Genomic DNA, 65,856 nt, shown 5'->3' with positions numbered 1-65,856 from the left:
AACGGGAATGAAATTACCTCTTAGCATAGGGAAAATTCACAAGCTAAAACAAAAGATAATCTAACACATTTCCTTGCTTTACTTACAATTTTTGTAATCTTAGATGCTCATTTCAGGTATGTTTCTAGGAGATGTTTTTTCCTGCCCTGGTCTCCCTCTCTGTCTGAGAGGGAACAAACAAAGGGAGCACAAACAACCCCCTCCCCAGATTTGAAAGTATCTTATTTTCCATTGGTCTTTCTGGTCAGGTGCCAACTAGGTTAATTGAACTGATGAACCGTTTACAGGTAAGGGGATTCTGTATCTCTGGCCAGGAGAGATTTTATCTTATTGGATACATAAGCATTGTTACCCTTCCCTTTATATTTATGACAAAGGCTCTGTGACACCAGAGCTGGGAGGCAGGTATGGGTAAAGGCCCTGCGTCGTCAGAGTTCTGGTACACATGCTTGCTGGTAACTAACCCCAATAAACATTGCACTGCCTGCACTTGGGACTTCTGGTCTTCTGCTTTCGGTCTGCATGGCAAGAGCCAGAGGAGAGGGTGAAGGGAAAGTCCTCTAACACCTGGTGTCTGCTGTTCCTACTTGGGTGGCTTAGGTAAGCTCCCAGGTAGCTCCATTTGGGTGTGTGGCGCCATCTGCTGTCGTGTTGGGTGATAACAGGGCCTGGAGAGGGTGAATCACCAGCAAAGCAGTGTGGAAATGGGCCAGCTCAGATGGGTGGTTAGGCACACCAGGGTGGTCCGGAGCACAAATTAGGCCCCAGGAACCTATGACACAAGCATGGGCGAGGGACTGTAGCCTGAACAAAAGATCCAGATGCAGCAGTTCTTTGATTCCTTTTCCACCGTGTTCTTACCCCAGCAGGGCACAGCTACCTAAAATACCACCATAGTGAAATGGCCCCAGGGCAAAAAATTAGGTAAACTCCATGGCTGTTCCCTCATAAAATGTGGGATGCCATGTGAGATGAACTCCAGGTCATTTTGGTCCCAGCAGTGGTGAAGGAATCACACTTCCTGGAGTGGAAGAGCCCCATGGTACTAGTTCTGATGCAGGATGGCACAGGCCATTTCTGCATCGATTTCTGAAAGATCAACACAATATAGAAATGTGATGCTTCCCCAGTGCAGAGGGTAGATGAACTACACGAACAGTTGGGAGCTGCCAGATATATATCCACTTTTGACCTCACAAAGGGATACTGGCAAGTAACTTTGGCAGAAGAAAGCCTTTTCCATGCCCTTCGGCCTGCATCAATTCAGGATTACAGCATTTGTCCTCCACAGGGTGGCAGTGAATTTTCAGAGGCTAATGGACTGGAAAATGGTTTATAGTCCCGCATCTTGTGGCAGCATTCCCACACATAGTACAGATGGCAGTACATTACACACAGAAAAAAAAATCGTCAATTGCTAGGCTGAACAGTCTGCAAGACACAGTTTGCCCTGACACATTGATCCTTTGTTGTCAGCAAATAATTTCTTCACTCCCATGGGAGGCTCTCAGGCTGATGTTCTCCAGGGTCTATTTTCTGCTCTTCCTGCTGCTCACAGAGCCGAGGGAATTGTCTGGGAGTCCTGCCAACCTGAGAATCCATAGGGACTGATAAGAGAATCATAAAGGTTGCTGCCCAGCACGTCGAATGTCAGACATGTGAGATTCATACACTGATTGTCTGGGCTCTGCCTTCCTGTCGCAGTAAGGAGATTTCCTCTCTCTGCTGAACGGGATTTGGGTGAGTTGCCTGTTTCTGCATTAAAGTTAGTGCTAAGGGCTTAGGGTTCAAGTCAAGAACCAGTTGAGCAGGAATTCACCAGCATGGCGACTTAAACTGTATAGGATTGTCAGAAACACCAAGGGGTTGACCTGGTACAATTGGAACTACAAATGTATTGGAAATAGTTAAGACAAATATTTGTTTTTAAGATCAGTGCCCTGTCTCTTACTGTGTCCTTCTATCTGTCTCAGTAACCTCCCTTGTTTAGTTTATGTGGATTTTCCTCTTGTTTGCTCAAGTTTTCCAATTCAGCAACTTCACTGCCCTGTTAGGAAGTGGAGCTATATGCTCTGCAGTGGGTATCTGTGTTACCAGAGGGGTCACAACAAGAATGAGTCACACACTGGCCAGATTCTGCTCTCACATTCTGCCTTCACTGGGTCACTCCAGATTGACACTGACCTCCCTGAAAGCAAAATCAGGGCCCTGTATTTGAAATCCCTGTCCTTCATGGCCAGTCTCAGAGCGCCACATAAACTGGGGGTTTCTTTCAGACTCTTTCAGCACCCTAACAGAACAGCGCTTTTTGTAGCAGGACCCAAAGCCTTGATTTTCACAGCTCAGAGCTGAAATTTAAACACTAAGGGTGAATCTGGTTCCATTGCCAAAGACGGCCAGGAGTTCACCCTAAATCTACATGTAGGGACTTAAATAAGTGGTCTGATTTACTCCAGCCATGATACTCCAGTGACTTTAGCTAGAATTGTCCCAGGGCCTCTATGGACGGGTGAGCTCGTTTGGACCAAAGAAGAACTGACAGGAGAGTTGCTGCAATCTCAAACCACCGGCCTAAAGGTTTAAAACAATGAGGATACTTTTTTTTTCAGGGAAAGAAAGGGGTCTGCTCTCTCTGAGCCCCTACATCTCTGCCTCTGGAGAGGACAAGAAGCACCAAAAGGCAGTAAAAAGAAAAGCATGTTTCTGGCTTAGCAGAAACCAGGCGGTCTTGGAAATCTCACCAATGGAAGACCAGGAATGCAAAATGTGTGAGTGTGTGTGTGTGTGTGTGAGAGAGAGAGAGAGATGCAGTATCCAGATCCCAGTTGCACAGAGCCCTGAAACCGTGCAAAACAGGGAATGGAAATACAGCCTAATGCACAAAGAGGCATAACGAGGCCTCATGGGGTGTGGTGGTGGTGTCTCAGACAGTAACATAAAGTGGACCACATTGTGCCAGATTGTGTCTGACACCATCCCACATCCGGACCATTCCTCCTCCCACAAGCAACCCCACTACAGCCTCATGACAATGTCAGCAATTGCCAACCTGGAAAAGCAGCCTCAGAAAGGGGTGTCTGGTTTCTAATGGGCTGCAATACATTAAAGTTTTTTGTCGTTTTGAGGAAGAGTTATTCACGCTGGCTTCTTTTCCACTCCATGTCCTCTCTCCCTCCTGCTGGGTCTGTCCCTCTCTCCTTCCCTGCACAGGCTGAGCTGCCGCTGTTGGTGGGGTTGGTGTTCCCTTTCCCCCAGAGAGGCAGTTCAGGCTGATCTCCCCCTTTTCCCCGGTGCAGGCAGACACTGAGTTTCACCCAGTCTGAAGCGGTATTTCTGTGAGCTGTAGCTGTGGGATCTGGCACCTGGTTTTGATCCTGGGTGAGGGGTATCACTCTGTGGCAGGGATGGAACTTGTGGTGGGGGGACCTCCATGGACAAGTGGCCAGGCCTGAGGGTTATGGGGATGGGGAGCGGCGTGTACACAGACAGGATGGCAGTGCTGGGAGCTGGGAGGGTAGGGAGGAAGGTGTACACAGAGAAGCAGGGAGCACTGAGGTTTATGGAGGCAGGCAGGGAGTGTACAGGGACAGGCGAGCAGCGCTGGGGGGGGTGGAGGCGGGGAGCAGCACGTACATGAAGAGGTTGGAAGAGCTGCTGAAATTAAATTTGTCTTTGTGATTGTTGGTCCAAAGCCAGCGCTGGGACCTTTCCTGCCCCGGAGTGCGTGTAGGCGGGTCTCAGGGTCGCTTTCCCCTGGCAAGCCACAGAACTACAGCCTGGAGGTCACAACCTTCACTCAGTTTTGTTTCCAGTTGTTGTTGCTGTTTTGTAACTTCAGACATTTCTCCAATGAAAAGAACCATTGATTTTTTTAGATGCTGCTCCCCATATTCTTCATAGTGATATTATTATGATATCATTACAGCATAAATATGATGCATTTTATGCAAGATGGGTCATTTTAAAAGTCCTTGGAAAAGATATAATTTGCAGAATACCATTATCCTATCTCTATGCATGTATCATTTCTGTATCTGAAGTTATGCATATGGACTATGTATCTGTATGTCAAATGTAGTTACACCTGGGTAACACCCACTAGGCAAGATGCCTTCAGTCTAGATAGCTGGTTGGGAAGGGCCTATTCAGGGCAATGAGCCATTAGGGGAAACAATAGGCCTTAAGAGAAACTTATCTCCCACCTGGGGAGACTTCCTGAGGAAGCTCCAGACAGCCGGTAAGTAATGGATGCTGTGACTCTACAAGGGCATGTGACCAGGCCACAAAACTCTCATCGATATTCAGGCATGAGAAGGGTTAGCAGCAGAGTTCGTGACACATGTCTCTGCTTACACTTGTCAGTTAACACCTGTAACTTATGTCTCAGACAAAGCTGGGTGCCTGCAAGGAAGTGTCTCACCAAAAGAAACAAGGGAAGTAACAGAGGTGCTGGCTGTAGCCCTAAATACCAAGGCCCTTATCCATTCACCCCATTCTGTTGAGCACAAAGTCATAGCCCGGCATGATAATATCTGTTTCCATGGGGGAAACTTGGCTCATTTCCAACATAGGAACTGCATCGTGGATCAGACCTATCGCCCATCTAGTCCAGTGTCCTCTGTCTGAGAATGACAGCCCCAGGTGCTGCAGTAGAAGGCATAAGAAACCCAGCAGTAGGTTGATGGCGGGATGACCTAACCATCCTGAGGGTGTCACCTTAATGCCTAGCAGCTAGAGATTGCCCTGAAACACGTGGGTGTAAAGGCGTTCCAAAATATTTATTTAGCGGTAACTATTGTAACTGGATAGTCTCATTATCCATGTAAATGTCCAAATCCTTCCTAATTCTTGCTTTGCTCATAAGCATTGAGTGAAGAAAGCATTCTTTTTTTATCTGTTTCGAATTTGCCATGTTCCAGGTAATTGAATATCCTCTTGATCTTATGCTATGAGACAGGGAGAACACATTATCGATCTACTCTCTACCAGTCAGTATTTTAGAGATTTTTCTCATGTCCCCTCTAATTCATCTCCTTTGTAAGGTAACAATCCCAGTCTTTTCAACCTCTCTCCATATGAGAGTTTCCCATGATCCTTGATCTTTCTCATTGCCCTTGCCGGAACCCCTCTAGCTCTGCAATATCCTGGGTGAGAAGGGCGCCCAGTACTACACAGAGCAGTCCAGAGGAGGGTTAAACATTGAATGACTGATCTCATGGCACTGTATTTATTGTACGATTCTCCATCCCTCTCCTCCTGCACTGTGAACAGGGTTTCACAGAGCTGTGTACCATGAAACCCAGATCCCTGTCCTGAGCTCATACAATTAAATTAGGACTTTGATGGCAAAATTGCCTCATGCATGCCGATTGGAGAGAAAAGCTCAAACTCCTCAAACACCTTCTCTGGACTTCACTTTGGCCTAAATAATCTGGTGCCATCTGTAAATGTTGCCCCCTCACTGCTCACCCTCTTTTCTAGATTCTTAATAACCCTAACCCTACTATTTGTTATAAAATTTGTAACCCCCCCATTGCTGTGCTTAACTCCCTTCACAGGAACCTTGAGCATTTCTGAGCGTGATCAACACATCGACCACCTCATGGCAGCTTTCAACCTCACCCCCTCTGACCCTTCAACGTTCACACTAACTGGCATCCCTGGCCTGGAAGCTTTTCACATCTGGATTTCCATCCCTTTCACTATGTTCTATATTATTGGCCTGTTGGGAAATTTCATGCTTCTGTTTGTTGTGCGCAAAGAGCAGACCCTGCACAAGCCGATGTACCTGCTGCTCTGCCTGCTGGCAGTCACTGAAATTGGCACATCTACGTCCATTGTGCCAAATGCACTGTGTATATTTTGGTTCAATTTGAAAGCCATTACTGTAGGAGGCTGCCTCACTCAGATGTTCCTCATTCACGCAGGTTCTGCTATGCACTCAGCTGTCCTTGTGACAATGGCCTTTGATCGCTATGTTGCCATATGTAACCCTCTGAGATACACCTCCATCCTCACCAACACACGAATAGCTAAGCTAGGGCTCGTGGGTTTGATAAGAGCTGTTCTCTTCATTCTGCCCCTGCCCCTGCTCCTGAGCAGGCAGCCATTCTGTGCCAACCACATTATCCCCCACACGTACTGCGACCACATGGCTGTGGCAAAGATGTCGTGTGGGGACATCACAGTCAACAGGACATATGGCTTGGTGCTACCATTTGTATTCAATGGATCAGACCTGACGCTCATTGCCCTGTCCTATGGCCTGATCATCAGGGCCGTCCTCAGAATCTCCTCCAAGGAAGCCCACCAGAAAGCCCTCAGCACCTGTACAGCCCACATCTGTGTGATGTTCATGTCCTATCCTTCCTTCTTCTTCTCCACTCTGACATACCGGTTCGGTCAGGGCATTGCTCCCCACATTCATATCATCTTGGCCAACCTCTATTTCCTCATCCCCACCATGCTCAACCCTATCATTTATGGGGTCAAAAACAAAGAGCTTCGTGAGAAAGTGGGCAAATACACCTGCAGAATGTACTCACCTGGGGGCCACTGACTTTAATCGTGTGTGACAAGAGGGGGACAGGATACTTCCTTGTCCATCATGATCTGTCCCAGTATGGCTGAGCTCAGCATTGTGGAAATTTAAAGTCTGAGAAGCTCCTCACACCTAATGTCTTACCATTCCATCACGAAGTACCAAGCTCTCTCCGTTGCTGAGTTTCCACTCTCTGACCATCACCTGATCTCCTTTAGCATCACCCATCAGCCTCCACCTCCACATACCCTGTCACTCGGCCTTTCTGTGACTTCAAGATCATGAGAAGATACTACAGGTTTTTGAAGGAAGGTGGCTTTCCATTAGAGCCTGTTTGAACAGGTTTCTTGATCAGTTCGACGAACTGAAGCTACGCTTTCTGATAGCCGAAGACAAGGAAAGCAAGTGCAATGCTGGACTTTTTAAACATATGTACAGTGATCTGATGAGCAAAATTTTTTCTGATTTTTCTATGTCCAATCCTTCAGGAAGGATAAACCAAAAGTTTCCATTGGAAAGTGCTAATACAGGAAAGCTGCTGCAGAAATTGAGGACATTCTACTAGAGCTGATTGGTGAGAGTTGTGAAACTGTGTGTTTTTGAGAACTGGACTTTGTTACCCTGGATTTGAGGGTGTGTGTACTCCAGAATGTGATCAAGCCAATTGCAACCATATGATTTGCATTCAGCCACTAGAAATTAATAAAATAGTACGCCACATAGTTTGGAGTTAATTGGAAAGCCGGGTTTTAGATTCAAGGTCAAAATCTAGCTGACAGTTTCTGCTAATCAGAATCGGAGGAGTGGACAGAAATGTAAATAAGTGAGAATGAAAGAAGATAAATGGATGAAAACCTTGAGTCTAGATACCTCTGATATTAGAAGTGTATTGAAAGTTAGGAAAAGTGATGATTGAGTAGGGGTCACCATGACCTATGTGTTTTGTACAAGTTATAAAAGATTACTAATATAGTCACTTTTGCCATTGTTTTGTGGAGACCTTACGCAGAAAAAACAAGTAGATCCATTTTGGGTTGAAAGTCTTGAACACATTAATTCCATTGGGAAGAAAGACCTTAGTGAACTTAGCAACAGCAATGAAAGACCAAACAAGCCACCTTTTAGCAACGCTGCAGTTCAAAGAATGTTTTCTAGGAAGAACTTGATAAAAACAAACCTGTGCAACAAGATGCAAGAGGAATTTTAAAAAACAAACAAACATTCTTCATGTTTTTATTGGTATGCATGCTGTGATAAATGTAAGTGGGGTGGCAGGTAGCTCCATTTTATGGACACCCAGCCACCCAGTAGTTATAAAATCCCTCTTAGTAGCTGTTCTTGAATTGCTTTACTCGTAAAGGGTTAAAAAGTCTCACTGCTATGCATAGGTAAAAAAAGGTGAGTGGGCACCTGGCCAAAAGAGCCAATGGGAAGGCTAGAACTTTTTAACATTGAAACAAGACTCCCCTTTTGTCTGTCTGTGGTTGTTTCCCCAGGGGGAGGTGAACAGAGCAGCAGCTATGCTGTCAGAAGCTTGGGGCCAGGTATGAAAAATCCTTGGTATCATACCTAGAAACTACCCATTTGAATCCCCAGATATGTAAGTAGATGAGGAAATGTCTAGGAAGACACAATTAAATGTATCTCTTTATGGCTTGTGGACTCCTCTGTGCTAACCCCAGGTGCTTTTATTTTGCTTGTAACCTTTAGGCGGGACCATGAGAAAGCTATTATTGGTGCTTAATCCTTGTACTTACTCTTTTGGCAAATGCCTGAGTTTCCAAATGTATTTTCTTTCTTCTTTTTTTTTTTAAATAAATTTACCTTTTTTAAGAACAGGATTGAATTTCTGTGTCTTAAGAGGTTGAGCACATGTTTTTTTAGTTAGCTGGTGTGGTGAAAACAGCTGATTTCCTTTTTTTTTCTTTCTCAGCTCTTCTCTGGGCGGAGCGGGAGGGGGGGGGATGAAAGGCCTTGAGGGTACCCCACAGGAAGGAATTTCCAAATGCGCCTTTCTGGACTCTCAAAGGGGTTCTGCACTTGGGTGGTGGCAGCATCTACCCATCCAAGGTCAGAGAAAAGCTGTAACCTTGGGAGTTTAATACCAGCTGGGAGTGGCCAGTATTAATTTTTAGAATCCTTGTGGGCCCCCAACTTCTGCACTCGAAGTGCCAGAGTGGGGAATCAGCCTTGACATGGTGGCAGAGCGGTGGGTTCATTTTGAACCAGAGGCACAGACATCAGGATTTTAAAAGGACACATGTTTCCTTTTTGCAGTCTGCAAAGCCAGGGAGGTTTTCTTTTCTTTTCTTTTCTTTGCTGCCTGAGGGGGAACAGGCACAAAAAGGGTTCAGCCTGCCAAGACAGGGAGTCAAACAAGCAATTTTTTTTTCTAGCTTCATGGCAATGAAATAGCTAGGCTAGAGTAGGGCAGCTCTGTGCACAAGGTTGCAGTCAGGCACCGAAACCCTAGAGCAACCAGTCTTCTCAAAGCGGCACGCCATGAAGAAGACAGACCCACATCAAGCCCAGAGATCCAGCTCCATAAAAGAAATGCAGGGAGGGGATGGGGGACTGGAGATTTCTCCGGAGGGAATGGTCAGCCCTCCCCAACCTGAGATCCAGGTGCCAAGATGAAGGGATGCCCTTAACCCAGACCAAGTTCTAACTGCAGAAGACAGGAATTTCCTCCTAGAGATGAAGCATTTGGAAGTGGAAGCGGAGGAGAAGCGCTTGGAGGTGGAAGCAAAGGTGAATCACTTGGAGGCGGAGGAGAGGAGCAAGGTGAATCACTTGGAGGCGGAAATGGAGGTGAAGCGTTTAGAAGCAGAGACAGAGCTGAAGTGCTTAGAGCTAGAGAGGGCTAACTAGGTCAGCCAGGTTGCCCTAAAAGTCTTCCTCCAGGTACCATTCCCCATTCCAAAAATTCCCCACATACAAGGTAGGCAATGTTACAGAGGCCTTCTTAGGAAATTTTGAAAAGGCCTGCCTTAGGTACAACACCCCTATAGATCAGTGTATGGTGGAGCTGAGGCCACAACTCAGTGGACCCTTAGCAGAGGTGGCAGCTGAAATCCATAAAGAACATATGAACGAGTACAAACTTTTTAAACAAAAGGCCAGAATTAGGATGGGGCTAACCACCAGTCCCTGGTGGACCCCAAATTCATCAACTCAGAGGCCCAAGTAATGGTGCAACCCTTTAAGGCCAACTCTTTTAACTTGCCTACAGCCAAGTTGCATGTCCAGTACAAGGGCTTGTCAGGAATATGGACTTTTGCAGTCTATCAGGATTATCCCATTACCTGCTGCTGGGAGAAGAGTTAGCCGATCATGTGAGGCTAAAAAAAGGGTGGGGATGGTCACCCCACATCCATGCTAAACAGGCTTCCACACCTAACTCCATTCCTAAACCAGGACCCAGTTAGGACGTCTCCTAATATCCAACCTAAACTGCCGTTGCTGCAATTTAAGCCCATTGCTTCTTGTCCTAGCCTCAGAGTTTAAGAAGAACAATTTTTCTCCCTCCTCCTTGTAGCAAACTTTTATATACTTTAAAACTGTTATCATGTCCCCCCTCAGTCTTCTCTTCTCCAGACTAAACAAACACATTTTTTTTTCAATTTTCCCTCTAGACCTTTAATCATTTTTGTTGCTATTCTCTGGACTGTCTCTAATTTGTCCACATCTTTCCTGAAATGTGATGCCCAGAACTGGACACAATACTCCACCTGAGGCCTAATCAATGTGGAGTAGAGTGGAAGAATTATATCCTAGCAACCCTACAATTATATGCATTGGCTAAATATTCACCACAGGATCAGGCTTGGGAAATACCTTCCATCATGGCATGACTCTAGAGGGGTAAGGAAAACCTGTGACAAAGGAACCCCTAAAAATGGCAATCCTGGATGAGATCAATGGTCCATCTAGCCCAGTATCCTGTCTTCTGACAGTGGCCAATGCCAGGTGCTTCATAGGAAATGAAAAGAACAGGGAATCATAAAGTGATCCATCCACTGTCGCCCCTTCCCAAGTTCTGGCAAACAGAGGCTAGGGACACCATCCCTGCCCATCCTGACTAATAGCCATGGATGGACTTAACTTCCAAGAACTCTTTGGACCTATCCTATGGAACTCTTTGCCAGAGGATGTTGTGAACGCCAAGACTGTAATAGGTTGTCAAAGGCACAAGGGCAGTAGACATAAGAGTCCCACTAAATGCAGATGAACGTTGGACACCTAACTCACAGCAGTGCCTCTGAACATCTCCCTCCACCCTCCCTCTCCTAATTACAGCCTATGCAGTGACTCTAGCAGTCCCCAGGCCTCAGGGCACATGCTGATCACTGAAGGGGCTCTGGAAGCTGCTCCTGCCCATGGCACGATATCACCCTATGGCAGGGTTATGACTAAGCAGGGGCAATCAGATGGGATGGGCTATTGTTCAGTGTTGGAAACACGGATGTGCAAGAGCCTTTCCATGTGCATGTTGCATTATCATGGATTCAGGGCAGGGCTCGTCAGCCGGGAGGGGAGGAGGAGATACTCAGATTCTATGACAATGGCAGCAACACAGAAATGCTGATAGATAAATAAGTACGTCTAAGCCTTGGCTCCTTCTTTACTTTCCGGTGTTTCAGTGTTTCAACCAAGTCTACAAGACTGAATTTGCCCTGACAATCTGAGCCTCTGTTATCGGAGAATCATTTCTTCACTCCCGGGGGAGGCTCTCAGGCTGAAATTCTGCAGGGTCTATTTTCTGCTCTTCTCACTGCTCATGGAGCCGAGGGAATTGTCTGGGAGACCAGGCCAACCTGAGAGTCTGCAGGGACTGTACAGGGGAATCATAAAGGTTGCTGTCCAACACAGTGAGTGTCAGACATTTGAGATTCATACACTGATTCTTGGGGCTCTGCCTTCCTGTCGCCGTAAGGAGATTTCCTTTCTTTCCTGAGTGGGATTTTGGTGAGTTACCAGTTTCTGCACTAAAGTTAGAACTAAGAGGTCGAGGGTTCAAGTAAAAAATCATCTGGGCAGGAATTTAGACAAATATTTATTTTTAAGATCAGTTCCTTGTCTCTTACTGTGTCCTTCTGTCTGTCTCAGTAGCTTCCTTTTTTGGTTTATGTGGATTTTCCTCTGGTTTGCTCAAGTTTTCCAATTCAGCGGTTTCATTGCATGGTTAAGAAGTGCAGCCAAAGCCCCTGCAGTGGGTATCTGTGTTACCAGAGAGTTCACAACAAGAATGGGCCACACACTGGCCAGCTTCTGCCCTCACAATTCTGCCTTCACTGGGTCACTCCAGATTGACACTGGTCTCCCTGAGAGAAATAACAGGGCCCACGTGTTTTGAAATCCCCATCTTTCATGCCCAGTCTCAGAGCACCACATGGACTGTGGGTTTCCTTCAGCCTCTTTCAGTGCCGTACAGAACAGCGCTCTCTGTAGCAGGACGTGAAGCTGTGATTTTCCTAGCTCGGAGCCAAAACGTAAACACTAAGGGTGAAATCTTGGTCCCATTGAGTTCAGTGGTAAAACTCACAATACGGCCGGGAGTTCACTCTAAATCCACATGTAGGGTCTTAAATAAATAGCCTGATTTATTGGCTATTGGCGGTTGTGGGGGCAGGCAGGGGGTACATGGACAGGTGGGCAGTGCTGGGGGTTATGGGGCAGGCAGGGGGTATACACAGAGAAGCGGCAGCACTGGGGGTTGTGATGCAGGAAGGGGGTGTTCTCAGACAGGAAGGCAGCGCTGGGGGTTGTGAGGGTAGGGAGCGGGGTGTACATGGACAGGCAGGCAGCCTGTGATTTGTGGTCAAAGGCCAGCACTGGAGCCTTTCCTGACCCCAAGTGCATGTGGGCTGGTCTCAAGGTTTCTTTTCCCTGGCATGAACTGCAGCTCGCATGTCACAACCTTCACTCCAGTTGTTCTTATTCAATGTTATTTATGTAACTTCAGGCATTTCACTGGTGGAAAGAACCACTGATCTTTGCTCCTCAACTGGTTGAATCTCCCAGCGTATTCTTCCCCCCTATGTGCACTCTCCTTCCCCATCCCAGGCTGCCCCGATTCCAAAAGCACTCTGGTTGCTGTGCTTAGATGTTGGGCTGCGTGTGCGTGTTCTCCCTGTGTCCTGTCCCAGCTCTGCACAGACAGCTGGCACGGCAGACCTTGAGCGAACCGCCCAATGACCACAAGATCTGCTAAGGTACGAAGGCACCCAGCCAGCTTTATTGTGGATGAAGCACGGTACTAGTATCCCGCAGACTCTACCGGGCCACTAATACACGTATGCAAGTAATAATGGACCAGCTCAGTGAATGGCGGGACTTTGTGTTCCAGCCTAGACTGGACAAAGACACTCCCTCTGAGATACATCTTTGTACCCCGATACAAACAGGTTACATACTGCCACTCTGACATAGTTAGTTACTGCCCCCTGATGTGGCTAGTTATCACCCATCTCTTTGTACATGTTGGTTTTTCAAAACATCTTTATTATGTACTGTCATCCTGACTTTATCTTTTAGGAGCGGTCAGTGTGTTCCTGTTATCCTTGGGGAATGTTTTTGTATCATCCTTGATATTTGCATGTTCTGATACCACTTGGTATCGGGATGTGTTTGCGTGAGTACTCTGTGCCTAGCACTTCTTAGGAATGTCTATTTCTGCAGTATCAGCCCTGTTCTTGCCAGATTCTGTGAGCAGGGCCTGTCTCTTGCTCACAGATTGTCTTTGCTTTATATCAGTAAAGATTTGACTACTACTTTAGCCCAGGCCTCAGGCCTCATACCAGGCCTCAGGGCTTATATTTCAAGCTGTCTCCATACTATATTCCCCCACTTTTTGTCTTTTTATGGGGAGGATGTTTACCCATCATCTCCGAAAAGCATAATGCCTGGACTGAAGATGGCCCACTGGGCTAAACATTGTTATGTGGCCACCTTACTTTCCCATCCACACAGTCATGCCCCATCTGTGCCTTAGTCTGCATATTACCTTGTACGACTGATGGACAGATTTTATTTTCCAAATGTTTTTAGTCACTCATAGTAGACCTGGGAATGTTAGACTGAGGAATGTAGTTTTATGATTGAGCCTTGGGGGCTCTTTTAGCTAATTAATATGTATGGGTAATATGGATATGGTGTATATATGTGTATGTTACATATGGGTATGTGTGCGTACATCGGACAGCACTTTATATCCAAGCATAACAATCCTTTTCCAGTCTGGGTGGCGTAGTTTGGCACTTGTGGTACTGCAGATAGCAACACAGTCCCATTAGGGCACTTACAGTTACCCTGAATTATTATTGGTAGTAGGCTGAGTGTTCTGAAATACTGGGATAGACATTGTTATAGTGTGTCTCACAGTGTTGTGTGTAGGAGAAGTAAAGCAGAAATGTGGAGTAGTGACATTACAAATGAGGCCTTTATATATATATGTGTGTCTCGCAATTAGTTACTACACGGTACTGTCCATTCATGTTGTAGGTTACCCTCACTGCTTGTTGTTACCCTCTGGTAAACTTTACTGGGGAAGAAGCAGGAACGGCTTCTCTGTTCCATGGGTTGCATGCATCTGTGATACACCCATAGCTGACATAGATCCAGTTGTTTTGTATGGATGCTGTTTTTCAGATAACAGTAACCAATTTATTAAATATTGCTGTGTTGGGATTTAGTGTTGATACCCAGATACTGAACAAGATTGTTTTGAATAACATGTGCCTTAATAAGGACTCAGTGTCACTGACCCCAAAGCGTGACTGGTACTACAGGGACTTTGTTTACCCAATTTGTAATTACAATGTAACTTATTTTTTTTAACAATAGTTTTTTCCATGCCTTCATGTTGTTTGCTGCCATTTGTTTGTTGAGTTTTACTTGTGTGTTGGTTAAACAGGTTAGCAATGTTATACACATTGTAAATGATGTACAGCAATAATACAATACAGCAATAGCACAGTAATACAACAATAATACAGTTGCTTTTATATAGTAGACATGTTAAACTTATCTGACAGTAGTTTCTAGCTGATTGCCAAATTCATTGTCTGTAGATGGTATATAAAATTGTCTATATACCGTATGTTTGTACTACAGTCACCGGTGTCTTCTCCATGCTGCCCAGTCATCCCTGGCTCCCACAACCTCTGAACTGCCCCACGCTCCCCACAGCTCTTCCTCTGCAGGGGGTGAGGTGCCTCCTGTCACACCTGCTCCCTTCACCGAGGGCAGATCAGTGACTGTGTCTCACTGGTGAGAAATCTCACACAGAGAAAGGCAAATGCCGGGGCACCTGTGATGCTGCTCTTGGTGCACCCATACACACTGTGTGTGGCTTCAGGGACTGCTACACAGGAACAACTAGCAAGCTGAGATGTTTGAATGTGATATAATGAGAGCTGCCAACTCTGGAACATGTAAGGGCCGAGATAAATACAGCTGCCATGTGCAGGAACCACTGGCTGCTGCCTAAAACAATGGGCCACCGCAACACAGACGTTAAACCCAGGAGCAGGTCATGTTCATAGATTCCAAGGTAGAAGGAATCATTGTGATCATTTTGTCTGGATACCACAGGTCAGAGAATTTCCCCAGGACTGAAGCCAGGACTCTCTGCGATCATTTGTGAGCTGTTAGCCATTCACAGTGACACTTGTACATTCATTCCTCAGTGCGGAGATTTTGTGGGGTCAGGTCATTTTTTTTCTCACCTAAAATATTCGTCCATGCAGTGTGCTACCAGACCCATCAACCTTGTGAAATACCCACCTAGTGTAACATTTTCAAAGCGCCGCAGTCACATGAGAATTTCTCCCCATAGGGCTACATTTACCATGGTCATGAACAGAAAAAATGCCGTCAGTAAGCTCAGGCACGAGCTTGCTGGCAAAACGCCTCCAGCTGACCCCTGGGGACATGTTCGGAGATTCCCAGGCCAGAAGAGACCATTGTGATCTTCTCGTTTGACTTTCTGTAGAGCAGCGTTTTTCAAAATTCGGGTCGTGACCCAGTACTGAGTCATGGCATGTCAGGCACTGGGTCGCTGAGGTCAGCACCGCCGACCGGGATGTTAAAAGTCCTGTCGGTGGTGCTGCCCAGCTAAGACAGGGTAGTGCCTACCTGCTCCGACACTGCACTACGCACCGGAAGTGGTGAGCAGTGGGTCCGGCTTCTAGGCAGGGGGGCCACAGGGTTCCTCATGCTGCCCCCATCCTGAGCACCGGCTCCGCACTCCCATTGGCTGATAACCAGCCAATGTGAGCTCAGGGGGGCAATGCTTGTGCACCTCTGCCTAGGAGCCGAGCCTGCTGCTGGCCACTTCAGGCGCAGCGTGGTCTGCGGTGCCAGAACAGGTGGGAAGCCTGCCTCTGGACCCCAGCTGCCCCACTGAGCGGGAGCTGCCGGAGTTAACTCCGTGCCTCAATCCCCTGCCCGAGCCCTGAGCCCCTCCCAAACCCAGAATCCCTTCTTGCACCCAAAAGTCCTCATCCCCATTCCCACCCCAGAGCCTGCACCCCCAGCCAGAGCCCTGACCCTCTCCTGAACCCCTGCCGCCCGCCCCAGCCCACAGCCGCCTTCCACACCTTGAACCCCTCATTCCCGGCCCCACCCCACAGCCCTCACCCCTCACCCCAACCCTCTGCCCCAGCCCTGAGCCCCTCCCACACCCCAAGCCCCTCAGCCCCAGCTCCGTTGGGTCACGGGCTGCCCATTAATTTCATTTGGTGGGCCCTAGTTCTTATATTATGGGAACAAGTAAATAACTTTTCCTTATTCACTTTCTCCACATCACTCATGATTTTATATACCTCTATCATATCCCCCCTTAGTCTGCTCTTTTCCAAGCTGAAAAGTCCTAGCCTCTTTAATCTCTCCTCATATGGGACCCATTCCAAACCCCTAATCATTTTAGTTGCCCTTCTCACCCTTTTCTAGTGCCAGTATATCTTTCTTGAGATGAGGAGACCACATCCGTACTCAGTATTCAAGATCTGGACATACCATGGATTTACATAAAGGCAATAAGATATTCTCCGTCTTAATCTCTATCCTTTTTTTTAATGATTCCTAACATCCTGTTTGCTTTTTTGACTGCTGCTGAACACTGCATGGACCTCTTCAGAGAACTATCCACGATGACTCCAAGATCTCTTTCCTGATTAATTGTAGCTAAATTAGCACCCATCGTATCATATGTATAGTTGGGGTTATTTTTTTTCCAACGTGCATTACTTTACATTTATCTACATTAAATTTCATTTGCCATTTTGTTGCCCAATCAGAAGCTTTGTTAAACCAAACAGATCAAGCTCCTTGAGTCTATCATAATAAAGCAGGTTTTCTAATCTTTTAATAATTCTTGTGACTCTTCTTCTCTGAAGCCTCTTCAATGTACCAACATCCATCTTTAATGGTGGACACCAGAACTGGACACAGGATTCCAGCGTCAGTCGCACTGGTGCAAATACAAAGGTAAAACAACTTCTCCACCTCTCCTTGAGATTCCTCTGGTTGTCATCCCAGGATTTCTTTAGCTATTTTGGCCACAAAGTCACACAGGGAGTTCATGTTTAGCTAATTATCCCTTCACGCCCCCAAATCTTGTTCAGAGTCATTGAGCTTCCCATGATAGAGTCGCCCATTGCGGAATCATCACCTACATTCTTTGTTCCTAGATGCAGATATCTACAAAACTATGTTAGAACACATATTGTTTGTTTCAACCCAGTTTACCAACCAATCGAGATTGCTCTGAATCAGTGATTTTTCCTCTTCATTATTTACAATCCCCCAATTTTTGAGTCATATGCAAAATTTATCATTATTCAGGCATGAGGGGGTAAGCGGCTGAGTTGCTGACACGTGTCTCTGCTTATAGTTGTCAGTTAACAACTGTAACTTATTGTGATGGGCAATAAGTCGAGCAATGCAAGTTTATTGATTGGTTCACCACTTCATCGATGGAAGTGGATAGACACCAGCCTTTGTAAACCTGAGCAGATTCACCAAACCCTTCGGCAAACTTCCTGGTAAAGATAAACAGTAAACCAAGTTTATTTACTACAAAAGATAGATTTTAAGTGATTATAAGGGATAGGCAAAAGGGATAGAGTTAGTTACCAAAATAAAATCTAAACTCTCAACCCTATTAGACTGGGCAACATCTAGATAAGCACTTTTTCTCATCCCACTGGATATTGCAGTTCATAATAAACAGGTTTCACCCTTGAAACCTGGGCCAGTCTCCTCTGTTGGAGTCTTCAGTCTTCTGAGCATCCTTACTGCTTACAACATAGGTCGGTCCGGGGAGGAGGGGAAGGAGAGAGGAGAAAAGGCTAAGTGTGGGGCCACTGTGTTCTGTTTTCTGTCCTTAGTCCATGTGCTTGGAGAACACAAGTCCAGGCATGTCTGGTTTTCATTGCTGAGTCACCAGACAAGGTTGAGCAATTCCCTTGATGTGGCCTTGTGCCTGATTCCCAACTTACAGCATAATTTAGTGACAACCATACAACAAAATCTCACAATTTCATATACCCTAAATATATACATATTTAGATAGAACAATGTCTTTTAGAATAGCATAACCCTTCCCCTGACACCTCTCATGGCACGCTTTATATGCAATATCACAATTATATATAAATGAGGAATATGGGGTTACCGGGCACTCCCCTCACAGACAGAGTACACACAGGTCTCAGACAAATCTGAGTGCCTGTAAGAAAGTGTCTTACCAAAAAATAAGGGAAGTAACAGAGGTACAGGCCTGTAGCCCTAAATACCAAGACCTCTGTGCCCTTCATGACCATTCTGTTCAACACAAAGTCATATCTCACCATGATAATATCTGTTTTCATGGGGAAAATTTGGCTTCTTTCCAACATGGGAATTGAATCGTAGATGAGACATATGGTCCATCTAGTCCAGTGTCCTTTCTCTGACAGTGACAGCCCCAGATGCTACAGAAGAAGGTGTAAGAAACCCAGCAGTGGGTGGATGGGGGGACCACCTAACCATCATGAGGATGTCTCCCTAATGCCTAACAGCTAGAGATTGGCTTGTACCCTGAAACACATGGGCACATAGGCTTTCCCAAATATTTATTTAGCTGTAACTATTATAACTAGATAGCCTCACTGTACATGCAAATGTCCAAACAGGTCCTGATTCTTGCTTAGCTCATGGACTCAACTACCTGTTATGGCAATGAGTTCTTCAGTCTGATTAAGCATTGAGTGAAAAAAGCAATCTTTTTTATCAGTTCTGTATTTGCCACGTTTCAGTGTAATTGAATGTCCTCTTGATCTTGTGTCATGAGGCAGGGAGAACGTATTCTCCATCTACTCTCTACCAGTCAGTATTTTATAGACTTTTTTCATATCCCCTCTTTTCTAAGGTAACAATCCCAGTCTTTTCAACCCTCTCCATATGAGAGTTTACCATGATCCTTGATTATTCTCATTGTCCTTCCCTGAACCCCTCTAGTTCTTCAATATCCTGTGTGAGAAGGGTGCTCAGTATTACAGAGAGGAGCCTAAAGGAGGGTGAAACATTGACTGATTGATCCCATGGCATTGTATTTTCTGTATGATTCCTCATCCCACTCCTCTTGGCACCCAAGGTTGTGCTTTGTTTTTGTCAATGCTTGCACTTTGAGCAAAGTTTCATAGAGCTGTGTAGACCAGGATCCTTCTCTTGAGTTCATATGGTAAAATTAGAACCTTGTAAGACATTGGAGTAGTTGAAGTTTTTCCCTCAATGGGCATGCACATTGCAGTTATTGACATCAAAGTTCATCTGCTATCATGCTGCCCATTCACCTGGTTGGTTAGCTCCCTCTGAGGACTTCTCTGGACTTGATTATGACCTAAAAAATGTGGTGCCTTCTGTAAACGTTGCCACTGCACTGCTCACCCCCTTTTCTAGATTATTAATAACTATAAAATATTTATCGTACTATTTGTTATATAGTGTGTAAGCTCCCTCATTATACTTCTCTCTCTTCAAAGGCACGTTGAACATTTCTGAGCCAGATCAATGCATCGACCTCATGGCATCTTTCAACCTCACCCCATCTGACGCGTCAACATTCATCCTAATGGGTATCCCTGGCCTGGAAACTGCCCATGTCCTGATTTCCATCCCTTTCTCTGTGTTCTACATTATCGTCCTGTTGGGAAATTTCATGGTTCTGTTTGTTGTAGGCAAAGAGCAGACCCTGCACAAGCCAATGTACCTGCTGATCTGCATGCTGGCGCTCACAGACATCGGCACATCTACTTCCATCATCCCTAAAGCACTGTGTATATTTTGGTTCAATTTGAAAGGCATTACTGTGGCTGGCTGCCTCACCCAGATGTTCTTCCTTCATGCGGTTTCTGTTATGCACTCAGGTGTCCTCGTGATAATGGCCTTTGATCGCTACATTGCCATATATAACCCTTTGAGTTATGCCACCATCCTAACCAACACACGGATAGCTAAGCTAGGGCTCGTGGGTTTGATAAGATCTGTTCTCTTCATTCTGCCTGCACCTCTGCTCCTCAGCAGGCAGCCATTCTGTGCAAACCACATTATCCCCCATACATACTGTGAGTACATAGCTGTGGCGAAGATGTCGTGTGGGGACATCACAGTCAACGGGACCTACAACTTGGTGATAGTGTTTGTAGTCATTGGGTTAGACCTGACGCTCATTGCCCTGTCCTATGGTCTGATCATCAGGGCCATCTTCAGAATCTCCTCCAAGAAATCCCACCAGAAAGCCCTCAACACCTGTACAGCCCACATCTGTGTGATTGTGACCTCTTATACTCCCTCTATCTTCTCTAACTTGACACATCAGTTCAGTCTGGGCTTCCCTCCCCATGTTCACATCATCTTGGCCAACCTCTATTTCCTCGTCCCCCCTATGCTCAACCCTGTCATTTATGGGGTCAAAACCAAAGAGCTTCGTGACAAAGTGGTTAAATACATCTACAGAATATTTTCACCAAGGGCCATTGACCTTAATTCTGCGTGACAAGATAAGGAAAGGATATCTCCTCATTAATCAAGGGTGCTCTGTCCAAGTTTGGCTGAGCTCATAATTGTGGATATTCACAGTCTGAAAAGTTCCTCACACCTAACATCTTATCACTCCATCGCCAAGCACTGCGCTCTCTTTTGCTGAGTTCCCTCTATCTGACCATCCCCTGACCTCTTTCAATGTCACCCGTCAGCCCCCAACCCTAGACACTCTCTCATTGGGACTTTCCATGCCTTCCAGACCTCAAGATAAGACTGCAGCTTTCTGAAGCAAGGTGGCTCTCCATTAGTTCCTGTGTGACAAATGGAAGATACACTTCCTGATAGCCAAGACAAATAAACAAAGTACAAATGCTGAACTTCTTTATCATATGTGCAGTGATGTGGTGAACAAAATCTGCCTGATTTTTGTACATCGAATAGTTCAGGAAGCCTGGATGATAAACCAAGTGTTTCAGTTTGAAAGTGCTAATACACAAAAGCTGCTGCAGGACTTGAGGACATTTTACTAAAGCTTATTGGTGAGAGTTGTGAAACTGTGCATTTTTGAGAATGAGACTGCTGTGCTAAACTACAACATCACCTTTGAGTCAAATTACTTACTGCTCTGCACAGTTGATTTTGGAGTTGCTTTTAGGTGTGGTTTTCAAAACACACACTAACCATTCCTGATGTTAAGAGTAGGTGTCAAGATTTCATCTTGGAGTTTGTGAAACATATGAAACAGGGATTGCCACCAAACATCCAGGTGGTTGAATCACTTGCAGTACTAAGTCTTTCACGACCTAGATTGGCTGATATCTCATTTTTGCCATTGTTTTGTGGAGACCTTGGACTGTTGGTGCAGCGGTGGAGAGTTTTGCTAATGGAGGAGCACTGGTCTCATATTCAGGACAGTCACGTTGTGCATGTTTGGGTTGAAGTTCTCAAACACACGGATGCCGCTGAGGACAAAGACTTTGGTGAACTTTGCTTATTTGCTCTTTTGTTTCTGTCACTACCTTTTAGCAATGCTGCAGTTGAAACTGTTTTCTCAAGTAAACTTGATAAAAACAAAACCGTGCAATAAGATGCAAGAGGAACTTTTAGAAAACATTCTTCATGTTAGTTTGTATATTGTTGACCTGAATTTATGGGCTAGTTTAATTACGGCTCACCAGTGATCTGATCAAAAGATATTTAGGTTCTTGTCCTAATTCAGGCTACAGGGTTAGAGAACTCAGGATGTTCAACAACATGAGCAGACTCTCAGGTTGTGTGTGGCAAGGAGACTTATACTGAGGACAATACCAGAATGTTAAGATCTTTATTAAAATGAATGAAAAATTAATCAAAGATATAAAACACAGAGTCACAAAGAAGCAATACAATTCTTGTTGGCATCCCATACTTAGCACACCAGCACAGCAACTAACAAGTGGTCATTTTAACCTACTCTCTCACTTGAGGGAGGGGTGACAAGTTCGATATGTTTCCTTCCTGGGGATACAAGTGTCGGTGGCAGTAATCACTGACTCATCTGTCGGGGGACTTGAAATCGCCGGATTTTGCGCCAGGTCCAGCATTTCATTAGGCTGGTAACAAAACCCACTACTATTTGGCACCCCAATATTTCTATGATGGTGTGTAGGGCCAAATTCAAGATGCCTGTGCCAGTGGGAGACTATCCCAAGAACACTTCCCACCACTGGTGTGACAGGTCTTGGCCATTTCTTGCAAATACCCATTTAATTTCATTGGCATTATGATGCACGGTAACCAAGACTCTGCGCCCTTCCTGTTTGCAGTAGATGACTGGTTTTGTAAATCAGGGTGTAAAAGCAATGTTTGTAAAGCAGTTAGATCCATTCCAAGGGGCACAGGTCTAACAATAGAATACAACGTATAAGACACTTTAAACCGACTATATTGAAATTTGGGTACATGAAATTCAAAATCACATCTCCTGATTCCCATACAGTATGACAGAAATATTTTTATAAGGATTATGATTTACTTTATGCACAAAATTAACAAGACGCATAGGACACCAACGTTTAAGACATATACAATGATTCTCTAGATACACAAAAACAGAATTATTACTTATAAATGGGTTAATAGCATAATGGTATTTTCCTTCAGTTATTTCCAAACATACATCCTGAGGTTGGAGGGCATTTTTGTTAAATTCATGCCCAATTCCAAGTTCCTCTAAACAGGCTTTCAATTCACATGCTTGCTAGTAACTAACCCCAATAAACATTGCATTGCCTGCACTTGGGACTTCTGGTTTTCTGCTTTCAGTCTGTATAGCACGAACCAGAGGAGAGGGTGAATGGAAAGCCCTCTAACACCTGCTGTCTGCTGTTTGTACTTGGGTGGCTTAGGTAAGCTCCTAAGTAGCTCTGTTTGGATGCGTGGCGCCATCTGCTGTTGTGTTGGGAGATAACAAGGCCGAAGAGGTAAAAAGGCCAGTCCAGCTGGGTGGTTAGAGGCTCCCAGACTGCACCCCGGGGGTGACAACCCATCACACTCATACCCTCTAGAGCCCAAATTAGGCCCCCAGGAACCTGTGACACAAGCATGAGGGAGGGACTGTAACCCACCCCCCAAAATCCAGATGCAGCTAAGATAGTTAAGACCAAAGCAGACTGTGAAGAACTTCAAAAAGATCTCACAAAACTAAGTGATTGGGCAACAAAATGGCAAATGAAATTTAATGTGGATAAATGTAAAGTAATGCACGTTGGAAAAAATAACCCCAACTATACATACAACATGATGGGGGCTAATTTAGCTACAGTGAGTCAGGAAAAAGATCTTGCAGTCATTGTGGATAGTTCTCTGAAGATGTCCACACAGTGTGTAGTTGCAGTCAAAAAAGCAAACAGGATGTTAGGAGTCATTAAAAAGGGGATAGAGAATAAGATGGAGAATATATTATTGTCCTTATATAAATCCATTGTACACCCACATCTCGAATACTGAGTATAGATATGGTACCCTCATCTAAAAAAAGATATACTGGCATTAGAAAAGGTTCAGAGAAGGGCAACTAAAATGATTAGGGGGTTGGAACGGGTCCCATATGAGGAGAGATTAAAGAGGCTAGGACTTTTCTGCTTCGGAAAGAGGAGAATAAGGGGGGATATGATAGAGGTATATAAAATCATGAGTGGTGTGGAGAAAGTGAATAAGGAAAAGTTATTTACTTTTCCCGTACTATAAGAACTAGGGGCCACCAAATGAAATTAATGGGCAGCAAGATTAAAACAAATAGGAAGTTCTTCACGCAGCGCACAGTCAACTTGTGGAATTCCTTGCCTGAGGAGGTTGTGAAGGCTAGGACTATAACCGAGTTTAAAAGAGAACTGGATAAATTCATGGAGGTTATGTCCATTAATGGCTCTTAGCTGGATGGGTAAGGAATGGTGTCCCTAGCCTCTGCTTGTCAGACGGTGGTGATGGACAGCAGGAGAGAGATCACTTGATGGTTACCTGTTAGGTTCACTCCCTGTGGGGCACCTGGCTTTGGCCACTGTCAGGAGACAGGATACTGGGCTAGATGGACCTTTGGTCTGACCCAGTACGACCATTCTTATGTTCTTAACTCCAAGACTTTGGTTTGCTGATCTTCCTTGAGCTCCTGGGAGTTTCTAGACTTGCACTGAGAGCAGAAAGATGTCTCGCTAAATATCATGTAGTCTCCTGTTCTTTTTCCTTTCAGGAAGGAAAGTTCAAATTCCTCGGACATGCCCAGTCCATTATGTCAGCTGTCAATGACACCAAATTCAACTCTGCAGTGTTCCTACTCACCGGGACACCTGGTCAGGAAGGTGTGCATCTCTGGATCTCTATCCCCTTCTGCTTAATATATGTTATTTCAATAGTAGGAAATTCAGTCATTCTGTTCATTATAAAAACAGATCCAACCCTCCATGAGCCCATGTACATCTTCCTTTCCATGTTGGCTGTCACAGACCTTGGCTTATCGATATCGACCATGCCAACGACACTGCGGCTATTATTATTTAACTCTAGAGAGATCAGCGTTGATGCCTGTTTTGCCCAGCTGTTCTTCATCCACTCGCTTTCATACATTGAATCCTCCATGCTCTTGTTGATGGCCTTTGACCGCTTTGTCGCGATCTCTAACCCACTGAGATATGCTTCCATTTTAACGCCACCGAGAATAGCCAGAATGGGACTTTTCTTTCTGCTAAGATCGGTGGCCCTAATATTCCCACTCCCTTTTCTCTTGAAACGGTTCCGATACTGTCGAGCCAATGTCCTCTCCCATTCCTACTGCCTGCACCAGGAGGTCATGAAGATGGCTTGTTCCGATATCACAGTCAACAGCATCTATGGCTTGTCTATTGAACTCTTAATGGTGGGTTTGGACTCGTTGCTTATCTTTCTCTCTTATGTGATAATCCTCAAAACTGTGCTGAGTGTCACATCCCACGCGGAGAGACACAGGGCCCTGAACACCTGCATCTCCCACCTCTGTGCCGTCCTGCTCTTCTACATACCAGAGATTGGCTTGTCTGTGATACACAGATTTGGGAACAGCTCTTCTCACTTCCTTCAGATTCTCCTGGGCTATGTCTTCCTGCTGGTCCCGCCTCTGATGAACCCAATCGTGTACAGTGTGAAAAGCAAACACCTTCGTTCAAGGATAATCAGGCTGTTCATCAAGTGAAGGTTGTGACACTCTGTGCCTCAGGGGAATTCCCTGCACCTCCATGTTCATCCTTATAATATGATTGTGTTGTATCCAGTGCAAAGTTTGTCATGTAAAGTGTCTCCGGAAGGCTCATGATGCACTGAGCATTGTTGTTATAGTGATGTTATAGTAATTGTTGTTACAGTAATGTTATAATAATGTTATAGGTTGTAATTTCATGTATATAGTTATGAGGATGAAAATGTATCATCATGAATTAAAGCAAGCCCAGAAAAACACTCTCCAGGAGCAGAGGGGCAGTTCACACCTCATCAGGGCATGTATGGGACAAACCCAGCCCAGCCTCACAGGAACAATGGACACTGGCCTAGGCAACAAGAAAGGATCTGTTGGACTCTCAGGTGAGACATCCCTCTTCCTTTGGTCAGTTTGGGACTGTGATGGGGTAATGCTCACCTGACTCTGAAGGGGGAGGGGGCAAAGCCAAGAGGGAAGAAAGAACATGATAAAAGGGAGAGACATTTTCCATACTCTTCCTCTCTTTTCCACCTACATGTACAGACACCACCACCAAGCGACTGAAGCGCTGATCAAAGGGGAAAGCCTGGCTGAAGAGCAACCAGACAGGCTGTGGTTAGAAGTATCTAAGTTTGTAAGGACACTGAAAGTGTTAAGATCAGCTTAGAATGTGTTTTGCTTTTATTTCATCTGACCAAATCTGACTTCTTATGCTCTGACTTATAATCACTTAAAAATTGTCTTTGTAGTTAATAAATCTGTTTGTTTATTCTACCTGAAGCAGTGCGCTTGGTTTGAAGTGTGTCAGAGACTCCCCTGGGGATAATAAGCCTGGTGCATATCAATTTCTTTGTTAAATTGATGAACTCATATAAGCTTGCAGCGTCCAGCAGGCATAACAGGACAGTGCAAGACGGAGGTTCCTAGGGTTGTGTCTGGGACTGGAGATATTGGCTAGTGTCATTCAGTTGCGCAATCCAAGGAGCAGCTTACAGGTCAGAGGCTGTGCGTGAACAGCCCAGGAGTGGGGTTCTCATAGCAGAGCAGGGTCAGTCTGACTCCCAGAGTCAAGGACTGCAGTGACCTAGCAGATCAGTGGTCCAGAGAACACCAGAGGGGAACATCACAAAGGCTCACCTGGCTCCAGCACTGGTGACACGGCCATGACAAACACAGGCCACCTATTCCATCCTGGACACTTACATCTGAGATGACATGAGCTACTGATCTCCACTTTGTACACAGAGGTTGCGAAGGGGTCTAAGGCTTGTAGCCATGCGAGAGGGGCTGCCTCCCCCACCCCACACTGGTGAGGAAGGACAGTGAACTGGGGAAAGGAGACTAAGGCTGAAAGTGACTGTGTTCGTGCATAGCCAGGGCACTGATAGGACGTTGGCCCATAAAAAGCTGTATCGGTGGCCACTCTAACCTCCAAATTCCTGCCTATACAGTCAGTAAAGAGAAGGAATGTGAATGTTGGTTCCCATTAGACCTGGCCTGTTACTCGTCCGGTCTCTGCTTAAACATCCATGGGCCATGAAGAAAGCTGCAGAGCTGTTCTGCAATCGCAGTCCTGGACCTTCCTGAGCGCTCTGGGTGCTGTGCGATCCATGGGGGCTGCACCAGATGTGGACAGGGGCTTTTCATGGGGCACAGACCCGCACCCTTCCCCTACGCCCTGTGCCAGGTGCTTGTGACTGAGAGATACGATTATCGCCAGAGACCCAGGAGAAGCCATTCTTGGAGCTCCCACCCCCTTGTTGATGAACCCCGACCTACCAGAACAGGGCTCCTCCCAAACCTCTATTCCCAAACCAGAACCCCCGAATCCCCAGCCAGACCACTCTTGCCCTCCTGCAACTCCAGAGCCACCCCCTGCTGTTGATCTGCCCCAGTCTCCTCCAAACCAACCTGGATCAGGCTGCTCCACACCTGGCTGCAGCTTGGTGCATGCAGCTGCCCACTGGGCCTGGAGCACAGGTGATCTGGAGCATCTCAGGGGGGCAGGGGGCTCAAGTCTCCCACAGGGGCCCTGGTGGGGGGATGGGGTAAAAAGACTCCGGTTGCTCTGTGGGGCCCAGGCTGACGGGGGGTTACCTGCAGCAAGGAGCACCCACTGGTCAGGGAGCCCGTTCACTGAGTGCCAGTGTTGCCTCCTGCCCAGCATGGTCCAGGACCCCCACCCTCCCAGGCCTCCGCATTCGAATGGTGGCGGGGCTGGGGCAGGCGAACAGGGTAGGGGAGCTGCATGCACAGCACCCTCCCACCAGCGCTGCCCCAGGCCAGGCAGGGGACCAAGAGCCCAGGGAGGAGGCAGGGGTTGCACACAGCCGAAACTGGGGAGCCCAGCTGTCCACAACGTGCAGCAGCCAGAAACCCCTGACCTGGGCCGAGCCCCCCCCTCCCCGCCCCTGACCCTGCACTCACTCTGCCAAGTGGTAGGAGCTTCTGGGGGGAGGAGGTAAGGGTGGAGCAGAGCCGCCGTGCCTGAGGGCTCCTCTCTGCCCCCGTCACCGGCAGGAGCCCTCAGCTGGCCGGCTGGGTGTGGGAGATGCCCCATGCCAGCTGGCCGAGAGGAGTGGGGCAGAGGGGCTGGGAGTGGAGAGGAACCAGCAGCAAGTGGAGGGCCGGGCCGGGCCAGCAGGCCAGGACTCATTTTGAGTGTGGGCCCAGAGACATGGCACCATTGGCACCATTATTAATCCAGTCCTGAGACAAATCCTGTGCATGGTGCCCTCTTTGTCGGGCTGCCCTGGGCAGCCAACCATACCTCCCACCCCAAAGGCCGGCCCTAAAGGTGAGACCCTAGAATGTGTCCGGCGAGATAGGGGAGTGTTAATATCCTTATACCAGGCACTGAGGAGACCTCCTCTGGCAAACTGTGTAAAAGTCTGGTCACTCCTATTCCAGAAAGGTTAATTTAAACTGGAAGAGGTGCAGGGAACGTCTCCCTGGATGGTCAGGGCAACGGAGGACCGGGCTTACATGGAGACTTAATGAGCCTGTCTGGTTTAGCCTAACACAACACAGAGTGAGCAGGGATTTCACTATAAATACACTGCGGAACGGGGGAGTAAACACCAGGGAGGGTGAAGCTAAAGGACAGTGCTGACAAAAGAAGAAATAAGTAGAAACAGGCCAGGACTAAACTCAGTCTGGAAAGGAGAAGGAGGTTTCTGACCATCTGAGGAGGGAGGTTCTGGAACAGTCTCCCAACAGGAGCAGTGGGGGAAAAACAACCCAGCTGGTTTTAAGATGGAGCTTGACAGGATTATACACCGGATGATATGTTGGAGTCACCTGCCATAGCAGGGGTCTGGAGTCATTGACCCAGGAGGTCCCTTCCAGGCCTTTGTCCCTATGGGTCACATTCACCCATTTTGCGTTATTAGAAGTCTTTCCCTCAACCCTCCCACTTCCCTGGTTTTTGTCACTCAGACAGCAAGCAGCAAAAGACCAGAAGTACGAAGCGCAGACAATGCAATGTTTATTGGAGTTGGTTTCCAAGCAAGCATATTTCGAACTCCTCACACCATCCGGGCTCATCTCTGTATGCTGAGTCTGCTCCCCAGTGTTCGAATCCCAGCTCTGACGCCGCAAAGTGTTTACCCCACGTCCCCTTCCCAGCTCTGATACCGCAAAGCCTTGCCTGTGTCCCCATACCCCATCCCCTGTTCCCATTCCCCCCCGTAGCAAAAATGATTCCAATTTCCCTTCCCCCCACTTCCTGTTCGACCCCAGTTTATATAGTAATAGTCTCAGCTGTACCTTAACCAATCATTTTTCTGAAATTTAACTAACTGATCCTAACATACTGTAAAATAATACTCTACCCAATTATATCCCACTACCCTAATTAACTTACACCTAGGAAATTAATTATACAGCAGAGAGAAACAATTAGAGAACCAGACAGATTAATTATAGACAAGTGGGGGCCATAAAGATAAAACAATACAGTGTTTCACAACCACAGCCATTGAGAAGTGGTTTCTTGCCAGACAGGATGCTAACAAACTAAGTTTCCTTTATCCATCTTAATCGCCTTTTTTTTTTAAATCTGCTGGTGATGGGCATTATTAGGACAGAATCAGCTCCCTAACAGGCCTAATACCACCTTATTTCAGTGTGACGGGTTTGGGATGTGAGGACATGACCGTTCACTTCCCAGCTTATGGTTGCCCCTGCTGCTTAGCCTCAGAGGCCTCAGACTATCCTAGTGAGAGAAGGCCCAGACACAGGCAGATGTGGTTTTGATTCTTTGTTTTTATACCCCTGTAACTAGTTAAGTGATAAAAATACACCTAAGTTCTGAAAGAATAGGCAGGCAGGTCTGAATATTGGTCCTGCCATGAGCGCAGGGGACTGGACTCGATGGCTTCTCAAGATCCCTTCCAGCCCTAGAATCTATGAATCTATGAATCTATATCCTAACGAGTGACACTGGGAGCTCTTGTGGAGTTGCTTGTCCACTATGGCCCTGCTCTGAGCACTGGTCGATGGATTTGTCCGTCAGCAGATTCAGGAGAAAGCATGACTCAGCCTTATCATCAGGAAAAGGAATTGTTCTTGGGTTCCTCATGTACTGCAAGGCAGTGGAGAAAATTATATATATATACACATATATATAGCGCTTCACTCCAGGACACATAGGTACAGAACCATTTTCACCATGAACTGGCCATGTGTTTAGACTCATTTCATGATACAATGGGCCACACTCAGAATTGGAGGGCCAGAAAGGGTGTCTGTGGGAAGGTCATAACTGCAAAATCACACCGTGCTCAAGTAGGCTGCAGAACTCCCGGCCACAAGATATCAAGGGGGCCAAGAGTTTAGCAGGATTCAAAGAGGGACGGGATGTTTATATGGGCAACCAGAAAATCCAATTATAGTAGTGAGGATTGTTTTAAAAAGTCTTGGAAGGGCTCTAAACCTTCCTGATTTACATCATTAAACATGTCTAACTAGTGGCTGTCATGGAGATATTTTCCCTGGGAGCAGGTTATCTCACAGCTGTCTATTTCAGGGCTTCTTCCAACCTTCTTCTGCAGCATCTGGTACTGGTCACTGGATACTGGAGCTAGATGGACTGCAGGTCTGATCCAGTCTGGCAGTGCCTATCTTCCTGTTGGTGGTGTAAATCCAAGACTGTGTTTTTGCTGATTTTCCTCGAGCTTCCAGGAGTCTCTAGACTTGCACTGAAAGCAGAAATGTATCTTTTTAAATACATATTTAGTCTCCTGTTTTTTTCCCTTTCAGGAAGGAAAGTTCAAAACTCCTCAGACGTGCCCAGTACATTATGTCAGCTGTCAATGACACCAAATTCAACTCTGCAGTGTTCCTTCTCACCGGGACACCTGGTCAGGAAGGTGTGCATCGCTGGATCTCTATCCCCTTCTGCCTAATATATGTTATTTCAATATTAGGAAATTCAGTCATTCTATTCATTATAAAAACAGATCGAACCCTCCATGAGCCCATGTACATTTTCCTTTCCATGTTGGCTGTCACAGACCTTGGCATATCGATATCCACCATGCCGACGACACTGGGTATATTCTTATTTAACTCTAGGGAGATCAGCCTCAATGCCTGTTTTGCCCAGCTGTTCTGCATCCACTCGCTTTCATACATTGAATCCTCCATGCTCTTGTTAATGGCCTTTGACCGTTTTGTCGCGATCTCTAACCCACTGAGATATGCTTCCATCTTAACCGCACTGAGAATAGCCAGGATGGGACTTTCCTTTGTGCTAAGATCGGTGGCCCTTAACATCCCACTTCCTTTTCTCCTGAAACGGTTCCGATACTGTCGAGCCAATGTCCTCTCTCATTCCTACTGCCTGCACCAGGAGGTCATGAAGATGGCTTGTTCAGACATCACAGTCAACAGCATCTATAGCTTGTCTATTAAACTCTTAACGGTCTGCCTGGGCACTGTCCTGTCTCTGGTTAAATATCCGCGGGCCATGAAAATAAGCTGCAGAGCTGTTGTGGAGTCACATTTCTAGTATTTCCTGAGCGCTCTGGATGCTGCATGATCTATGGGGGCTGCAGCTACTGTGGACAGGGGCTATTCAAGGGGCACGAACACCCACCCTTCCCCTATACCCTCAGCCAGGTGCTTGTGACTGAGTCGCAGGAGGAGCCATTCACGCAACCCCCGCTCTCCATTGATGAATCTGCACACAGCACACCTGCTGAACCCACTTTCCACAGAGGCAGGGCAGAGCTGCGTGTGTGAGTGAGGATCTAACACTCAGGAGTCCTGGCAAGAGACTCAGGCTCAGATTCCCTCCTCCTCCCCTCGGTTTATTCTGCCCCAGGAATGTAAAGGAGGGAAACAGTCCTCATCTCCCCAAAAGACGCACAGCTATCTCCGATCCCAGCCCAGCCCATTGATTGTAGGTTAACCCCTTTCAAAAGGTAAAAGCAGGACACATGCAAGAGACCCATCCCATCTGTGACCCAACCCTTCTACTCTTCTTCCCCCTTGAGGTCCAACCCCCTGCTCCTCCAAGGCCCCTTCCTGTGCCCCACCTCTTCCTCCAAGACCCCACCACTTGCTCCTCCTCATTACCCGAGGCTCCAACCGCTGTCCAGGCCAGAAGCCAGAGCCGGGCCATGATAAAAGCTTCCCAGGGAGCTAGAACCACAGTAAGGTGCCCCAGATACTCCACAGGGGATGGGTGGCCCAAGGGAAGCCCCCACTCTGTCTCCCCATCCCCCAGGATGTTCAGCCCAGGAAAGTTCATGAGTCCAGTGCTCCCCACCATGGCCTGGGCTCCCCAGGCAAATCTTACCAAAACCAATCTCAGGCCTGATCAGAGGGGTGAGTTCTCAGTGGAAGAGGAAGAACAGTGGGTGGGGTCTCAGATAAAAAATCATAGAATCATAGAATATTAGGGTTGGAAGAGACCTTAGGGGGTCGTCTAGTCCAATCCCCTGCTCAAAGAAGGACCATTCCCCAACTAAAACATCCCAGTCAGGGTTTTGTCAAGATGGGCCTTAAAAACCTCTCAGGATGGAGATTCCACCACCTCCCTAGGGAACCCATTCCAGTGCTTCACCACCCTCCTAGTGAAATAGTGTTTCCTAATATCCAACCTAGACTTCCACCACTGCAACTTGAGACCATTGCTCCTTGTTCTGTCATCTGCCACCACTGAGAACATCCGAGCTCCATCCTCTTTGGAATCCCTTCAGGTGGTTTTTGAAGGCTGCTATCAAACCCTTCCTCACTCTTCTCTTCTGCACACTAAATATGCCCAGTTCCCTCAGCGTCTCCTGATAAGTCATGTGCCCCAGGCCCCCTAATCATTTTCCTTGCCCTCCGCTGGACTCTCTCTAATTTGTCCACATCCCTTTTGTAGAGGGGGGGCCCAAAACTGGATGCAATACTCCAGGTGTGGGCTTACCAGTGCCAAAAAAAGGGGAAAAATCACTTCCCTCAATCTGCTGGCAATACTCCTGCTAATACAGCCCAATATGCCATTGGCCTTCTTGGCAACAGGGGCATACTGCGGACATTTCTGCAGTACTGCTACTTAGCCAGTTGGTCTCCAGCCTGTAGCAGTTCATGGGATTCTTCCTTCCTAAGTGCAGGACTCTGCAATTGTCCTTGTTGAATCTCATCAGATTTCTTTTGGCCCAATCCTCCAATTTGTCCAGGTCACTCTGAACCATATCCCTACCCTGCAGCATATCTACCTCTCCCCCTAGGTTAGTCTCATCTTCGAACTTGCAGAGGGTGCAAGTAATACCATCATCCAGATCATTAATAAAGATGTTGAACAAAACCAGCCCCAGGACTGACCCCTGGAGCACTCTGCTTGATACCGGCTGCTAACTAGACATTGAGCCATTGATCACTACTGGTTCATCCCGACAATCTAGCCAGCTTTCTATCCACCTTATAGTCCATTCATCAAATCCATACTTTTTTTAACTTGCTGGCAAGAATACTGTGGGAGTCCATATCAAAAGCTTTGGTAAAGTCAAGATATATCATATCCACCTCTTTCTCCATATCAGCAGAGCCAGTTATCTCATCATAGAAGGCAATCAGGTTGGTCAGGCATGACTTGTCTTGGTGAATCCATCTTGACTGTTCCTGATCACCTTCCTCTCCTCCAAATGCTTCAGAATGGATTCCTTGAGGATCTGCTCCATGATTTTGCTGGGGACTGATATGAGGCTGACCTGTAGTTCCTCAGGTTCTTTTTCTTCCCTTTTTTAAAGATGGGCTCTATATTTGCCTTTTTCCAATCGTCTGGGACCTCCCCCGATTGACATGAATTTTCAAAGATAATGGGCAATGGATCTGCAATCACATCTGCCTACTTCCTCAGCACCCTCAGATGCATTAGCTCTGGATCCCATGGACTTGTGTATGTCCAGCTTTTCTAAATAGTCCTGAACCTGTTCTTTCACCACAGAATGCTGCTCACCTCCTCCCCATACTATGTTGCCCAGTGCAGCAGTCTGGGAGCTGACCTTGTCTGTGAAGACTGAGGCAAAAAAAAGCATTGAGTACTTCAGCTTTTTCCACATCATAGAATCATGGAATCATAGAATATCAGGGTTGGAAGAGACCTCAGGAGGTCATCTAGTCCAACTCCCTGCTCAAAGCAGGACCAATTCCCAACTAAATCATCCCAGCAAGGGCTTTGTCAAGCCTGATCTTAAAAACCTCTAAGCAAGAAGATTCCACCACCTCCCTAGGTAACCCATTCCAGTGCTTCACCACCCTCCTAGTGAAAAAGTTTTTCCTAATATCCAACCTAAACCTCCCCCACTGCAACTTGAGACCATTACTCCTTGTTCTCTGCTACCTCTGAGAAAAGTCTAGATCCATTCCCCTCTCATTCTTCTCTTCTGCAGACTAAACAATCCCAGTTCCCTCAGCCTCTCCTCATAAGTCATGTGCTCCAGCCCCCTAATCATTTTTGTTGCCCTCCGCTGGACTCTTTCCAATTTTTCCACATCCTTCTTGTAGTGTGGGGCCCAAAACTGGACACAGTACTCCAAAGGAGGCCTCACCAATGTCGAATATTGGCAACAAGGGCATACTGTTGACTCATATTCAGCTTCTTGTCCACTGTAACCCCTAGGTCCTTTTCTGCAGAACTGCTGCTTAGCCATTTGGTCCCTAGTCTGTAACAGTGAATGGGATTCTTTCGTCCTAAGTGCAGGACTCTGCACTTGTCTTTGTTGAACCTCATTAGGTTTCTATTGGCCCAATCCTCTAATTTGTCTAGGTCCCTGTAAACGGGTGGGACTCACCCCTGCGGCGCCTCCTACTGGTTGCTCTGCGAATTTAGCTCAGTCCAGCCCTGGAGCACCCTCTGCAGGCTGGTGATCCACCTGTTTGTAGGCCCCCGTGTCCCTCCCTGGACCCGGTGCCCTTCTACATGGGGCGCTGCCCCCTAGCAGCAACCCCCTTTCTCTCTGGGTCTCCCTTTCTCTCTCAGGAAAGCCCCACCCTCTATCCCTACCTTGCCTCAGTATTTGGCTACTGCCAGTCATTGTCTAGCCCCACACTCTGGGGCAGACTGCAGTATCAGCCTACTCAGCACAGGCAAAGTTGGGTTTGGACCTGCTGCCTTGGCCTACCCCTAGGTTGCCCCCTGTAAACCCCAGTACCTGTTGGCCCACTGCTAGGCCGCAGCCTGGGGCTTTCTAGGCTGGAGCTCCCCGGCTCCTCAGCCTTCCCCAGCCCTGCTGCACTCAGGTATCTAATCTCAAGCTCCTAAGCAGCCAGGCCCGTCTCTCTCTATAGCCAGAGAGAGACTGTTTTGGCTCCTGGCTTCCCTGGCCTTTTATAAGGCCTGTGGCTCAGTTTGGGGCGTGGCCCCAGCTGCAGCCACTTCCGCAATCAGCCTAGCCTGAAGGCTGTCTTCTCAAGCCCTGCCAGGCCACTTTTTAAACCCCTTTGAGCAGGAGCAGGGTCCACCCTGCTACAGTCCCTCTGTGCAGGTCCCTGCACAATGCCCCCTTCAGCAGATCCTGCGGGCAATAGCTTCTGTGATAGATCCTGGTAGCACATCTCTGCTGAACCTGTCCTAGCAGGGAGCTGGAGAGGGTCTTAGAGCACTTGTGAAGTTACTGAGATGGTGGGTGGGCCTAGGTACCAGTGAATCACTGAGATCTGTGCATAACTTTGGATCCTGGGTCCCTTTTCATTCCTCAGGGAGAAGAGAAGGGACTTTCCCTCCTGGAACTATCCAAGGGAAATTTCCATGAACATCTCCTCCCCTGGCCTGCACTCTGGGTTGGTGATGCAGAAAAGGGGGCTGCCAGGTAGAAAATGGGTCCTATATTATTCTATTATTTATTATTCTATTTTATTTTCTTTCAGCAAAATCACAGCTGTGAAAACATCATTGTTATCACTTGGCCACCCTCATGGTAGCCATATGACTAATTGGAACCATGCAAACAGATATGACAAGCCCGGAGTCCAGGAGGAGAGCCTTTAGCTGTGATTTGGCCTCCTCCAATTTGCCATTTGCTGCAATGCCGTTTAGAGCTGGTGCCAACTAAGCCAAGCAGCTGAAGTTCCCTTATGGCCAAGTGGCCCCAAGGGAATGTGCAGACATGCTTCATAAAGACAGTTCCCTCCCTATCTGAACTGACACTGCCTGCTGCCCGTGCTACCTGTTTGATGACTCCTTGTCCTTTAGGGTGAAGATCTCTGGTGTCAGCTGCTCCCCTTCTAGCAGGAATTGGGTACGTTGGCAGGTTCCACTATCTTTAAAATGCAAAGGGAAGGGAAATGGCTGCAAGTTGTTTCCATTTGCAGATGTTCTGTGCAGCGGCAGAGGACTCAGCTGGGCTGTCAGGGTGACTCAGTGACAGTGGCTGGAGGGCAGGCAGCACTAGGTAGCTTGGGAACCCCTCCCCTACATCTGCCCTTGCTCCACAGGGGTTATTCAAGCTACACAGAAATCTGACTTTTAAAGCAAGCTCGGACTGTTAAATCTCAGTGCTGACTGAGCGATGGCTTTTCTTGAGCTGTTTCTTCTCTTCTTGCCTGTTTTCCAGAATCCTGCTACTAAACTAAGATGAGCCGTGCAGGTTTCACTCAGTACAGCCATAACATAAACATCCCAATAGTTAATCCAATGTAGCTCTACAGCAAACATCCCAAGAACTGGGTTTAACAGACACATTCATTATGGCATCTCAGCTCCATGTCTGCGCCAATGCCATTTCTGGGTGCTACGGATTTTATGAATACAGGGCAGAGACATTCAAAGAGAGAGAGAGAGAGAGAGAGAGCAATGGACGACTTTCCTGTGTGAAAGGAAGTTCCTTTTCCATGAATATTCATGCATTTGACTTTGAAATCCTCTTCCTGCAAACCCTCAGTAGCAAGTGCTGGGGTTACTTCGTACTAGAGAGTGAGAGCCCATGGAATGAATATTTCATATCCTGATCCCAATGCCTGTTACCACTCCGGATACAGGCTACAGACTGACAGACCAGAACCTGAGGAGAACCAGTCACCTATTAACCCAGGGACAGAGGAGCTACTACACTTTTGTTTGCTGACAAGTGACTGACTGATGGGTGAGACGCTGGGATCTTTTCAGGTTCTGAAGAAATCCCGATGACAGAAGCAACATTTTAACTCCCAGTCTAACCTGAGAAATCATCTCTGAAAGCAGATCAGAGAGGAAAGAATGGGTTGACGTGTGTGTGTGCTAAAGTACAGATGTGTAAATGTTATGGCAAAACTTTTCATTGTAATACAAATATTGCAAACTAAACTTTCATGACATGCCTGTATATTGAAAGCCAGCAGCAGAGTTGTTGGAATCTCTACAGGAAGGAACAGTGGTAACTTTAATGCTTAATGGCTATTGCTTCAGAAAGTATTTCAGAAGTGCTCCACATACTGTGTGCAATGGGTTTGTGCTATTAACTCTTTGTTCAGTGAACAGTTGTATGATACTGTCTCCTGATAACTGACTAGAAGCTGTTTCTAACAGTTATATTCATGGTCATGAACACAATCCCTCTGCAATATCTGTGAAAGACTTTCCAAAAATTCCAGAGAGAACAGAACCGCTGGGCTATGTTTCAGCAAAGAGTAGAGCTGGGGTGCAGGAAAGTGGAGTGTAATAGAGGTTCTATGTAACTTACACTCATCACCTCTTACAGGAGCATTGCTCAGGTAATTTGCACACTCAAATGGATATTAGTGCAAACCTAGTGCTTTCACTATTCTCCCATTTGTAATACGATCCCCTTCCACGCCCAGCTGAAGTAACACTCTGTGTTAGCTTGTAACTTCCCAAATATCTAAAAATGCCTCATGGGGAGAGGATGCAGGTCCTGTGAGGATGAAAAGAAGGCTGTAGGATGATCAAACACTCTGGATTCAGTCACCTTTTGCCAGGGAAACATTTCAGCTTCCCTTGCAGGGATTCTTGGGGTCAGAGTGTATCACCGGGAGCATCTGGTAAGGGAAAGTAAATAGAACCCTGTTCTGACTGAATTTACACATGTAGATCTGGAGTGATGCACTTGAAGTCAATATTATTGAATTAAGAAAATGGCAATAAGAATTTATCTCATTATTGCAAAGAGGCAGTGGCATAATTTTGAAGTGTCAGGAGTGGAGAAAATTATATATATATATGAAAAACATTTATAAATATCTTCAATCGAGGACACACAGATGCAAAGACCATTTTCATCCGGCCATTTGTTTAGATTCATGTCATCACACAATGGATCACACTCAGAAGTGGAAGGCCAGAATGGGTGTCTGTGGGAAGGTCACAATTGCAAAATCACACAGTGCTGAAGGGGGCTGCGGAACTCCCAGGAACAAGGTATCAAGGGGGCCAAGAGTTTAGCGGGATTCAAAGAGGGACTGGATATTTATATGGGAAACCAGGAAATCCAATTACAGGAATGAGGATTGTTTTTAAAAAGTCTTGCGAGGGCTCTAAATCTTCCTGATTTACACCACAAAATATGTCTAACTTGTGGATGTCAGGGAGAAATTTTCCCTGGGAGCAGGTTATCTCACAGCTGCCTATTGCAGGGCTTCTTCCACCTTCCTCTGCAGCATCTGGAACTGGCCACTGGATACTGGGCTAGATGGACTGCAGGTCTAATCCAATCTGGCAATGCCTGTCTTCCTATTAGTGGTGTAAATCCAATACTATGTTTTTGCTAATCTTCCTTGAGCTCCTGGGAACCTCTAGACTTGTACTGAGAGCAGAAAGATGTTTCATTGAATATCATGTAGTCTCCTGTCCTTTTTCCTTTCAGGAAGGAACATTCAAAACACCTTGGAGCTGCCCAGTACATTATGTCAGCTGTCAATGACACCAAATTCAACTCTGTAGTGTTCCTGCTCACCGGGATACCTGGTCAGGAAGACTTCCATCTCTGGATTTCTGTCCCATTCTGCCTAATATATGTCATTTCGATTGTAGGCAATTCAGTTATTCTGTTCATTATAAAAACAGATCCAACCCTCCATGAGCCCATGTACATTTTCCTTTCCATGTTGGTCATCACAGACCTTGGCTTATCGATATGTACCATACCAACAACACTGGGGATATTATTATTTAACTCTAGGGAGATCAGCCTCTATGCCTGTTTCACCCAGGTCTTCTTCATCGACTTTCTTTCATACATTGAATCCTCCGTTCTCTTTTTGATGGCCTTTGACCGCTTCATTGCGATCTCTGTCCCACTAAGATATGCTTCCATCTTAACCCCACCGAGAATAGCTAAGATGGGACTGGTGGTTGTGCTAAGATCCGTGGTCCTAATATTCCCACTCCCCTTTCTCCTGAAACAGTTCCGGTACTGTCGAGCCAATGTCCTCTCCCATTCCTACTGCCTACACCAGGAGGTCATGAAGATGGCTTGTTCTGATATCACAGTCAACAACATCTATGGCTTGTCTATTAAACTCTTAACAGTGGGGTTGGACTCATTGCTTATCTTTTTCTCCTATGTGATGATCCTCAAAACTGTGCTGAGTGTCGCATCCCATGTGGAGTGCTTCAGGGCCCTGAGCACCTGTGTCTCCCACCTGTGCGCCATCATGCTCTTCTACTTACCACATATTGGCTTGTCTGTGATACACAGGTTTGGGAACAGATCTTCTCACTTGCTTCAGATTTTCCTGGGCTACATCTACGTGCTGGTTCCGCCCCTAATGAACCCAATCGTGTACAGCATGAAAAGCAAACACCTTCGTGCGAGGATAATCAGGGTGTTCCTTAAGTGAACAGTGAGTTCATCATCCAACTTCTGGTTCCGCTCCCGTCGCGCCGCCGAAGAAGGACCCTTTGCCGAAATGCCACAGGCAATAGCGGCAGTCATTGAGCTGCTCAATTGCCTGCCGCTGTTTTCCGCGGCACGTCGGCAGAAGGTCCTTCTTCGGTGGCATGACGGGAGCGGAACCAGAAGCTCCCATTTGCCCCGTGGGGAGCGCACAAAATGCCGTCCCCCGAATCCTGGCACCCTAGGCGACCGCCTAGGGTCGCCTAATGGAAGCGCCGGCCCGGCCGAAACCCCACCCCCTGCTTCTCCTCTTTATCTGAAGCTCCAACCCCTGTCCAAACCCAAAGCCAGAGCCAGGCCATGGTAAGATCTGCCCAGGTTTCCAGAACCACATAAGGAGCCCCAGACCCTACTCCTATCCTGGGCAGGTGGCTGGTGGGCCCGAGAGCAGCCCCCATCTTCTATCACCAAACCCAAGACATACCCCCAGGGAAGTTGGAGAGTCCAGGTCTCCCCACATTGGCCCACAATTGGAAGAGCAGGGGACAGAGATTTGAGGGAAGAGATGAGGCAGAGGGTGTGGCAAGCCTGAACCAATGCTAACCGCAGCAGGCAGGGCGGGGGAGTCTCCTGAGGAAAGGAGGAGGATGGGGCTGGAGGGTAGGAGAGTTTGTGTTTTGGAGAAGACTGAAATAATGTGACCCCACAAAGGGGGGTCTTGTTTTAAGTACCCCAGGCTGAGAGTGAGTCATTGCAAGTACCAAAGAGGGAAGGGCAGGGAGCCTGCAGGGCTACCTCAAGCCCCAAGGGGGCACTCTGGGGTGGTCCCCATCCACAGGGACTTGGTCAAAGTGGGCTGTACTCTTGGAAGCTGTTAGCAGCTGTTAGAGAATTAAGTTGGGCCAGTTCTGTTCCTGTATCTCCAGAGCAAAGCCTGTCTAACTTAGCTTGTAATGAGATGTGAGATAGATGAGTATAGATGTGTGGCAGCTGCCTGTTATTTTACAACCATTATCTCCAATGCTTTGTGCTGTTTTCCAATAAACCTCCTAGTTTTAAGGAGGCTGGGGGTGACTGTATAGCTCTGGTCACAATCACCCAAAGGGAAGAGACTGAGGTGTCCAGTTAGACCTGCTTGGTGATGTCGGGGACTCGAACCCCAACAGCGAAGTTCGTTGTCTGACCGCAGAGAGACCAGGCAACACCAGCAAGGTCCGATCAAAAGTTCTTTATTGATAAGTGCACGTATCAGTAAAGAACAGCTCGTATCCGAAAAGAACCAGCCCCCTCTTTACAGCTTAGTATTAGCTTATATAGACAGTTTTATTACGTCATAGATCATTCACTAGAGCAATCCACCCCCTTTGTCTAACAACTAGAAATTAGACACCTTTTAATATATACGCATGCCTAGTCTCTACAATATTGAATTGTTAATATCTCAACAAGCGCCAAAGGTTAGGAATGTGAGGGAGTTAAAAACACACCGAACACTAAACCAGGGAGTTAGTCAGAACTGTGAGATGCTTGTGTTTCTTATCGGTCCTTCAAACACTGTGTCTTAACACAACACAGCTGGCATCAGCCCCCTCACTTATCTTGCTCTTTCCCAGGGCTTTGTGAGACAATTCTGCCTGTCAGTATTTCACTCTGGGTTTTCCCAGAAACCTCTGCTAGCCTGATTTTAGTCAGGTTGGCACAACTGGTTTTGTGCTACATCTTTATTCAGGCCTAACAATCCCCCCTTTGTCCCTAGAGGACCAACGGGACTCTTGGGACAACAAAGTACTGCTTGGCAGGGCACAACCGGGTTACGGTTTCTTCAGTTGCAGACGAAGCTACAAATCGCCTTCAGAGGTAACAGTTCATTGGTCTGGGGCACTGACTATAAATCAGGTAGGTATACCAAGGGGTCTAATGTCCCAGATGTCTCGGTAAACAATTCAGTCCCACATGCATCCTCCCCATGGACCCAGCAGGATTCGGTATGTGAAAGCTACACCCACCCTAACTGGTCCATATGCTTGGAAGTAGCACTATGAATATCCACACTTTCATCCAGAAAGTGTCCAAGTATGTTTGCATGACCACAGATCAGATGGTACTCCTGACGTGTCTGTAAGGGCAGTGGGCCGAGTCCAGTGGTCAGGATCAATTTAAACATACTAGATCCCACTGCAATGCCTTCCCAGCCTCAGTGATATTCAATACCATCCCTGTCAGTAACTTCTGGGTCATAGAACTAAGGGTGGAAATGACATGTCACTCAACAACTCCAGCCTGTACTGAAGATAGCTGAGCTGCAAAAATAAGGCTATTGGCCTTTTCTAGTCGGCCCAATTTCTTATCACGTTCTTGGCCTTTAAGAATATTCCAAATGGCTGTGTACCATTGGCCCCTAGACCACAGGGATTTGGTCAATCCTCTTTCTTTCCAGAGGAAATAACCCAGGCCCTCTGTTGTGCTAATCCAATGGCAGCCCCTTGTGAGCAATCTGGGTATGTAAAAGTGATCTGAAAACTGGATAAGGACAATGTTATTCAAAATGCAATGAGGGAGGCAATACATGCTGAAGGATTTATCCAAAACACAGGGCGCAGCCTGTAGAATAAACCCCAAAATCCAATTAATACCACAGTTCCAAATATAAGTCCCACAAATTTCTTCCTGCCAGTGTGTAATTGTTTGTTTCTTCACCAGGGTCAATTCTTAATGTTCTTTTTGGTCAGGAATTCCTGGACTTTGGCAATGTCAGTGGAGTGAGTGTTTTTTCTTCTTTCCCAAAACAGATGTAGTTTACCATTCTACAGGGAAGAGATGATGAGTACATCACCCTGTAATGGTTTTGCTTCTTTTAGAAAAATTCAAAGGCACAATAGATTTGTCCGTGGACAAGGGAGAGGTTCAACCAGCACATTACCTTGTCCTTTTGCCATGCTGTTCAGAAGCACAATAGAACTAGAAAAAAAAATAGGCTTATCATCAGTAGGAGAATTCTTCTGAGGTGGAGGGGTCTTTTTGCAGAGAGAATCCTGGGTCCAAACAGTCAGTCTTTGGCACTTCACAGCGGTGTTGGTAGTCAGCAGGACTCAATACGGGCCTTTCCAGCATGGAGCCAAGGCAGTCTTTCGTTGATGGAGCTTTATGTAGACCCAGTGTCCTGGTTCCAAGGGGTGGGAGGGCTGCTAGGATCTTTGGGTTGTTTCTTCTTTACCTGTGAGAAAAGAAACCTAACACATTGCATTAGTGTCTTTGCAGAGTTTACAAATTTTATAGCTGCATGGGCAAATTCAAGTCCCCCCCTTGTTCCTTTTGAGGGTTAGCCAAGTCTTAGCTGTGAGGAGTGTCCTTGAACAAAGTCAGTGTCTCAGCTTTAAACTGAGCATGTTATCTATTTTTTTTTTCAGTCAACTTGTTTTTTTTTTTCGCTTCCCTTCTCAGCTTTTTTTTTTTTTTTAACCTACAAAAAAAACTTTCATGTTTTACGTATACACCTGGTGTTAACAATGAACACATACACATTGCTGTTATACAGTACATTAGTCTTATCTAATATATGCCACATATACCATTTCACTAAAATAATGTTATTACAGAACTTGAGAACAACAAACCAAGACAAGCACACCCACTTCGATGAGTTCATTTAATACAAACTGTAGTCCAATAGCTTTCCACCATCCCCAGCCCTCTGGCTAGAAGTCTGAGGTAGCCAGAAGGATCCCATGTACAATATGGGGAGTGGGTTAACTTTCCATGTCCTTGCTTTCAAAGACTGTTAATATGCAAATTTCAATAACAATTGTCAATTAAAAGTTTTGGCCAAGGTAGTATCTTTCTCTTACTTAAGAAAATGTATAAGACTTTAGTATATCACATTTTCTGATGCATCCAAACACTTTGTATTCTAAGTTGAACAAAACAAATATCTGCATTTTAATCCAACACTGCTGCTTGATTTTAAATCAGACCATCCCATAAAAATATTAAACCCATCAATTTTGGCCACAGGACAAACACCACAAGACAGAACATAGAACACAAAACACAATTTTTACTGTGCCAGCAAATCATGGTACGTTGAATGCTGTTCAGCCGGGATCAGTTGTCTCTGATTCTCTGAAAGACAAAAAACAGAAGTCTACCTCTTCTGGGCAGGCAATCATTACTAAAAATATACAAATACTCTTGTTGATTTTAGGCAAAACAAGGGAATTACCCCATATTGTCTTGTATGTGTTTTATAGGCAGCCCCTGTTTTAGTGGCTCCTATCTTATTAGTTAGATAATTTGCATTAATACAGATGCTTGCTGGCTCACTTTTTACTTGTAACTCCTGCTTGTAAACACTGAAAGAAAACATCATCACTCACAGTGCTCTTAGAGCCTAATACAATTTTAATTACATAGCAGTGGATACATTCTTCAGCTAATTTAACAAAATTGTTCATAGCCAAATGATTGCAATCTAATAATTTCTTTGCCTGAATTTATTTACAAACATTTCAGACACCAAGAACTTTTTACTTTAGTACATTTACAAAGTTCAACTGCTGTTCCCTCCAGCAACTATAGAGTTAACTTTTCACTGTGCCTTAAATCACTTGCTTGTTCTTTCAACAGCCACTTACCAACTCAGATCACCATTCCAAATATTCTTCTGAGTATATGAACCCCTATGCGTATACTTACTTACCCTGTTCTTGTTTTTTTCACTACACTCTAAAAGTTTCCAACCTGTTCTCCAAGCTCTCTGTCTGTTGCCTGGCCGCCTGGGCCCGATCCTTTTTTTTTTTTTTTTTCTGAACCGTTTCTTTCCATGGGTACCAACGTATTGCACTACCAGTTAGCTAGGAGGGTGGGCTTTTTAAGTAGCCCCCACCCTTCTGGTCCTTTCCCTAAAACATTTCTACTCACAAAACTACTCGAGTCCTCCCCTGTGAGGCTTGCCACCTGGGCAAAACACATGGCCCACTGGCGTTGAACTATTTAATTTCCTCTTGTAGCAAACACACTGCTGTTACAACATATGAGCACAAATGGTTAAATTTTAACAAGTCCCTGAAGGACTGGTACTTGCTTAGCCAGGGCTTCCTTTTCTAACTGGAAATCCTGTCTCAAGGCCTGCAACTTGCCCTGGCGCAGGTTTGAGTTGCCGCCTGGTTCATGTTCCATGCTCTTAATTGCTCAATTCTAGTTATCAAGTACACATCTCGTCCCTTTTCTCCAACTACTCTATTGCCCAGTCCTGCTACGACTGGGGGCAGATCCACCTGCCACCCTTCCGGTCAACCAGGGTGGAGAGAAAAATGCTAAACCCCTCTCCAGTTCTCAGACTTACTGCAGCTGAGAGTAGGCTCACCTTTAATCATGCAATCCTCAACATATAACACCAAAAGTACCAAACAAAAGAAACACAAAACAAGGGTAAAACAGATAGATGGTGTAAATTCTATAGGGCTCCCCTATTCTCAATTGCTCACCAAACTGTGACAAATCTGTTACCAATTTATCTACTGCAGGACGTTGGGGAAACACACCATATAATCAAATTTTAAAGCTTAATTAAAAATAATAAAACAACAATGAAGAGTGTTGGGAACGCTCCCACATTACTCAGGAAGAACATGAATACTTTAACCCTTAAGCCACTTTAATACTCACACATGTCCAAACTGGCCACGTCTGTATAACGTTCAGAGAAGGGGAATAGGCAGACGGGAGATTATCCTGTATACAGCTTGTCCAGAATTTCCAACATGCTTCTGCTCTTGGGAGAGCTGTTTTTTACACCCTGGAATCTCCTGCAGTGTCTCTTTTAGAGAGTTCAGTTCAGATTCCAGCCCGTGGCTTCTCCAGTTTCACCAAGGCAAGCTGAATTTCAAATTAACCCGTTCCTAGACAAATTGCTCACACTGTGTCAGAGGCTTTACTTTGGTGATTAAAAGCTCCTTTGAGATATATGATCTTATCTAGATTGAAGGTACCTTCTAATGGGCATTGTTTAGATAGGTTTTCACGCGTGTAAAGATTCCAATTCTTTAAATACCTGCAGGTTTTAAGACCATAATGTACGTACAGGTAACATGCTGGGGTACCCTTAGGGGGTGAGGTGGAATATTTAGACTGTCCCTCCCCCATTTTCCACACACACACACACACACACACACACCAAGGCCATTATTTCCTATTACCACGATGCATCATATCTTGCTGCACAGTCAATAAATTCAGATGGCGTGAGCCCAAGAGAGACAGACGTCCCCACGGACAGTCTTCCTCCCAGTGTGGCTCTGGGGCATATGCTGGGGGATTTTTACAAGAGCTCTCCATACAGCTTTAAACATACAGCTCCAAAAGCTACCTGGTTCCAGAAATCTTCTTTCAATCTTTAAGTATTAGAGACAATGGGGCGTCCCCCAGGCACTTACTGCCAAATTGTTCCATTTTGTAAGGGGACTCTAACCCCTCTTCCCCGCGTCAAGGTAAAGGGACTCTAACCCCCACCTCCCGCGTCGAGCGCTCACTTACCTCTCCAGGGGACTCGAACACCTGGACTGGGACTCAAACCCAGGCTGGGACTCTAACCCAGACTACTTGGATCCTGTGCAAACCTGGACTGGGACTCTAACCCAGACCTGAGTTGTCAGGGACTCTAACCCCGACAATCTGCACTGGGACTCTAACCCAGGCAACCTTAACCCTACTCAACGGGTAGGTGGATGTTGCTGGATTTCTACGAGCTTCAGCTGGTTCACAGAACTCGCCTTATCGCCGACGCAGAGATCAGATTACCAGGCAAGGCTCCTCTAAATCAGAGGATGCGCGCTGCGTTGCCTCAAAGTCTGATCCCCCGCCGGAGAGTCAGACAAAGTCCCGGCGGAGTCGCCAAAGATGTCGGGGACTCGAACCCCAACAGCGAAGTTCGTTGTCTGACCGCAGAGAGACCAGGCAACACCAGCAAGGTCCGATCAAAAGTTCTTTATTGATAAGTGCACGTATCAGTAAAGAACAGCTCGTATCCGAAAAGAACCAGCCCCCTCTTTACAGCTTAGTATTAGCTTATATAGACAGTTTTATTACGTCATAGATCATTCACTAGAGCAATCCACCCCCTTTGTCTAACAACTAGAAATTAGACACCTTTTAATATATACGCATGCCTAGTCTCTACAATATTGAATTGTTAATATCTCAACAAGCGCCAAAGGTTAGGAATGTGAGGGAGTTAAAAACACACCGAACACTAAACCAGGGAGTTAGTCAGAACTGTGAGATGCTTGTGTTTCTTATCGGTCCTTCAAACACTGTGTCTTAACACAACACAGCTGGCATCAGCCCCCTCACTTATCTTGCTCTTTCCCAGGGCTTTGTGAGACAATTCTGCCTGTCAGTATTTCACTCTGGGTTTTCCCAGAAACCTCTGCTAGCCTGATTTTAGTCAGGTTGGCACAACTGGTTTTGTGCTACATCTTTATTCAGGCCTAACAGTGATAAGCAGCAAAGAGTCCTGTGGCACCTTATAGACTAACAGACGTATTGGAGCATGAGCTTTCGTGGGTGAATACCCACTTCGTCGGATGCAAGTATTCACCCATGAAAGCTCATGCTCCAATATGTCTGTTAGTCTATAAGGAGCCACAGGACTCTTTGCTGCTTTTACAGATCCAGACTAACAAGGCTACACCTCCGATACTTGGTGATAAGTGTTTAGCATAGACGGTGTGTTGTTCCCAGCTCAAAGAGTGGGACAATTGTGAGACTCCACGCATGACAGGAAAGGACCTGGTTTAGAGGGTAAAGAGACCATATATCCCAGTTTTACTGTGACAATCCCAATTCTTCTTGGCCAGCATCTATCTGTGTTGAGTGCCTATCAGCATTCAGAGGAATGACTTCTTTAAGTTGCATCCAAGTTAATGATCCAATCAAGACAATGATTCATTGAGTTCAAGGCAAGAATTAACCATTAGATAATGTAGTCCAGAGGTTCTCACACTGGTGGGGGGGTGTGTGTGGAATATATTCCGGGATGGGTGTCAGAAGCTTTAGGGAAAAAAACATCCTGTACACATTCTACCCATAGCAGCGAATAACGAGCTAAGCTGATTCCTCCAGACAGATCTGGTCTTCATTCAGTGCTGTGTGTTTGTCTCTAGGTGGCGCTGTGCATTTTGTTGGATTTCTGTTAAGCATGCACTGCATAATACTGAGGCCTGGTCTACACTATGTGGGGGATCAATCTAAATTATGCAACTTCAGCTACGTGAATATCATAGCTGAAGTTGATGAACTTAGATCTACTTACCGTGGGGTCTTCACTGCGGTAAGTCGATGGCTTTCACTCTCCTGTTGACTCCGCCTGCACCTCTTGCTCTGGAGGAGAACCGGAGTTGACGGGAGAGCGCTCGGCAGTTGATTTATCGCATCTAGACTAGGCACGATAAATCAACCTCCTCTGGATTGATCGCTGCCTGCCGATCCAGCGGGTAATGTAGACAAGCCCTAAGTCACTGTCATCAGTTTGGTGCACATGCCATTCAGGAGAAGTGTGCCATCGCAGAAAAAATTGGAATTGGAACTGAAACAATAAAGCAATTAAATATAGTCATGCATTTCTCAAATATTTTTATCAAACAAGCTGTTACTGTAAAAGAGGGGAAGGACGATGTTAATCTAATCCCCATGGGGTTTGCTACTCAAATTGTAAAAGTAATAAAACCAAAAAAGCCACCTCCTGCGCTAGAAGGCTGGACATCCTGATGGACTGAAATACAAAATGGATGGGCTACAAACCCTTTAAATACAGGAAAGATACAAATTTTGTTTACACTAGAAGGAGACGTTCCTCCATACATTAAATAATACCCAATTTTCCCCCCCCCCCCAAAAAAAACCCCAAACAAAAACCCTGAAACAAGTCATTAAAGAACTGGAAAAACGGAAATGAATCTGGAGGTGCTCAGTGCCTAACGCAGCACCAATCTAGCCAGGTGAGAAGCCAGAAGGAACATGAACATTAACTATTGACTATCGAGGGTTAAACAAAATTGCTAACCAGGGAGCTCCCATAGTAGCTGCATATCCTGTGCTGCTGGAGGCGATATCTCAGAAATAAAGGGGTTTTCTGTACTGAATGTGGCAAATGATTTTTAAAGTTTACTTTAAATCCAGAATCCCAGTACCAAACGGCTTCTGTGTTCCAGGGGACTCGATATTGCTAAAATGTTTTGCCTGTGGGGTACTACAAGACACTCAAAATATTCCATGTTGCTGTAAAAATATGTTAAAAATTGTCGTAAACAAAAAAAAGTGTGAAATATATAAATACTAGTTTTGTAGGAAGTAAACAGAAAAGAGCATAAAAGGGTTAGTGCAGCAGTTACTGGGTTGGTGCTTAAAAAACCACAATAAACCTAAACAAAAGAAGCAGCTAGTGCATGGGGAAGCGTGAAAAGGTGGTTAATGAAAGTATCTACTTTGCCCACCCCTAACAATAAGTTCCCTTTTGTTTTGTATTCTAGTGTTAAAAATTTCTGTATTGTTAGATGCAGAATATTGGTGCTGGGGAAAAAAAACCCTGTTGTGTACTATACGAAAGCATTAACAGCTGCAAAAAGCAAACTAAAACTCTGTAAGCAACGTACATCAGAAGGAGGAAGCCTCCCAAAGAATCAGTGGGGCCACTGGGTGACTGAGGTGCTAAAGAAGCATTCAGGGAAGATGAGGCTCTTGCAGAGAGGCTAAATGGATTCTTTGTGTTGGTCTTCACTGAAAAAGGAGTAAACAATGAAATGGCAAAATTTGCAACTCAATATCCTGAAGTCCAAAGAAGATTACAAAGCGTTACAGTGCAAAGAGATGCACATTGGAAAACATAATCCCAACTATACATAAAAAATGATTGGCTCTAAATTAGCTGTTTCCATTCAAGAAAGACATCTTGGAATTATTGTGGATAGTTCTCTGAAAACATCCACTCAATATCCTGGAGGAGTCAAAAACGGTAACAGAATATTTGGGAACCATAAGGAAGAGGATAGATAATACGACAAAAAATATCATATTGTCTCTATATAAATCCATGGTGTGCGGACACCTGGAATACTGTGCCCAGTTCTGGTCGCCCATCTCAAAAAAGATATATTTGAATTTGAAAAAGTAAAGAGAAAAGCAACAAAAATGTTTAGGGGTGTGGAACAGCTTTCATATGAAGAAAAATTAAAAAGACTGGGACTGTTCAGCTTGGAAAAGAGCTGAGTAAGGGGATATGAGAGAGGTCTATAGAATCATGAGTGGTGTGGAGAAAGTAAATAAGGAAGTGTTATTTACTCATTCTCATAACACAAGAACTAGGGGTCACCAAATGAAATTAATAGGCAGCAGATTTAAAACAAAAAGGAAGTATTTCTTCACACAACGCACCGTCAGCCAGTGGAACTCATTGCCAAGGGATGTTGTGAAGGCCCAAAGTATAAATTAGATGGTCAAAATAGAATTAGATAAGTTCATGGAGGATAGGTCCAACAATAGCTATTAACCAAGATGGCCAGGGACAGCGCCCCGTGCTCTGGGAGACTCTAAACCTCTGACTGCCAAAATATGGGAGCAGATGATGGAGAATGGATCTCTCGATAATTACCCTGTTTTGTTCATTCCCTCTGAAGCATCCGAACTGGCCACTGTCAGAAGACAGGACACTTGGGTTAGATGGACTATTGATCTGACACAATATGGCCGTTCTTATGTTCTTACACTATTCCACTGATGGATAAGCTGGTGTAGCCACCCTAGCAGACGTCCATGGTAATGTGACCATACCTCCCATTGTGGTCGGGGAAGTGCCTTTTTTAAGCCCTGAGCCAGCCAATCTGACTTTTTTTTCCCCAAAAGGAGACATTTGTCCCTTTTAATCTTGCTCTTGCTAACTTGATCAGTTGGCAACAGCAAACGGGACAAATGCTCACTTCTGTCATAAAAGCGGGGAAGTGGGATGCGGCGGAATGTTCAGGGGAGGCGAGTGGGGGTGCCAGCCCCCCGCACAGGGGGTGATGCGGAGCTGGGGTGGGGAAGCAGCATTCCAGCCACAGGTGACAGACTCCTGACACTTGAGGGGGCCCCTACAGGATTCCAGTGACAGGAAATAGCCTCAAATGGAGGAGAGCTTGTGCTGCCACCTAGGAGTGTGGTCCTGTAACATGAGGGACAGAGGCTCATGATTTGAGCTCGAGTTGGCCTGGAAAACAGAGAGTTTATTTGCCCCATGAAAAATATTCACCCAAATTAATTAATTCACCCAATTAATTTTCATCCATTTTTCTGAGGGGAGTTTTCATAGAAACTGGATAATTTTTCTCTGAAATTTCACCTGCCATGGTGCTGCCCAGCTGCAGCTGTCTGAATCCCCAAGAGAAATTGGAGGCTTTTCATCTGCCTCTTCCTCGAAACAAATGAAGGTGGCACTGACGGAGTCTATGGCTGCACTCTGGGTATGGAAAGGTCGAAACTTCCCAAGCAGTCTCTGGCTGGGGTATTGTGCCCATCTGCTACACTAACCAGCCCTCCCATCTCTGTGCAGCCCCCACCACCCTGTACAAGGCCCCTTCAGCAGATCCTGCGGGCAGTGGCTGTTGTGACAGGCCCTGGTAGCACATCTCTGATGAGCCTGTGCTAGCAGGGAGCTGGAGAGGGTCTTAGAGCAGTTGTGGAGGCGACAGATTGTGGGTGAGTGGGCCAAGCTACCAGTGGATCACCGAGATCTGTGCATAACCTTGGGGATTCAGGTTCCTGGGTCCCCCTTTTCATTCCTCAGGGAGAAGGGAAGGGACTTCCCACCCGGAATGATCCGAGGGAAATTCCCAGGCAGGGAGCCTTGTGGAATCTCGCTTTCCTGGCTGCACCCTGGGTTTGTAATGCAGGAAATGGGGCTGCCAGGCAGAAATATGGTCCTATATTATTAACTATTATTATTCTTTATTATTCATTTTATTTCGGCAAGATCACAGTGGTGACAGCATCATCATTACCACTCGGCCATTCCCAAGGGAGCCATGTGATTAATCGGAACCATAAGAACAATGATGACAAGCCTGGATTGCAGGTGTAGAGCCTACAGCTGGGCTGGCACTGCAGTCTGGTTGGGCAGCATCACCACGTCCCCTGTGATCTGCCCTCCTGCAGTTTGCCATTGGCTGTGACAGGGGTTAGAGCTCGTGCCAACTAAGCCAAGCAGCTGAGGTTCCCTGATGGCCAAGTGGCCCCCAAGGGAATGTGCAAACATGCTTCATAAAGGCAGCTGCCTCCCTGTCTGAACAGATGCTGCCTGCTGCCTGTGCAACCTCTCCGATGACTCCTTGTCCTTTAGGGTGAAGATCTCTGGTGTCAGTGGCTTCCCTTCTAGCAGGAATTGGGTACGTTGGCAGGTTTCACTATTTTTAAAATGTGCAGTGAAGGGGAAAGGCTATAAGCTGTTTCCATTTGCAGATGTTCTGTGCAGTGGCGGAGGACTCAGCTGGGCTGTTGGGGTCACTCAATGATGGACTGGAGGGCAGACAGCACTAGGTAGCTTGGTAACCCCTCCCTTACATCTGCCCATGCTCCACAGTGGGATGTTAAAGCTACATAGAAATGTGACTTTTAAAGTGAGCTCAGAGTGTTAGAAACTTGATGCCCCAAGTCAGGATTTCTCAAGGGGTCCCATTTCTCGAGGTTCCTTGTGCTCTGGGCCTGATAATGCCAGGGATTGGGGAGTGGAGACCCCACAGAATATCAGTGACTAGTTCCCAAATTACCTCAGGTTTATTTGGTCATGGGAATTTAACCAGCAAATGTATTTTCAAAGGTTTTATTCTCTGGCTCGATTGTGAAGGCAGGAATTCAGAGCTGCATTGCTCTGTGGTAACGCATATTTCTATTTCCTGACTAGCTGAGGGCTCCACCATGTCAGCCCTGTTGATACCACTCCGAGTTACAGGGTTGCCAGCATCTCTGCCCCATCTCTGGTCTCCCAGTGCCAGATGTCAGGCCTCCTAACTTTCCCTCTCATGGGGTGGAATTCCATTTTCCTCCCACCCTCAGACTGGACCCTGGGCTACAGCACACTGTGGGTCAACTGTGCTTATCCATCAGGTCCAAGTGGGTTCATCACCTGTGGTTCTTCCCTCTGGGATTCTGTGACCGTGGTGAGACGAGTGACCAGCCAGCCTTCTGGAACCAAAATACGGTTTAATATGAATAGAAGGAATAAAGCCTAAGATGGGAGAATAAGAGGGTTTTCAAACAACAGTCTGTACACGTCTCTGACCCCAAATCCTCCCACCCTGACAGGGACCCTGGCAGGAAAAGGGATTTCAGACGTCTCCAGCGGTGTTTGTTCCTGTCAGTCCAAAGAGATTCTCACAAATAGTTGGACCACCTGTGGATAGACTCCGATCACTGGCAAAAAAGCTGTGTAACGTGGCTGGAGCCCAGAAATAGTTTTTTCCCAGCTTGTAGCTCCACTGTCCCTCAGTCTCCTTGAAATGCTCACTGACAGATGGCTTTTCTTACTGCATGTTTTCCAACAGCCTTCTATTAGAATAAGATGAGTCATACTGGTTTCACCCAATACAGCCATAACATAAAGCTCCCAAATGTTAACCCAATGTAGTTATACTGCAAACATCCCCAGAATTGGGTTTAACATACACATTCATTATGGCAGCTCAGCTCCATGTCTGTCCCAGTACCATTCCTGGGTGCTATGGATTTTATGAACAGAGGACATAGACAGTCAGAGAGAGAGAGAGAGAGAGAGAGAGAAATAGACTACTTCCATGTGTGAAATGAAGTTCCATTTCCATGAATACTCATGCATTTGACCTTCAAGTATCAGAGGGGTAGCCATGTTAGTCTGGTTCTGTAAAAAGCAACAAAGAATCCTGTTAGTCTACAAGGTGCCACAGGACTCTTTGTTGCATTTGACCTTGAAATTCACTTCCTACAAACCCTCAGCGTGTCTGAATGACAGGTGCTGAGGTTACTATGTACTAGAGAGTGAGAGCTAGGGGAATGGATATTTTATATACTGACCCCAATGCATGTTACCACTCCGGATACAGGCTACAGACTGACAGAACAGAACCTGAGGAGAACCAGTCAGCTATTAACCCAGGGACAGAGGAGCTACTAAAATTTTGTTTGCTGACAAGTGACTGAATGAGGGCTGAGACCCTGAGATGTTTTCAGGTTGTGATGAAATTCAAAAGAGATATGCTACATTTTAAGTCCCACTGTAACCTGAGAAATCATCTCTGAAAGAAGACCAGAGGGAAAAGAATGGGTTGACATGTGTGTACCAAAGAACAGATGTGTAAATGTTATGCCAAAACATTAATTGTAATACAGCTATTACAAACCAAACTTTCATGACATGATTTTATGTTGAAAGTCAGCAGCAGAGTTGTTGAAATCTCTACAGGAAGGAGCAGTGGTAACTTTACTGCTTAATGGCTTTTGCGTTTGAAAGTATATCAGTTTTCACATACTGTTTGCAAAGGGTTTATGCTATGTGTTATATCCTTGGGGCAGCCGGTGTAGGAAGCAATCACTTGAGGCCAGAGAGCAGGCAGCTAACCAAAACCTCCATTTTATTTACAGATATACAGAGAGCTCACTCAGCCGGTTGAAACCGGCTGAGCTATCCCTTAATAGTCTAACTCAGTTGCCATAGTAACAAAACCCATGACAACCAAATACACAACATATTCCTCCCCCCCTAATAAGAACATCCCCTAAATAAAACACACACTAAACTAGAGAAGGAGGGTAGACTGCCTCCATTCCCGGCTAAACCCTGGGGATTATTTTGCCCCATAACTGTGGGTTCGCCCTAACTAAAGATCCAGCCGATGAGGAGGCCTTCTGTCTCTAGGTGGATTACGGCGAACTTCTGGTGTTGTTGCACCTGAAAGTACTAGGGGCTCAAGGTCCGCAGCACGAATAGGTGAGGAGGTGGTATCAGCTCGTGCTGGGCAAAGGGGTATCTCAGCTGCCGGCAATAATGGAGGAGAACAGTCAGGAACAGGTGACTCATGATTCGGTGTCTCACCAGGAGGGGTGAAGTCAGACCCCTCAACTGCAGATGGGTCCTGAAGACTGGCATGACCTGGCAACAGCTGATCTACATGTCGCCGCCAGGTAAGATTCTCTGCAGTCCGGACTGTATAGGAAACAGGTCCTGTTTGAGTGATGACTGTGGCCGGGACCCATTTAGCTCTGGAAGTATAATTCCGAGCCAAAACTGGCTGCCCTGGGCTAAAGGTTCGCTCTTTTGCTCTGGGTGCCCGTCTGATGACTTGATATTGCTGCTGACGTTGCACAGTTTGTCTGGGTTCAGAAGGTTTCAGCAGATCAAAGCAAGTGCGCAGCTGTCGTCCCATCATTAGAAAGGCTGGGGAAGCCTGGGTCGTAGCATGAGGTGTGTTTCTATAGGAAAGTAAGAAGGTATCCAGACGCTTTTGAATGGAGTGTTGTACCTTTGCTGATTTCAAAGCGTTTTTCATTGTCTGCACAAATCTTTCAGCTAATCCGTTGGTGGACGGATGATATTGTGCTGACGTGATGTGGTGTATCCCATTTGCCTTCATAAAATTTTGAAACTCCTGAGAGACGAACTGCGGTCCGTTGTCGCTCACAAGTTGTTCTGGCAGACCAAAACGACTAAAGAGTCCTCGTAGTTTTTGGATAGTACTCTCTGCAGTAGTGGACTGCATTATAGAGACTTCTGGCCATTTAGAATGGGCATCTACTGCCACCAAGAACATACTTCCTTCAAGGGGGCCAGCAAAGTCAACGTGAATACGTTGTCACGGGTTTTCAGGCCAGTCCCATGGGTGTAGGGGTGCCCACTGGGGTGCATTTCTTACACCCTGACATGACATACAAGCTTTTGCCTTCTCTTCAATAGCACTGTCCAATCTAGGCCACCAAAAATAGCTTCGTGCAATTTCCTTCATGCGCACTATTCCACAGTGACCAGAATGTAGCTGTTCTAACATCTGTGATCTCAAGGGTGGTGGAATAATGACACGCCTCCCCCACAACAAACAATCAGATTGGACCGATAACTCCGTCCGCCTGGACATGTAGGGAACAAGGTCGGGTGAGACCGGAGAGGTTTGTCGAGATTTTCCATGCATCACCAGGTCCATAACTTGGGATAATACTGGGTCAACGCGGGTTGCCTTCTTTGTCTGAGTAGCAGTGATGGGTGTATTCTCTACCTGTTCAAAGTAGAAGATTTCTTTTTGGGCACTATCTTGATGTTTGACCGGTAAAGGCAACCTTGAGAGGCCATCTGCATTGCCGTGCAGAGTGGATTTCCGATATTTGATTTCATATGTGTGTGCAGAAAGTATCAATGCCCAACATTGCATACGACTAGCAGCTAATGGGGGAATGCCTGTGTAGGGTCCAAAAATTGATGTCAGAGGTCGATGGTCTGTAAGAAGAGTAAACTTTCGCCCAAACAGGTACTGATGAAACTTCCTAATTCCAAAAACAATTCCTAATGTCTCACGTTCGATTTGGACGTAGTTAGTTTCTGCTTTGCTTAGAGTGCGTGAAGCAAAAGCAATAGGTCTTTCTTCTCCCGAAGGCATAATGTGTGACACGACCGCTCCCACTCCATAAGGGGAAGCATCGCAGGCCAATTGCAGGGGTAAGGATGGATCAAAGTGTGTTAGAACTTCAGAATTTAACAATGCATCCTTAGCTTTGTTAAATGCAACATCACAGGCTTCAGTCCACTTCCAGGCCTTGTTCTGCCCAAGGAGCTCATGAAGTGGTTTTAGCAGTGTGGCTAACTGTGAGATGAACTTCCCGTAATAGTTCAGTAGTCCTAGAAATGAGCGCAGCTGGCTTACATTTCGAGGTGGGGGAGCCTCCACAATAGCTTTAACTTTTGCAGGGGCCTTATGAAGACCTGCAGAATCGATGATGTGTCCCAAATATTCAACAGAGGGCTTGAAGAATTCACACTTGTCTTTGCGAACTCGTAGGCCATACTCTTCCAGTCTTTGTAGGGTAGCCTCTAAATTCTTTAAGTGATCCTCTTCATTTCTTCCAGTGACCAGGATATCATCCAGATAGCACTGAACTCCTGACAAGCCACACAAGATCTGATCCATAGCCCTCTGGAACAGGGCGGGAGCCGATGTGATTCCGAAGGGTAGGCGACAGTATCGATAAAGCCCCTTATGAGTCACAATAGTCAACAGCTCTTGGGACTTTTCATCGATGTGCATCTGTAAATATGCTTGACTCAGATCAATCTTACTGAACTTTTGTCCCCCAGCCAGGCCTGCAAAGAGGTCATCGATGCGGGGAAGCGGGTATTGCTCTGCACACAACACTGGGTTGACAGTGACTTTAAAATAACCGCAAATCCGGAGAGAGCCATCTTTCTTCACTATTGGAACGATAGGAGTGGCCCATGAGCTATGGGTAACTAGTATTAGGACTCCATTGGTGACCAGGCGCTCCAGGTCTGCTTCAACTTTTGGCCTGATGGCATATGGCACAGTTCGGGCTTTCAGATATTTTGGTGGACTGCCAGGTTTAATGTTCAATGTCACAGTGATTCCCTTCATACTTCCCAAATCATCTCCAAAAACAGCAGCATGTTTCCTTAGTATAGGGGTTAGACTGGTTTCTTCTTTAGTCATCCGGTGCACTTCTGCCCAGTTCAGCTGAATCTTCCCAAGCCAAGACCTACCCATTAAGGCTGGGTAGTCACCTCACACCACAAACAGTGGCAATTTAGCCGCCTGTCCATTGAGCTCCACCTTAACATCAATAGTGCCCAACATGGGCACAGCTTCACCTGTATACGTCTTCAGAACAGTTTTTGTTGCCTTAAGCAGAAGATGCTGTAGCTTTTCCTTATACACAGTCTCAGGAACCAGCGAGACAGCTGCACCGGTGTCTAGTTCCATGCGTATCGGTTTGCCCTCCAATAAGGGGGTTACCCAGTATTCATGTGAGCCCGCTGCCAAAGACAAAACATGCAGTGGCACTTCCTCTTGTGAGGAGGTGTCACCTTGATCATCCTGGGTCTGCTCTAGGGTATGCAAGGTTCCTCTTTTTGTCGGCCAGACCACAGGCCTCTTTTTCTTTTGTTTACAGGCATACTCAATGTGTCCCTTTTTGCCACAGTGTCGACACACCAGGTCCTTACACCAGCATTCTGATGCCTGGTGACCCAGCTTACCACAGCAGTAACATTCTTGACTCTGCACCGTTTTGTGGGTCAGTTCTTGTGACACTTTTTGCACCCTAGGGGATACACCGATGTATTGTGCCTCCCTTGTAGCCAGTTCCATGGAGACAGCAATATCAACAGCCTTCTGTAAGGTAAGCTGAGCCTCTGTCAGTAGGCGCTTCCGTATAGCTTCACTGCAGAGGCCACACACTAACCTGTCACGCAGGGCATCATTTAACATCTCTTTAAATTCACAGTGTTCTGCTAGCTTTTTTAAAATGGCTACAAATTGTACAACTGTTTCATCTTCCTTTTGGTCTCTTTTGTGGAACCTATATCTTTCAGCAATTACCAGTGGTTTTGGGGAGAAATGAGACCCCAGGATTTCCACAATGTCACTGTAAGATTTAGTCTCAGGCTTAACAGGGTGTAGTAAGCTGCGTAGCAGAGAGTAGGTTTTAGCCCCTACAACAGTTAAGAATATTGGCACCTTCTTCGCTTCTGTAATGTCATTTGCAATACCAAAAAGCTCAAAACGCTCAGTATACACATGCCACTGCTCTGTATTCTCATCAAAAGGCTCCAGGGGCCTGGTCAGAGTAGCCATGATTTTTAGTTTCACTTTCACAGTCAGTGCAAACAAGCAGCTTTTTTTGTTTGTTTGTTCTTTACCTTGACTTCTACTTCCTTCTGTTACTGGAGCAGCACCGGAGTCTCACCCTCATCGCCAGTGTTATATCCTTGGGGCAGCCGGTGTAGGAAGCAATCACTTGAGGCCAGAGAGCAGGCAGCTAACCAAAACCTCCATTTTATTTACAGATATACAGAGAGCTCACTCAGCCGGTTGAAACCGGCTGAGCTATCCCTTAATAGTCTAACTCAGTTGCCATAGTAACAAAACCCATGACAACCAAATACACAACACTATGAAATCATTTTCATTGAATAGTTGTATGATACTATCTCTTAGTAAAAGATCAGAGGCTGTTTCTAACACTTACATTTTGGATTGTGCATCCAATAACTCTTGAAGACTTGTGCAAGTATTTCCAAAAGTTCCTGACAAAACAGAACCGCTGGTCTCTGTTTCAGCAAAGATATAGGAAAGGAGTGTGCAGTAGTGATTGTGTTAACTTACACCCATCACCTCTTACAGGAGCATTGCTCAAATAATTTGCACACTCAACTGGATATTAATGCAAATGTAGCTTTTGCACTATTTATCCATTTGTGATGCCATCCCCTCCTCCGCCCAGTTGAAGTAACTCTCTGGGTTAGCTTGTAACTTGCCAAATATCTACAAACACCTGCATGGGGAGATGATGCAGGTCCTGTGAGGATGAATCCTGTAGGATGATCAGACTCACTGGATTCAGTCTACTTTGTCCAGGGAAACACTTCAGCTTCCCTTGGAGGGATTCTTGGAGAGTCAGAGTGTATCACCTGTAGCATCTGATAAGGGAAAGTAAACAGAGCCTGGTTCTGATTGAATTTACACATGTAGATCTGGAGTGTCAGGGTTAAAGTCAATATTATTGAATTAAGAAAATGGCAGAATTTATCTCATGTACTGTAAAAAGGCAGTGGTATAATTTGAACTCACAGGACTGGAGAAAATTATATATATATGAAACACATTTATAAATAGCTTCAATCCAAGACGCATAGATACAAAGATTATTTTCACCATAAATTGGCCATGGGTTTAGACTCATGTCATGATACAATGGGCCATACCCAGAAGTGGATGGCCAGAAATGGTGTCTGTGGGAATGTCACAATTGTAAAATCACACAGTGCTCAAGTAGCCCGTGGAACTCCCAGCCACGAGATATCAAGGGGTGCAAGAGTTTAGCAGGATTCAAAGAGGGACTGTATGTGTATATGGCTAATCAGAAAATCCAATTACAGTAGTGAGGATTGTTTTAAAAAGTCTTGGAAGGGCTCTAAATCTTCCTGATTTACACCACAAAATAGGTCTAACTAGTGGGTGGTAGGGAAAAACTTTCCCTAGGAGCAGGTTATCTCATAGCTGCCTATTGCAGGGCTTCTTCCACCTTCCTCTGAAGCATCTGGAACTTGCCACTGAATACTGGGCTGAATGGCTACAAGTCTGATCCAGTCTGGCAGTGCCTGTCTTCCTATTGGTGGTGACACATAGAAAAACATAAATTGTTGGGCAAAAGTCAACATGGTTTCTGTAAAGGGAAATCGTGTCTTACTAATCTATTAGAGTTCTTTGAAGGGGTCAACAAAACACGTGGACAAGGGGGATGCAGTGGACATAGTGTACTTAGATTTCCAGAAAGCCTTTGACAAGGTCCCTCACCAAAGGCTCTTACGTAAAGTAAGTTGTTATGGGATAAGAGGGACGAACCTTTCATTGACTGAGAACTGGTTAAAAGCCCGGAAACAAAGGATAGGAATAAATGGTAAATAATCAGAATGGAGAAGGGTAACTAGTGATGTTCCCCAGGGGTCAGTCCTAGGACCAATCCTATTCAACTTACTCATACATGATCTGGAGAAAGGGGTAAACAGTGAGGTTTTAGCCCCTACAACAGTTTAGCCCCTAAACAGTGAGGTGGAAAAGTTTGCAGAAGATACTAAACTATTCAAGATAGTTAAGACCAAAGCAGACTGTGAAGAACTTCAAAAAGATCTCACAAAACTAAGTGATTGGGCAACAAAATGGCAAATGAAATTTAATGTGGCTAAATGTAAAGTAATGCAAATTGGGAAAAATAACCCCAACTATACATACAATATGATGGGGGCTAATTTAGCGACAACTAATCAGGAAAGAGAACTTGGAGTCATCGTGGATAGTTAGGAATCATTAAAAGGGGGATAGAAAATAAGATGGAGAATGTCTTATATTGCCCTTATATTAATCCATGGTACACCCACATCTTGAATATTGTATACAGATGTTGTCCCCTCATCTCAAAAAAGATATACTGGCATTAGAAAAGATTCAGAGAAGGGCAACTAAAATGATTAGGGGTTTGGATCGGGTCCCATATGAGGAGAGATTAAAGAGGCTAGGACTTTTCAGCTTGGAAAAGAGGAGACTAAGGAGGGATATGATAAAGGTATATAAAATCATGAGTGATGTGGAGAAAGTGAATAAGGAAAAATTATTTACTTTTCCCATACTATAAGAACTGGGGGCCACCAAATGAAATTAATGGGCAACAGGTTTAAAACAAATAGGAAGTTCTTCTTCACACAGCTCCGCAGTCAACTTTGGAACTCCTTGCCTGAGGAGGTTGTGAAGGCTAGGATTATAACTGAGTTTAAAAGAGAACTGGATAAATTCATGGAGGTTATGCCCATTAATGGCTTTTAGACAGGATGGGTAAGTAATGGTGTCCCTAGTGTCTGTTTGTCAGAGGGTGGAGATGGATGGCAGGAGAGAGATCACTTGATGATTACCTGATAGGTTCACTCCCTCTGGGGCACCTGGCTTTGGCCACTGTCAGGAGACAGGATACTGGGCTGGATGGACCTTTCGTCTGACCCAATATGACCATTCTTATGTTCTTAAACCCGAGACTTTGGTTTTGCTTATCTTCCTTGAGCTCCTGGGAGTCTCTAGACTTGCACTGAGGGCAGAATAATGTCTCACTAAATATCATGTAGTATCCTGTTCTTTTTCCTTTCAGGAAGGAAAGTTCAAAACTCCTCAGACATGCCCAGTACATTATGTCAGCTGTCAATGACACCAAATTCAACTCTGCAGTGTTCCTTCTCACCGGGACACCTGGGCAAGAAGACATCCATCTCTGGATTTCTGTCCCCTTCTGCTTCGTGTATGTCATTTCGATAGTAGGAAATTCAGTCATTCTGTTCATGATAAAAACAGATCCAAGCCTCCATGAGCCCATGTACATTTTCCTTTCCATGTTGGCCGTCACAGACCTTGGCTTATCGATATCCACCATGCCGACGACATTGCGGCTATTATTATTTAACTCTAGAGAGATCAGCCATGATGCCTGTTTTGCCCAGCTGTTCTTCATCCACTCGCTTTCATACATTGAATCCTCTATTCTCTTGTTGATGGCCTTTGACCACTTTGTTGCGATCTCTAACCCACTGAGATATGCTTCCATTTTAACCCCACCGAGAATAGCCAGAATGGGATTTTTCTTTGTGCTAAGATCAGTGGCCCTTCACATCCCATTTCCATTTCTCCTGAAACGGTTCCGATACTGTCGAGCCAATGTCCTCTCCCATTCCTACTGCCTGCACCAGGAGGTCATGAAGATGGCTTGTTCAGACATCACAGTCAACAGCATCTATGGCTTGTCTATTAAACTCTTAATGGTGGGTTTGGACTCATTGCTCATCTTTCTCTCTTATGTGATGATTCTCAAAACTGTGCTGAGTGTCGCATCCCATGCGGAGAGACACAGGGCCCTGAACACCTGCATCTCCCATCTCTGCGCCGTCCTGCTCTTCTACATACCAGAGATCGGCTTGTCTGTCACACACAGATTTGGGAACAGCTCTTCTCACTTCCTTCAGATTCTCCTGGGCTATGTCTACCTGCTGGTCCCGCCTCTGATGAACCCAATAGTGTACAGTGTGAAAAGCAAACACCTTCGTTCGAGGATAATCAGGCTGTTCACCAAGTGAAGGTTGTGACACTCTGTGCCTCAGGGGACCCCCCTGCACGTCCATGTTCATCCTTATAATATGATTGTGTTGTATCCAGCGCAAAGCTTGTCATGTAAAGTGTCTTCAGAAGGCTCTTGATGCACTGAGCATTGCTGTTACAGTGATGTTATGGTAACTGTTGTTACAGTAATGTTATAATAATGTTATAGGTTGTAATTTCATGTATATAGTTATGAAGATGAAAATGTATCATCATGGATTAAAGCAAGCCCAGACAACAACTCCCCAAGAGCAGAGGGGCAGTTCACACCTCATCAGGGCATGTATGGGACAAACCCAGCCCAGCCTCACAGGAACAAAGGGGAGAGCCTGGCTGAAGAGCAACCAGCCAGCCTGTGGTGAGAAGCCTCTAAGTTTGTAAGGACATTGAAAGTGTTAAAATCAGCTTAGAACGTGTTTTGCTTTTATTTCATCTGACCAAATCTGAATTGTTGTGTTTTGACTTATAATCACTTAAAATCTATCTTTTGTAGTTAATAAATCTGTTTGCTTATTCTACCTGAAGCAGTGTGTTTGGTTTGAAGCATGTCAGAGACTCCCCTTGGGATAACAAGCCTGGTACATATCAATTTCTTTGTTAAATTGATGAACTCATATAAGCTTACAGCATCCAGCGGGCATAAATGGACTCTGCAAGATGGAGGTTCCTAGGGTTGTGTCTGGGACAGGAGATACTGGCTAGTGTCATTCAGTTGCGCAATCCAAGCAGCAGATTACATGGCAGAGGCTGTGTGTGAACAGCCCAGGAGTGGGGGTTCTCACAGCAGAGCAGGGTCAGTCTGGATCCCAGGATTGGAGTGACCTAGCAGATCAGTGGTCCAGAGAACACCAGAGGGGAACATCACAAAGGGTCAGTTCATCGCCTGGCTCCAGCACTGGTGACACGGCCATGACAAACACAGGCCACCTATTCCATCCTGGACACTTATATCTGAGATGACATGAGCTACTGATCTCCACTTTGTACACAGAGGTTGCAAAGGGGTCTAAGGCCTGTAGCCATGCGAGAGGGGCTGCCTCCCCCACCCCACGCTGGTGAGAAAGAACAGTGAACTGGGGAAAGGAGACCAAGGCCGGGCCAGCAGGCCAGGACTCATTTTGAGTGTGGGCCCAGAGACATGGCACCATTGGCAGGCACCATTATTAATCCAGTCCTGAGACAAACCCTGTGCATGGCGCCCTCTTTGTCAGGCTGCCCTGTGTAGCCTGATTTGGGGAGGGTTAGTAGGGACAGTGGAATTTATCCACTTAATTTAGTTTTATTTAATAATTAATTTTCTAATTAATTAATAATATTAATAATAATTAATAGATATTAATAATGTGGGTATGGCTCGCCAATATGTGTGATCAGAAGATAAAGTTCATCTTGAATCAGGCTTCACAGAATTTATACAAGGAGATTGGGGGGATATGACAGGAAATTACACTGAGACAGAAATAGTCAATCAAGACCTTTTATTTAAAATCAATGAAACAAGAAGTAAATGTAAAATGTTAAAAGCAGTTTGAGATTACAAAGTTACAAATATCACAGTTCTTTAAGAGATATAAATCTATGATAATGCACAGTTCTAAATGCACTCTGTAGCAGTAGGGTGTTGTTCACACCTTTGATAGAGGAAGTTATAAAGAAACTGGTTATGAGTTAAACCCTTTTTAGTCTAGATGTTTAAAAGTAAAGCAGAAATGAGAATTATTTCATACTTACAGCTGTGAAAAGAATTAATACTACGACTTAGTATTGACAGCTTTCATAGGAGAGAGAGGCATCAATGTAGGTTGAGACGATAAGGAAATAGATAGGTGTATCGCCTGTCTAATGGAGGATTGTCACCCTTTTTATAGGGAGAAATCCTTCCTCCTATGCCCAAATTTGTCTTTCCCCCATGGAAAGGTGAGGGTACCTGTTTTTCATAGGCTGACCTTTTATTTGCATATGGATGACAGATATGTACGCATCTGCGGTGTATAGGTGTGAGATTTGTGGGCAGAAATTCCCCCCCTTTTCACCCTATCTAGGTGAAAGGTTAGCAGACATTCAAAAGGTCCCTAGACAATTTGCGTAGGTTTGTCTCCTATTATTACTTTTCTGAGTAAGGGTCTTAAAGGTTGCTGTCAGCGTCACAGAGGAAATAGGCCAGGATGTCTGGCCTAGAAGCTTCTAGGTATCTTGCATTACAGCTTATTGCAAATAATTCTATTAATCTATGCAGCCTACACACTTTTATCAAAAAGACATTTTATACAGACCAACAGATTAATCCTCAGGGCTACACCTGGGCAGTCAACCATACCTCCCACCCCAAGGCCGGCCCTAAAGAAGAGATCCTAGAATGTGTCCGGCGAGATAGGGGAGTGTTAATATCCTTATAGAAGGCACTGATGAGACCTCCTCTGGCAAACTGTGTAAAAGTCTGGTCACTCCTATTCCAGAAAGATGAATTTAAACTGGAAGAGGTGCAGGGAACGTCTCCCTGGATGGTCAGGGCAATGGAGGACTGGGCTTACATGGAGACTTAATGAGCCTGTCTGGTTTAGCCTAACACAACACAGGCTGAGCAGGGATTGCACTATAAACACACTGGGGACAAGTTCGAATTTTCAGCCTTCGCATTCACTGCCTGGGGTCTTGCACTGGAGATCAGACAAGCAGGGCAGGATAGCAGAATTCGTGGAGCAGGCACACATGGTAAGCCGTAGACATTTGGCTGCTTAAAACTTAATGTATAGCAGTGCCCTCCTTTCATGGTCAAAGCAATGCTCCTAGCGTTTGCAAGTTCCTGCTGCCGGCAATCCGGAAAGCATGAACTCTGCCCCTGTTCCACCCTCTCACAGCTGTCCCCAGGAAAGATCCCTGTATGCTGCCCCTCTACCGCCTCCACCACGTGGCTGTAAACCAACGCTTATTGTTATGTAAAGGAACAGTCAAGCAGTCCCAATACTAACATTCCCCTAATTCAAAGCAGGCCACCATGAGCGACATCACCCTGAGGAGGGTCACTGAGGTAGATAGAGAGTGCATGCTGCATGGAAGCCAGCACAAACCAGGGGCCTATGCCGCCATGCTCGTCGAGGCAATGCTCCCAGAGTACCTGCTGATAGCCTGGCGCGGAAAAGTGTCCTACCACGGAGGACCCAATAAGGCCGCTCTCCCCAGGAACCTCCTGTGGAGGCTTTTCGATTACCTCCAGGAGAGCTTCGTGGAGATCTCCCAAGAGGATTTCTGTTCTATCCCCATATATATTGACCTTCTTTTCACATAGTTAATATTCCTGCTCTGTTAAAAATAAATGTTTACATGTTTAAAGCACGTACCGTACCGACTGATCCTTCCCCTGATTCAGGGTCCAGGTTAACGGCTGGGGAGAGTTGGTAGGGGATCTCTGTG

At 45.9% G+C, this 65,856-nt stretch overlaps 5 protein-coding genes across 5 annotated transcripts; all 5 read left to right on the top strand.

Annotated features, from left to right (window-relative positions):
* Window positions 1-5,602: 5,602 nt before the first annotated feature.
* On the top strand, window positions 5,603-6,559 carry LOC123364544 (olfactory receptor 52N2-like). Its single transcript, XM_045006763.1, has one exon. The coding sequence runs from the start codon at window positions 5,603-5,605 to the stop codon at window positions 6,557-6,559; it is 957 nt and encodes a 318-aa protein (XP_044862698.1).
* Window positions 6,560-19,610: 13,051 nt separating this feature from the next.
* On the top strand, window positions 19,611-20,582 carry LOC123362374 (olfactory receptor 52E2-like). The gene has a single exon (XM_045002734.1). It carries the CDS (start codon window positions 19,611-19,613, stop codon window positions 20,580-20,582), a length of 972 nt encoding a protein of 323 aa, XP_044858669.1.
* Window positions 20,583-24,335: 3,753 nt separating this feature from the next.
* LOC123352292 (olfactory receptor 51G2-like) lies at window positions 24,336-25,271 on the top strand. Its single transcript, XM_044992155.1, has one exon. It carries the CDS (start codon window positions 24,336-24,338, stop codon window positions 25,269-25,271), a length of 936 nt encoding a protein of 311 aa, XP_044848090.1.
* A 13,335-nt stretch (window positions 25,272-38,606) lies between these two features.
* Window positions 38,607-39,542, top strand: LOC123365667 (olfactory receptor 51G2-like). The gene has a single exon (XM_045008454.1). It carries the CDS (start codon window positions 38,607-38,609, stop codon window positions 39,540-39,542), a length of 936 nt encoding a protein of 311 aa, XP_044864389.1.
* A 21,945-nt stretch (window positions 39,543-61,487) lies between these two features.
* LOC123362012 (olfactory receptor 51G2-like) lies at window positions 61,488-62,423 on the top strand. The gene has a single exon (XM_045002261.1). The coding sequence runs from the start codon at window positions 61,488-61,490 to the stop codon at window positions 62,421-62,423; it is 936 nt and encodes a 311-aa protein (XP_044858196.1).
* Window positions 62,424-65,856: the final 3,433 nt, after the last annotated feature.

This window comes from Mauremys mutica, chromosome 1 (assembly GCF_020497125.1).
Source record: "Mauremys mutica isolate MM-2020 ecotype Southern chromosome 1, ASM2049712v1, whole genome shotgun sequence".
NCBI lineage: Eukaryota > Metazoa > Chordata > Testudines > Geoemydidae > Mauremys > Mauremys mutica.
The sequence above is the reverse complement of the archived record's forward strand: the minus strand, read 5'-3'. Positions and strand labels throughout refer to the sequence as shown.

Coding starts and splice junctions, on each gene's coding strand:
- LOC123364544 (XM_045006763.1), top strand. CDS start 5,603: ATGGCAGCTTTCAACCTCACCCCCTCTGACCCTTCAACGTTCACACTA.
- LOC123362374 (XM_045002734.1), top strand. CDS start 19,611: ATGGCATCTTTCAACCTCACCCCATCTGACGCGTCAACATTCATCCTA.
- LOC123352292 (XM_044992155.1), top strand. CDS start 24,336: ATGTCAGCTGTCAATGACACCAAATTCAACTCTGCAGTGTTCCTACTC.
- LOC123365667 (XM_045008454.1), top strand. CDS start 38,607: ATGTCAGCTGTCAATGACACCAAATTCAACTCTGTAGTGTTCCTGCTC.
- LOC123362012 (XM_045002261.1), top strand. CDS start 61,488: ATGTCAGCTGTCAATGACACCAAATTCAACTCTGCAGTGTTCCTTCTC.